Source organism: Arachis hypogaea, chromosome 10 (assembly GCF_003086295.3).
Source record: "Arachis hypogaea cultivar Tifrunner chromosome 10, arahy.Tifrunner.gnm2.J5K5, whole genome shotgun sequence".
In the NCBI taxonomy this organism is placed as follows: domain Eukaryota; kingdom Viridiplantae; phylum Streptophyta; class Magnoliopsida; order Fabales; family Fabaceae; genus Arachis; species Arachis hypogaea.
This window is the reverse complement of record NC_092045.1, coordinates 69,061,756-69,133,844: the sequence shown is the minus strand read 5'-3', so window position 1 is coordinate 69,133,844 and position 72,089 is coordinate 69,061,756. Positions and strand designations below refer to the sequence as shown.

General features: G+C 39.4%; 2 non-coding genes across 2 annotated transcripts; one reads left to right on the top strand and one right to left on the bottom strand.

The window, feature by feature from the left end:
• Positions 1-15,990: 15,990 nt before the first annotated feature.
• LOC112718528 (small nucleolar RNA R71) lies at positions 15,991-16,098 on the bottom strand. Its single transcript, XR_003160864.1, has one exon. It is a non-coding gene; the product is annotated as a small nucleolar RNA R71 (small nucleolar RNA).
• A 23,166-nt stretch (positions 16,099-39,264) lies between these two features.
• Positions 39,265-39,368, top strand: LOC112718775 (small nucleolar RNA R71). The gene has a single exon (XR_003161102.1). It is a non-coding gene; the product is annotated as a small nucleolar RNA R71 (small nucleolar RNA).
• Positions 39,369-72,089: the final 32,721 nt, after the last annotated feature.

Below are 72,089 nucleotides of genomic sequence, written 5' to 3'. Positions count from 1 at the left end.
AATATCTTTTTGTATCCAAATGGGGAGCTTGGCCCCATATACCCAACAAAAAATCTACAACACCCCTCTCTAGGTCGTCTAACTCGGGTAGATCATACCTGACGGTTATAAGGGTATCTTGCCAATATAGGGGAAAAGGAGGTTCTTGGTTCTCGGGGAAAAAGAAAGGTCGAATACCCTCAGCACACGAGACCTTAAAAAAGTAATTTTTGAAATCATGAAAAGAATTGTCGAAGATAGAAAAAACCTTCCAACCTTGTACAGATCGAAAGGATATCCACCCCGACTTCTTTGTGGAACTATAGGATTTTGTTGCAACAAAGAGATAGAAGAAGACGTTTAAAGTAGGTCGGACATATAACTCCCAACACAGGAGCTGGTACATTTTCATAAATGCCCAAAAGTTTGGGTGTAATTGAGAAGGGACAAGGTTAGAAGACCGCAACACATCCATCTCAAAATCTATAAAGGGAAGTCGGATACCTAGCCTAGTAATGAAACAATCATAGGTATAGAAGAAAGGTCGTTCAGAATCCTCTAAAGGGGGAAACACACTATCTCCTATAGGTCGGACAGTTCTAAAACATAGCTTCTCTCATCTTTTCTATTTTCATATATGCTATGGTGCTTACAAAACTCATCACAATACTCTTTATCAGTCACAGGGAAAACTAAGAACATTAGTATTTACCCAAACCCGAAGAGCAGGAGGGACCTTAGTTAACATATTCAAGATAACATGGTGTGACATAGATGCTATATCTATAAACGCAAAAGTAAAGTAGACCGTTTGTAAAAGAAGTCGGAACTCATCCAATAAAAGTCGGAAAAAACATCAAAATCAAAAAGAAAGTTTCTCTTTTCAAAAATACCCCTATAGCACAACCAAATGGTTCCTCTCTTATACAACGTCGTCATATCAAAGCGGCACCATTAGGGGTAATACAGTGCATAAACACAAAGGGTAATAGCTACCATAATACACGATAATAAAAATGAAGATTCTTTCAAGAAAGAAGAGAGTCTTTCAAACACTCTTTTGGTGACAAACGTTTTTTACTTTCCAAAATGCTCCACATAGAACTCATAAGGAAATCAAAACAGATTTTTCCAAAGGAAATTGCAAAGACAGAAAAAGCACACTCAATAAAAATCGAGTCTAAGACAATCAGAAAGGATAGTTTGAGGGAAAGAGAAAACGAAAACCAACTCTGAAGAAGATTGTGAAAAAAAGGGGGAGAATATGTCTAAAAACAGCAAAACACAAACGATCCCCTCCATGCCGGCGAAAGTAAGAAACTCTTCAAAGACTAAGATTGAGAAATCTTGAAGTAACAGAAGTGGTCGAAATGGCACAAAGGAGTTCTTTTGTGAAGAAAAAGTAAAACATTCTTTTCAAAAATAATAAAAAGAGAAGAAGAGCCAAAAAGTCCCCTTTATAAGAGATAGTGAACCAAAAACGGCTCCTTTACTCCTCTTTAAACATGCACGGATTCCAATGAGCAACTGTCGTGCAATGTTCGCCCATCATTAAAACACCATTAACATTCAAAATTTCAAACACGTCGGGTAAACCGAAGTGCTAGATCCCGATGTCCACAACAGAAGCCGCAAAATGCTTGACCCCAACCCATAAAAGGATCCAGACTCAAGCAGAGGCACTGTTCATACCCTGACCCAATAAATAAAAGCCAGGCCCAATGATAAACCATTATTTTATGGTTTATCTTATGCTCAATTGAGTGGTTTTTATCAAGTCCTTGCCCACTTATTCATATGATTTGCATGGTTTTACAATTCCTTCCTAGTTTCGTTCTATGATTGAAAACTTGCTTGCTAAAGTCTTTAATTTGTGTATTTTAAGTCTCCTTTATACCATTCGATGCCGTGATCTGTGTGTTAAGTGTTTCAGGATTTATAGGGCAGGAATGACTTAGAGAATGGAGAGGAAGCTTGCAAAAATGGAAGGAACACAAGAAATGAAGGAGATAACCAGCGAGCATCAACGCGCACGCATGGCTCACGCGTGCGCGCGATGTGGAGAAATTTGCAGCGACGCATGCACATGCCTTATGCGTACGTGTGGATTGGAGTTTTCACGAAGACGTGTGCGCGTGACTGACGGGTACGCGTGATACGCCAAGATGACCCGCGATGCGTACGCGTGACTGACGCGTACACGTGACTGACGCGTATGCGTGACATGTGCGATCTGCAGAATTAACAGAAATCACTGGGGGCAATTTTGGGCCAAGTTTTAACCCAATTTCTAGCCCAAAAACACATACTAGAGCCAGGAAACAACAGAGTCTCAGGAGACATTCTCATTCTGCATAATTTTAGTTTAGTTTTGGAATCTAGGGAGAGATTTCTACTTCTTTCTCTAGGTTTTCTTGTAATACCCGGTCTAACCGAAATTAATTAAATAATGAGTTAAGTAGGAGCGAATATGGTTGGAAGATTTGGCGATTGGAATTTGATGATTTAAATATAATATTTGGATTCAGTGAATTTTTCCGAGTCGGAAGACATAGTTTTCTGCGTAAAAGCGCGCAGTGGAATTTTGACCGACAGTACCGGCTGAGACCTGTCTGGTACTGCAGCTGAGAAAATTGATTATGAGTAAATAGGATTAAGAAATGAGGAATTATAATTAGGGGAGGTAGAAATATTTGAAGTGCGATTTAGAGCGCTAATCTTAAAGGTTTTGGTCCAAAATTGGGCCAACGGACAAAAATAAGTGAACTGGGCCTAAGTGGGCCCAAGACCCAACATATATAAACATTAGTTATGAGCATTTCAGCTCATTTTACCCTAAAAAGAAGGGTTGGGGCGCTGAATTAAGAAGAGAGAAGAGAAGAGAGAAAACCTAACTCTCTTTGATCTTCAAACCACCATAACTTGAGCTACGGAGCTCCGATTGACGAGCCGTTTGCGGCCACGCGTCGCTCTTCTCATTCTCTACAATTCTATCTAAGTTTTGTGGTGAGTATTCCATTTATCTCTGCCCAGTTTTCGAAATTCCCCACTGTTACACATTTTTGGGAAGTTAGTGTTAAAATCTTGTGATTTTGGGTGTTTAGGGATACTCCAACATGGATTCTAAGTGGGTTCTATCCCTACTTCATATGGGTTGAGGTAAGAAGTGCTCAAACCCTTGTGATTTATCATCTTTATGAGCCCTAGGTTGATGTATGTATGTAATATTGGTTATGTTAGTGCATTTGATGGTTTTGGTGCACAATTGGGAGATTGGTGTTGCTTGAGGAGCTTTGGTGAGGCTTGGAGCTAAGGTTGGTGGAGACTCCCAAAGAAGAGGCTCAATTGATTCGGCTACAAGAGGTACGGTTTACGTTTCATTTAAGTACCGTGTGGTGTGATGAGAATTCCTAGGCTAGATGCCCCTAGGATTAAGTTTGGATTGTGTAAATGGTTGGTGCTAATATGCATAGTTGGTATGTAATGTGAATTAATGATTGGGTTGAGAATTGTGTGGCCTTGTATGTTTGGTGTATTGAGAATTGATTTGTGGTTTATGCTTTTAAATTGTGAAATTGGGCCGGAGGCCGTGAATTTTGGGCCGGAGGCCGAGAAGAGGTAAGGAAGGTAAGTTGATGTGTGCATTGTATGATGACACAAGTGATTGGATGAGTTTTAAATAATGAATGTATGAATGATTGGGTTGGTTATTGAATAATAAGGTTTGAGGAGTTGAAGTGTGGAATTTGGTAATTTTGGGTGAAATTATGTAGATGAGGTATGTTTGGTTTTGGTTGAGATATATTATGTGGTCATATATGTAGTTACGATTATTGATGCCTTGAGGATATGATGATGCATGAGAGATATGTATGTTTTGATATATGCTTGAGGAATGATTAAGGTTGATTTGTGGGTGAAACCACGTGATAGTGAGTATGATATTGATTATGTATAATGATGACCGATTGGAAATAGTATTGTTGGAAATTGGGATGGGAAAGGATGTATGACATGTTAATGTGTTGTAATTTCGCCATTTGTTGAAATGGGTAAAAATGGTCATATGGCGGTTCTGTGAATCGTGGGAAAGTGTTAATGTATGAGTTGAGGAGGCTTGATGTTGATTTTGGTATATTTTGATTGATTTCAAAAAGGGTTAAAATTGGCATGTTTTGGTTGATTTTGAAAAGAGTTGAAAATGACTTGTTTTGAAAATGGCACTTTGTGGTTTTGTATGAAAAATATGGTTTTTGGGCATACTTTGACGGGACATAACTTGGACTACGGATCTCTGTTTTGTGCCAAATCTGTTTAGAAATGAAATTGGATCCGGGATGTCCATGTCGTTCGAAGAACAGTGAAAAACGATTTAAAATGAGAGAGTTATGTCTGTCGGAAGATTGGGGGTTGAATCTGTAAATTCTGCAGCTTTTAACTTAGAAAATTTTTAGCAGAATGACCCTCCACGGGTAGGCGCACTTGGCGCGTACGCGTCGTTCTTCGAGAAGGCACCATCCACGCGTGCGCGTGGTGTGCGCGTGCGCGTCGATGCGCTGCACCCATTGCCCAGCCATTTTCCCGAGAGTTGTGCCAGAGTTGTGCCAGTCTTGTGCCTGGGGCGCAAGTGTACCCACGCGTACGCGTGGCTGACGCGTACGCGTCGTTATCTATTTTTCAATCCGCGCGTCCGCGTGAATGGCGCGTATGCGCCGATGAGTTTTATGGCCATCCACGCGTGCGCGTGGAGTACGCGTACGCGTGGCCCTGTTTTCATCCCAAAGTTGATTTTTGAGTATTAAAAGCCAAATCTCATACTTCTAAGCCTCCGATCTCACCCCTTATGTATTAAATCATTATGATATGCCTAGCAATGAGAAAGGAGCTAGGGGATGTGGTAACTTGCGAGTGAAGCAAGGGGAAAAGTTATGATCAATGATGATCAACGATGATTATATGAGATATGGAGGAAGACGGTGGGAGTACCGTGTATGCCATGAGCTGAAGGGCTATATTTATTGATAAATGGCTGGTTCTTGATTGGACCATGAGCCGGATGGCTGAGTTATTGCCGGGTCACGGCAAAGCCATTATTGATTATGGCTGAGAATAATTGCATATATGATTAATGAATGAATGTGTTAAATGGATAATAATGGAAGATGTTGAAATGTGATGTGTAACCCCGGGTAGTAGGCAGTGGCGTTGTCCACTTGCTCCGGGTATGAGACGGAAAAGGATGCTTATGATAAATGAGTTAATTATGGAGTTTTGAATGAATGTATTTGTGATACCTGGGTAGTAGTAAGGGTTGTGGTTCGTCCCACTTGCTCCAGGTTAATGTTTGAGATTTGATAACAATGAGGATTGATAATATGAATTGAGATTGAATGAATATATGTTTGAGATACCTGGGCAGTAGCAAGGGTTGTGGTTCGTCCCGCTTGCTCCGGGTTAATGCTTAAGATACCTGGGTAGTAGCAAGGATTGTGGTTCGTCCCGCTTGCTCCGGGTTAATGCTTAAGATACCTGGGTAGTAGCAAGGGTTGTGGTTCGTCCCGCTTGCTCCGGGTTAATGCTTAAGATATCTGGGCAGTAGCAAGGGTTATGGTTCGTCCCACTTGCTCCAGATCAGAGATTGTGACGCCTGGGTAGTAGCCGCAGTAGTGGTTGTTCCACTGGCTCTGGGCTGAGCGGGTAGTAGCAAGGGGGTTGTAGCTCAAACCTACTTGCTCCGCAAGGGGTGTTTCTGTCCATGGTTAGCTACCAGGACGTGTCGGGTTGGCTATATAACCGACAGATGATATCATCAGCCATAGGGCAGGCATACATCATTTGCATATGTTTGAATTGTTTGGGTTTGCCTATTTGTTTTGGATTTCTATATCATACATGCTATGTTACCTGATTACGTGCTACTTGTTCTACTTGTACCTTATTTGTGTATTACTTGTCTGTATTGCTTGTGTTTGTACAACTGAGAGATCCTTCATGATGGTGTCGGTGGATGTTGGGGGCTGTTCTTGATGAGATGAATTGATAATGCGATTGCATGATGATGATGATTTTTGAATGAGATCATTTGAGCCCCCTGGGTAGACGCAATGATGTGATTTCACTAGCTCCAGGCGGGGGTATGATGTATTGATATAGAGTTGCTGAGGCAGAACAACTGGTGATGGTTTTGCTTATGATTCTGAGTCTGATTCGTGGAAGAATCAGCGAGTTGGGAAACACGTGTAACATGAACTAGATTTAGTATCCCCTTACGTCAGATGCCTATTTATGGATTAGTGAGAATCTAGGCTGGATACTTGGTGAAAAGGAGTTTAGGATGTTTAGTGAGTTTTATTGCAGTGCATTGTATTTATTTGGCACTTTTACCGTACTGGGAACCCATGGGCCCGGGGTTCTCATTCCGTATATATCTCTTGTTTTTCAGATACAGGTCCAGGTGCTCAGAAGTGAGCTGTGGTTCGTCTGAGAGCCGGCGAAGATCTTTATTTTCTCTACTTTGTGTTTTGCTTAGAATCTCTCCACCTTTGTTTTGAAGATATTATATTATGTGTTGAACTCTTTTGAAACTTGCCTATAGAGGCTCTTATGTTTCCTTTGGGAGAGATTAGGATGTACTGTTGTCAACTACTTTCATACTGTACCCTAGCCGGCCTAAACTTCGCGGGTCGCGACTAGTGGCTATTTACTTATGTTATATATATCTATCTGTTATCTATCTGTTATCTATCTCTTAATCTCCTTTATGCCTTGTCCATATATCGCTTTCGGCTTCACGTTTTATCTTTTCGTTGTCGAAACGTGAGTGATACGTCTTCGTGATTTTATTTCTACTCTTTTCAGGCTTCTCGATTAATACTCCTTTCGAAATTACCTATGTTTATATATTAAAAAAATCCACCTGAGAGTCATACCACCGTAATATCATTGACTTATGGCTCGAGCATAAGGATTTGAATATTAGGGTGTTACATTTCTTCACATTCATAGTTTTAGAGTTTTATGGCTTTTCTTTGGATATTGAGAAGATTGATTACCTCCGTTGGAGCTTCCTCATTATAGTTTGTTTCTCTATTCTTTACTCTTTTATTGCCCATTGACTCTGTTTAGATAAGTATGTTCATGATTTTGGGATTTATTAATGCAAAGAACCATTTTTACTTTTAATTGATTTTTAATTATTAATTATCATGTCTCTCTTTTATTCCTCTCTTAATTCTGTGAAGGTTAAATTCATGTCAATGGATTAGAACTCCCACTTGACTTAGTGATTAGTTAATTTGGAAGTTATTGGATAATTCTCTATTTACTAACGCTAATTCTTCTCAAGGGAGAGGATTAGGATTTGCAAATAAGAATTAGCTCAATCACTTGACTTTCCTTTATTTAGTAAGGGTTAACTAATTGAAAATAACAACCTCTTGAAGCTACACTTGAGAAATTCCAATAAGGATAGAACTACCAATTAATCTACCCCCGGTCAAGACTTTTTATTTAATTATATAAATCCTCAACCACTTATCTCTCTGTTCTTCAACTCTTAAAAATTCTTGGAAAACCTCTGATCAATAAAATAGCACTCTTCCTGCAACTCGTTGGGAGACGATCTGGGATTCATACCCCGAGTATTTTATTTATAAAATTTTGTGACAACTCTTTTAAATTGGCACGCGGTATCTTCGTTGTTTAAGAGCTATATTTGCAACGTAGTTTTCTCTATAAACTCTTATTCAGTGATTTTCTGCCACGTCAATTTTTGGTGCCGTTGCCCGGGAGTTGCAATAGTGTGCTAATTTATTGGTTGGAATTTATTTGTTTGCATTTTATTTTATTTTTCTACTATGAGCTGTATGTTTCTTTCATTGAATGACGCGTTCGCTACCTGATCCGAGCTTACCCATATTTGATCCTGAGATTGAAAGAACTATTTCATGTATAAGGCAAGCTCGGCGTCGGTTAGTCCTATCTGAGGACGAATCTGAAATGTCATTTAAGGAAGAAACAAGCTCCCTTTCTACTGATTTGGTTGATTTACGCGTAGAGAACAGGGCAGCTCCTAGGAGGATTACTCTCCAGGAAGCAGAAGCTCCGAACTTTACACTACCACCTTTCCAAGCGCGTCATCTAAATTTGGGTGCAGATATTGAACTGAAGACTGCACTAATCAATCTACTGCCGAAGTTTCATAGCTTACCTGCTCAAGAGCCTCTCAAGCACCTCAGGAATTTTCAGACAGCCTGTTCTACTGTCAGGCGTAATGGTGCAACTGAGACTTCTATTCTGCTGGCTGCCTTTCCATTTTCTCTTGAGGGAAAGGCAAGGGAGTGGTACTATACGCAACCTAAAGCAGTTGTTACTAACTGGGATACGCTCAGGAGAGAATTCCTAGAAAAATACTTTCCAGCTGAAGTCACTGATAGATTGAGGAAGGAGATTTCAATGATCATCCAAGGCGAATCCGAGGCTCTCTACGGGTATTGGGAGCGCTTAACTAATCTCCTAGATGCATGCCCACCACATGATTGACAAATTAGTGTTGATCAGCTACTTCACACAAGGCATGAAGCCTCAGGATAAGACTACGTTAAATGGTGCAAGTAATGGTTCTTTGAAAAAGTTCAAGACCACAGATGAAGTATGGCAACTGATCGCCGACCTGGCTGAGTCTGCTCGGACTCACAAGCGCAGTAGGAACAACCACCCCAAGGCTGTGGCAGAGGTTTCCTCTAGCAATGAGAATAATGCTCTCACACAATCAATATGTGAGATGACCAACCTTCTGAAGCAGATACATCTGGGCCAACAACAATCTCAACCCCCTTCACCACAACATAGTCAACAACTGGTTCTTCAGAGAGTATGTGGAATATGCGCTGATTATAATCATTATACTGATGAATGTCTACAACTCCAACATGAGGACATTTCTATGACCGCCCGAATAAAGGATACTATCAACAAGGTGGCAACTATAACCAAGGTGGGAACTTTAACCAAGGTTGGAGGGACAACTATAACAGAGGAGGCAGAGACAGCCAAGGAAATCAGAGGTGGAATAATAACAATAATCAGCAGAACTGGTATCCGCAGAACCCTACCTATCAACAGCAGAACCAGAACCAGGCTTACAGAGCACCTCACCTAAGGCAGCCCCAAGCGTCTCAGCAGACCCCTCAGATCACTTACCCCTCTTCCTCTTCTAATGATGAGTTACTACACTCTATTGATCAGAGACATAAGACCATGGAATTCCTTCTCAACCCTTACCCAACCCAAAGGTTGGCATCAATGCCATCACCTTGAGGTCCAGAACCACACTGCAAGAGAGGAATCCTGAGGGGTGATGAGCAGATAATTTATACGCTTTTTGGCATTGTTTTAGGTAGTTTTTAGCATGTTTTGGTTACTTTTTATCATATGTTTATTAGTTTTTATGCAAAAATCATATTTCCTGACTTTACTATGAGTTTGTGTGGTTTTTTTGTAATTTCAGGTATTTTCTGGCTGAAATTGAGGGACCTGAGAAAAAATCTGATTCAGAGGATGAGAAAGGACTGCAGATGCTGATGGATTCTGATCCTCCTGCACTCGAAGTAGATTTTCTGGAGCTAAAGAAGCCCAATTGGCGCGCTCTTAATTTTGTTGGAAAGTAGACATCTTGGGCTTTCCAGGAATGTATAATAGTCCATACTTTGCCCGATATATGATGGCCCAAACTGGCGTTAAACGCCAACCAGAGACCCTTTTCTGGCGTAAAATGCCAGAACTGGCACCAAAACTGGAGTTAAACGCCCAAACTGGCACCCAAGCTGGCGTTTAACTCCAAGAGTGGCCTATGCACGTGAGAGCTTCAAAGCTCAGCCTAAACACTCACCAAGTGGACCCCAGAAATGGATTTCTGCATTATGTGCACTTAGTTACTCATTTTCTGTAAACCTAGGTTACTATTTAGTATAAAAACTACTTTTAGAGATTCATTTTGCACTCATGACATTTTACATCTCTTATTGTATCTTCTATGGCATGAGTCTCTAAACTCCATAGGTGGGGGTGAGGAGCTCTGCTGTGTTTCAATAGATTAATGCAATTACTACTATTTTCTATTCAATCACGCTTGTTTCTGTTCTAAGATACTCACTCGTACTTCAATACGAAGAATGTAATGATCCGTGACACTCATTATCTTTCTCAAATTTATGAAAGTGTGTCTGACAACCACTTCCGTTCTATCTGAGCTCAACGTAGTCATTGGGCGACAGCTTGGGTACGTATCTCTTGGGATTCTAATCCACGAGTTTGACTTGCATCTCCTGACAACAGAGCATTTAAACTTTTGAGATCAGAACCTTCATGGTAGAGGCTAGAACCAATTGGCGGCATTCTTGAGATCCGGAAAGTCTAAACCTTGTCTGTGGTATTCTGAGTAGGATTTGGGACGGGATAACTGTGACGAGCTTCAAACTCACGAATGTTGGGCGCAGTGACAGTGTGCAAAAGGATAGAGAGATCCTATTCCGACATAAGTGAGAACCAACAGATGATTAGCGGTGCAGAAACCGTACCTGGACCATTTTCACTGAGAGGACGGATGGTAGCCATTGACAACGGTGATCCACCAACATATAGCTTGCCATAGAAGGAGCCATGCGTGTTTGGAGAAGAAGACAGTAAGAAAGCTGAGGTTTATATGACAGAGCATCTCCAGAACCTCAACCTGTTCTTCATTACTGGACCACAAGTATCATTCATTTCATGCTCTTTTACTTTCTACAAACAAACCATTTTTATTATTAATTTCTTAACTAAGAGTACAGGATAACCATAACTTGCTTCAAGCCGACAATCTCCGTGGGATCGACCCTTACTCACGTAAGGTATTACTTGGACGATCCAGTGCACTTGCTGGTTAGTTGTACCGGAGTTATGAAAAGTGTGATTCACAATTCCGTGCACCAAGTTTTTGGCGCCGTTGTTAGGGATTGTTCGAGTTTGGACAACTGACAGTTCATCTTGTTGCTTAGATTGGGTAATTTTATTTTATGTTTAAACTTTTTTATTTTTATTTTCGAAAAATACAAAAAAATTAATAAAAGCATAAAAACCAAAAAAATTTGTGTTTCTTGTTTGATTCTTGTGTCAAATTTTAAGTTTGGTGTCAATTGCATGTTTTAATTTTTCTTAAATTTTCGAAAATATATGCATTGTGTTCTTTCTTGATCTTCAAGTTGTTCTTGCTTATTTTCCTTGTTTGATCTTTAGTTTTTCTTGTTTGGTGTCTTTCCTTGTTTTTCTTGTGCATTTTCGAATTATTAGTGTCCAAAGTATAAAAATATTTAAGTCTGGTGTTTTTTTGTGTCCTTATTTCCTTAAAAAGTTTCAAAATTTGTTCTTGGTGTTCACCTTGATCTTTAAAGTGTTCTTGGTGTTCATCTTGACATTCAAAGTTTTCATGTTTGTTTTCTTTGTTTTGATCTAAAAATTTTAAGTTTAGTGTCCTTTTAGTGTTTTTCTCTTTCCTCATTAAATTCAAAAAATATCTCTTCCTTTATTTACTCATCATTTTCGAATTCCTTAGGTTAACTTAGTCAAAATTTTTAAAATTCTGTAGTTTCTTATTAGTCAAGTTAAAATTTTAATTTTAAAAATTTATCTTTTTAAATCTTTTTCAAAACAAATTCTTTTTCAATTTTCTTTTTATATTTTTCAAAAATCATTTATAAAATTTTTCAAAATCTTTTTCTTTTTTATATATAATTTTCGAACTACTTGTCTTAGTTTATTATTTTGATTGAAAAATTTTAAGTTTGGTATTTTTTTGTTAAGAAAGCTTCAATCTTTAAAATTTTAAAATCATATCTTTTTCAAAAACTTTTCTTTTATTTATTTTCTTACAAGTATCTTTAATCTTAAGACACATCTTTTTCAAAACTTCCTAACCACCCTCTCTCTCTTCATTTTTCGAAAATCAACACAAAAAAATTCAAATCTTTTTAATTAATTAATTAATTTAGTTTTCTAATTTCTTTTATTACTTTTTATTTTCTTAATTTTTGAAAATTGCATAAATTTTTTATTTACTTTATTTTAATTTCATTAATCTAAAAAAAAGAGGGAAATAAAATTTTTTACAATCCATATCATCTCCCTTTCTCCATTATGGACCTAAGTGAAAATGAACAGTTCAGAAGGACTCTGGGGTCATATGCTAACCCCACTACTGCTTCATATGGGAGTAGTATTTGTATACCTCTTGATGAGCGGATAATTTATACGCTTTTTGGCATTGTTTTCAGTATGTTTTTAGTATGTTTTAGTTAGTTTTTATTATATTTTTATTAGTTTTTAGTTAAAATTCACTTTTCTAGACTTTACTATGAGTTTGTGTATTTTTCTGAGATTTCAGGTATTTTCTGGCTGAAATTGAGGGACCTGAGCAAAAATCTGATTCAGAGGCTGAAAAGGACTGCGATGCTGTTAGATTCTGACCTCCCTATACTCGAAGTGGATTTTTTGGAGCTACATATACCCAATTGGCGCGCTCTTAATTGCGTTGGAAAGTAGACATACTGGGCTTTCCAGCAATGTATAATAGTCCATACTTTGACCAATATTTGATGGCCCAAACCGGCGTTTCAGATCAGCTCAAGACTGCCTGGCGTTAAACGCCGGAACTGGCACAAGAATGGGAGTTAAACGCCCAAACTAGCACAAAATCTAGCGTTTAACTCAAAGAAAAGTCTCTACACATGAAAGATTCAATGCTCAGCCCAAGCACACACCAAGTGGGCCTGGAGGTAGATTTTTATGTCATTTACTCGTCTTTGTAAACCCTAAGCTACTAGTTCTCTACATATACGACCTTTTACTATTGTATTCTCATCTTAGAGAGTTTTATGCTATCTTAGATCATGTTTTGGGGGCAGGCCTCACGGCCATGCCTAGACCTTGTTCTTATGTATTTTCAACGGTGGAGTTTCTACACACCATAGATTAAGGTGTGGAGCTCTGCTGTACCTCGAGTATTAATGCAATTACTATAATTCTTCTATTCAATTCAGCTTATTGTTGTTCTAAGATATCACTTGTTCCTCAACTTGATGAATGTGATGATCTGTGACACTCATCATCATTCTCACCTATGAACGTGTGCCTGACAACCACCTCCGTTCTACCTTAGATTGAGTGGATATCTATTGGATTCCTTAATCAGAATCTTCGTGGTATAAGCTAGAATTGATGGTGGCATTCAAGAGAATCCGGAAGGTCTAAACCTTGTCTATGGTATTCTGAGTAGGATTCAAGGATTGAATGACTCTGACGAGCTTCAAACTCCTGAAGGCTGGGCGTTAGTGACAGACGCAAAAGAATCACTGGATTCTATTCCAACCTGATTGAGAATCGACAGATGATTAGCCGTGCTGTGACAGAGCGCGTTGAACATTTTCACTGAGAGGACGGGACTGTAGCCATTGACAACGGTGATGCCCAACATACAGCTTGCCATGGAAAGGAGTAAGAAGGATTGGATGAAGACAGTAGGAAAGCAGAGAGACGGAAGGGACAAAGCATCTCCATACGCTTATTTGAAATTCTCACCAATGAATTACGTAAGTATCTCTATCTTTATTTTATGCTTTATTCATAAATCATCCATAACCATTTGAATCTGCTTGACTGAGATTTACAAGATGACCATAGCTTGATTCATACCAACAATCTCCGTGGGATCGACCTTTACTCGCGTAAGGTTTATTACTTGGACGACCCAGTGCACTTGCTGGTTAGTTGTGCGAAGTTATGATAAAGAGTTGAGATTGCAATTGAGCATACCATGTTGATGGCGCCATTGATGATCACAATTTCGTGCACTAAGTTTTTGGCGCCGTTGCCGGGGATTGTTTGAGTTTGGACAATTGACGGTTCATCTTGTTGCTTAGATTAGGTATTTTTCTTCAGAGTTCTTAAGAATGAATTCTAGTGTTTCAAGGTGATGTTCTTATCATCACCAAAGCTGATTGATTCTCATCAATTTAGCTCTTGAATGTAATGTCCTGCTGAAACTTGGCTAGCCATGTCTAATTTCTTTAGACTAAAGCTTTAGAGTAATATTGCATGATTCCTGGAATTTTCATTAAGAATTTTGATATCCTTATTTTCTTTTTCACTCAATTTTCAAAAAAAGAAACCAAAAAAATTACAAAATCATAAAAACCAAAAATATTTTATGTTTCTTGTTGAATCTAGTATCTCATTTTAAGTTTGGTGTCAATTGCATGTTTCTATTCTTCTTGCATTTTTTTTTAATTCATTCATGTGTCTTCATTGATCTTCAAGATGTTCTTGATGATTTCCTTGTTCTGATCTTTAAATTCTCTTGTCTTGAGTGTTTTGTTGTTTCTCTTATGCATTCTCAATTTGTTAGTGTCAGTAGTATACAAACTTCTAAGTTTGGTGTCTTGCATGCATTGTTTATTTGATCCTAGTTTCATTTTGAGTATTCCTCATTATTAAAAATCCAAAAAAAATTTATGTGTGTCTTTTCAAGTCAATAATACAGAGAATTGAAGATTCAGAACATTCAGCAGAGGAATTACATAGAAAAAGCTGGTCCTTCAAAACGCCCAGTGAGGAAGGAAAACTGGCGTTTAAACGCTAGCCAGGGTACCTGGTTGGGCGTTTAACACCCAAAAGGGTTGAGTTTCGGGCGTTAAACGCCAGAAACGCCAGAATGGATACCATTCTGGGAGTTTAACGCCAAGATGGCACAAGAGGGAAGATTTTGTTTTTAACTCAAATTTTTTTTCAAGTTTTCAAAATTTTTCAAAATCAAATCTTTTTCAAATCATATCTTTTCAATCATATATTTTCAAAATCAATTTCTTTCCATTTTCAAAAATACTTGCTAACAATTAAGGATTTGATTCAACATTTCAATTATGTTGCCTTTTCTGTTGAGAAAGGTTTAATGTCTGAATCATATCTTTCTTGTTAGCCAAGTCATTAATTTTCAAAATCAAATCTTTTTAAATTGTTTTTCAAATCATATCTTCTCAATCATATCTTTTTAAAACTATATATTTTCAATCATATTTTTTAATCACATCTTTTTCAAAATAGTTTTCAATCATATCTTTTTGATTTCTGCTTTCAAAAATCTTTTTCAAAAATCACTCTATTTCTTTCCCAATCATATTTTTCGAAAATCATTCTTCAATTTTTCAAAATGTTTTTAAAATCTTTTTAATTAATTTTCGAAAATTTCTTCCCCTCTTCTCACATCCTTCTATTTATGGACTAACACTCCTCCTCAATGCACAATTCGAACCCTATCTCTCTTGATAAGTTCGAATTCTTCTACCTCTTCCTTCTATTTTTCTTTTTCTCTGACACCTTAAGGAATCTCTATACTGTGACATAGAGGATTCCATATTTTCTTGTTCTCTTCTCTTTTATATGAGCAGGAACAAAGACAAAAGCATTCTTGTTGAGGCTGACCCTGAACCTGAAAGGACCTTGAAGCGAAAGCTAAGAGAAGCTAAAGCACAACTCTCTGTAGAGGACCTAACAGAAATCTTCAAAGAAGAAGAACCCATGGCAGCCAAAAACAACAATAATGTCAACAATGTAAGGAAGGTGCTGGGTGACTTTACTGCACCTACTCCCGACTTCTATGGGAGAAGCATCTTTATCCCTGCCATTGCAGCAAACAACTTTGAGCTTAAGCCTCAATTAGTTTCTCTAATGCAACAGAATTGCAAGTTCCATGGACTTCCATTGGAAGATCCTCATCAGGTTTTAGCTGAGTTCTTGCAAATCTGTGACACTGTCAAGACTAATGGGGTTGACTCTGAGGTCTACAGACTTATGCTATTCCCTTTTGCTGTAAGAGTCAGAGCTAGGATATGTTTGGACTCACAACCTAAAGAAAGCCTGAACTCTTGGGAAAACCTAGTCAATGCCTTTTTGGCAAAATTCTTTCCACCTCAAAAATTGAGTAAGCTTAGAGTGGAAGTCCAAACTTTCAGACAGAAGGAAGGTGAATCCCTCTATGAAGCTTGGGAAAGATACAAACAATTGATCAGAAAGTGTCCCTCTGACATGCTTTCTGAACAGAGCATCATAGGTATCTTCTATGATGGTCTGTCTGAACTATCCAAGATGTCATTGGATAGCTCTGTTGGAGAATCTCTTCATCTGAAGAAGACGCCTGCAGAAGCTCAAGAACTCATTGAAATGGTTGCAAATAACCAATTCATGTACACTTCTGAAAGGAATCCTGTGAACAATGGGACGAATCAGAAGAAAGGAGTTCTTGAGATTAATACTCTGAATGCCATACTGGCTCAGAACAAAATATTGACTCAGCAAGTCAATATGATTTCTCAAAGTCTGTCTGGAATGCAAGCTGCACCAGGCAGTACTAAGGACGCTTCATCTGAAGAAGAAGCTTATGATCATGAGAACCCTTCAATGGAAGAGGTGAATTGCATGGGAGAACCCTATGAAAACATCTATAATCCTTCATGGAGAAATCATCCAAATCTCTCATGGAAGGATCAACAGAGACCTCAACAAGGTTTCAACAACAATAATGGTGGAAGAAACAGGTTTAGCAATGGCAAGCCTTTTCCATCATCTTCTCAGCAACAGACAGAGAATTCTAAGCAGAGCCACTCTGACTTAGCAACCATGGTCTCTGAGCTAATCAAAACCACTCAAAGTTTCATGACTGAAACAAGGTCCTCCATTAGGAATTTGGAGGCACAAGTGGGACAGCTGAGCAAGAAAATTACTGAACTCCCTCCTAGTACTCTTCCAAGCAATATAGAAGAGAATCCAAAAGGAGAATGCAAGGCCATTAATATGACCCACATGGCTGAACTTGGAGAGGAAGAAGAGGCAGTGATCGCCACTGAGGAAGACCTCAATGGACGTCCACTGGCCTCCAATGAGTTCCCTAATGAGGAACCATGGGAATCTGAGGCTCATAACGAGACCATAGAGATTCCATTGGATTTACTTCTGCCATTCATGAGCTCGGATGAGTATTCTTCCTCTGAAGAGGACGAAGATGTCACTGAAGAGCAAGTTGCTAAATACCTTGGAGCAATCATGAAGCTAAATGACAAGTTATTTGGTAATGAGACTTGGGAGGATGAACCCCCTTTGCTCACCAAAGAACTGGATGACTTGTTTAGGCAGAAATTACCTCAAAAGAGACAGGACCCTGGGAAGTTCTCAATACCTTGTACCATAGGCACCATGACCTTTAAGAAGGCTCTGTGTGACTTAGGGTCAAGTATAAACCTCATGCCTCTCTCTGTAATGGAGAAGCTAGGGATCTTTGAGGTGCAAGCTGTAAGAATCTCACTAGAGATGGCAGATAAATCAAGAAAAAAAGCTTATGGGCTTGTAGAGGATGTTCTGGTAAAGATTGAAGACCATTACATCCCTGCTGATTTCATAGTCCTAGAGACTGGGAAGTGCATGGATGAATCCATCATCCTTGGCAAACCCTTCCTAGCCACAGCAAAGGCTGTGATTGATGTCGACAGAGGAGAATTGATCATTCAAGTGAATGAAGAAACCTTTATGTATAAGGCTCAAGGATATCCCTCTGTTACCATGGAGAGGAAGCATGGAGAGTTTCTCTCAAAACAGAGTCAAACAGAGCCCCCACAGTCAAACTCTAAGTTTGGTGTTGGGAGGCCACAACCAAATTCTAAGTTTGGTGTTGAACCCCCACATTCAAACTCTACGTTTGGTGTTGGGAGGTTCCAACATTGCTCTGAGCATCTGTGAGGCTCCATGAGAGCCCACTGTCAAGCTACTGACATTAAAGAAGCGCTTGTTGAGAGGCAACCCAATGTTATATTTATCTAATTTTCTTTGTTATTTTATGATTTCTATAGGTTGATGATCATGGGACGTCACAAAATCAATTGAAAAAGCAAAAACAGAATGAAAAACAGAAAGAAAAATAGCACACACTGGAGGAAAACCTTGCTAGCGTTTAAACACCAGTAAGGGCAGCAATTGGGCATTTAACGCCCAGTCTGGCACCATTCTGGGCGTTTAACGCCAGAAAGGGGCACCAGACTGGCGTTTAACGCCAGGATTGGCAAAAAGAGCATTTTTGCTCGCCACTTGGTGCAGGGATGAATTATCCTTGACACCTCAGGATCTGTGGACCCCACAGGATCCCCACCTACCCCACCACTCTCTCTCTTCTTCTTCTCCATTCACCAATCACCTCAACACCTCTTCCCCAAAAACCCCTCTCCTATCAAATCTACCATTCTCTTCACCACTCACATCTATCCTACCATTCAAATTCAAACCACTTTCCCTCCCAAACCCACCCATAATGGCTGAACCATACACCCCCTCTCCACTCCTATATAAACCCATCCTCACTCCTTCATTTTCACACAACCTCCACACTACTTCTCCCCCTTGGCCGAAAATCAAAGCCACCTCTATCTCCTCTATTTCTTCTTCTTCTACTCTCTTCTTTCTTCTTTTGCTCAAGGACGAGCAAAACTTCTAAGTTTGGTGTGGTAAAATCATTGCTTTTTATTTTTCCATAACCATTTATGGCATCTAAGGCCGGAAAAACCTCTAGAAAGAGGAAAGGGAAGGCAAAAGCTTCCACCTCCGAGTCATGGGAGATGGAGAGATTCATCTCAAGGGTGCATCAAGACCACTTCTATGAAGTTGTGGCCATGAAGAAGGTGATCTCTGAGGTCCCTTTCAAACTCAAAAAGAATGAATATCCGGAGATCCGACATGAGATTCAAAGAAGAGGGTGGAAGTTCTTACCAACCCTATTCAACAAGTCAGAATCTTAATGGTTCAAGAGTTTTATACCAATGCATAGATCACCAAGAACCATGATCAAAGTGTGAACCCGGATCCAAAGAATTGGCTTACAATGGTTTGGGGAAAATGCTTAGATTTTAGTCCAGAAAATGTAAGGTTGGCATTCAACTTGCCCATTGATGAGCGGATAATTTGTACGCTTTTTGGCATTGTTTTAGTATGTTTTTAGTATGATCTAGTTAGTTTTTAGTATATTTTTATTAGTTTTTAGTTAAAATTCACTTTTCTGGACTTTACTATGAGTTTGTGTATTTTTCTGTGATTTCAGGTATTTTCTGGCTGAAATTGACGGACCTGAGCAAAAATCTGATTCAGAGACTGAAAAGGACTGCAGATGCTGTTGGATTCTGACCTCCCTGCACCCGAAGTGGATTTTCTAGAGCTACAGAAGCCCAATTGGTGCGCTCTCAACGGCGTTGGAAAGTAGACATCCTGGGCTTTCCAGCAATATATGATAGTCCATACTTTGCCCAAGATTTGATGGCCTAAACCGGCGTTCAAAGTCACCCTCAGAATTCCCAGCGTTAAACGCCGGAACTGGCACAAGGATGGGAGTTAAACGCCCAAACTGGCATAAAAGCTGGCGTTTAACTCCAAAAAGAGTCTCTACACGAAAATGCTTCAATGCTCAGACCAAGCACACACCAAGTGGGCCCGAAAGTGGATTTTTATGTCATTTACTCATCTCTGTAAACCCTAGGATACTAGTTCTCTATATATAGGACCTTTTACTATTGTATTCTCATCTTTGGACATCTAGTTCTTAGATCAGATCTTGGTTCTTCTGGTTCCCTCTCTGGGGCTGAAGCCAATGATCACTCTTGTTCTTATGTATTTTCAACGGTGGAGTTTCTACACACCATATATTAAGGTGTGGAGCTCTGCTGTACCTCGAGTATTAATGCAATTACTATTGTTCTTCTATTCAATTCCGCTTGTTCTTGTTCCAAGATATCACTTGTTCTTCAACTTGATGAATGTGAAGATCCGTGATACTCATCATCATTCTCGCCTATGAACGTGTGCCTGACAACCACCTCCGTTCTACCTTAGATTGGGTGAATATCTCTTGGATTCCTGATACACGATGCATGGTTGATCGCCTGACAACCGAGTGCTCGCCTGACAACCGAGCCAGCCATTCCGTGAGATCAGAGTCTTCGTGGTATAGGCTAGAACTGATGGCGGCATTCAAGAGAATTCGGAAGGTCTAACCTTGTCTGTGGTATTCTGAGTAGGATTCAATGATTGAATGACTGTGACGAGCTTCAAACTCCTGAAGGCGGGGCGTTAGTGACAGACGCAAAAGAATCACTGGATTCTATTCCGGCCTGATTGAGAACCGACAGATGGATAGCCGTGCCGTGACAGGGTGCGTTGAACATTTCCACTGAGAGGATGGGAGGTAGCCACTGACAACGGTGAAACCCTTGCATAAGCTTGCCATGGAAAGGAGTAAGAAGGATTGGATGAAGACAGTAGGAAAGCAGAGAGACGGAAGGGACAAGCATCTTCATACGCTTATCTAAAATTCCCACCAATGAATTATATAAGTATCTCTATCTTTATCTTTATGTTTTATTCATCATTCATATCGATTTGAGTTTGCCTGACTAAGATTTACAAGGTGACCATAGCTTGCTTCATACCAACAATCTCTGTGGGATCGACCCTTACTCGCGTAAGGTTTATTACTTGGACGACCCAGTACACTTGCTGGTTAGTTGTGCGAAGTTGTAGTGATCACAATTTCGTGCACCACCCATGATGCAAGGAGATGAACACCCTTACACTAGAAGGGTCAACTTTGATCAAAGGTTGGACCAAGTCCTCATAGACATTTGTGAAGAGGGCGCTCAATGGAAGAGAGATTCAAGAGGGAAGCCGGTTCAACTGAGAAGGCATGACCTCAAGCCCGTGGCTAGGGGATGTTTGGAGTTTATCCAACACTTAATCATTCCCACTAGCAACCGGTCCGAAGTTACTATAGACCGGGCTATCATGATTCATAGCATCATGATTGGAGAGGAAGTAGAAGTTCATGAGGTTATATCCCAAGAACTTTATAAGGTGGCGGACAAGTCCTCTACCTTGGCAAGGTTAGCCTTTCCTCATCTCATTTGTCACCTCTGTTATTCAGTTGGAATTGACATAGAGAGAGACATCCTCATTGATGAGGACAAGCCCATCACTAAGAAAAGGATGGAGCAAACAAGAGATCCCACTCATCATGAAATCCCTGAGATGCCTCAAGGGATACACTTTCCTCCACAAAACTATTGGGAGCAAATCAATACCTCCCTAGGAGAACTGAGTTCCAACATGGGACAACTAAGGGTGGAGCACCAAGAACATTCCATTCTCCTCCATGAAATTAGAGAAGATCAAAGAATCATGAGAGAGGAGCAACAAAGGCAAGGAAGAGACATTGAGGAGCTCAAGCACCCCATAAGATCTTCAAGAGGAAGAACAAGCCGCCATCACTAAGGTGGACCCGTTCTTTAATTTCCTTGTTCTTTATTTTCCTGTTTTTTGAATTTTTATGCTTATGTTTATCTATGTTTGTGTCTTATTACATGATCATTAGTGTCTTAGTGTCTATGCCTTAAAGTTATGAATGTCCTATGAATCCATCACCTTTCTTAAATGAGAAATGTTCTTAATTGAAAAAGAGAAGAATTGCATGAATTTTGAATTTTACAACAGATTAATTGTTTTGATGTGGTGGCAATACTTTAACCTCTGAATGTATGCTTGAACAGTGCATATGTCTTTTGAATTTGTTGTTCATGAATGTTGGCTCTTGAAAGAATGATGAAAAAGGAGACATGTTACTGAGGATCTGAAAAATCATAAAAATGATTCTTGAAGCAAGAAAATGTAGTGAACACAAAAAAAACGAAAAAAGAAAAAAATAAAAGAAAAAAATAATAAAATCGTGATCCAAGGAAAAAAGAGTGTGCTTAAGAATCCTAGACACCTCTAATTGGGGACTATAGCAAGGATGAGTCACAATCTGAAAAGGTTCACCCAATTTTGTGTCCGTGGCATGTATGTATCCGGTGGTAATACTGGAAGATAGAGTGCTTTGGGCCACGGCCGAGACTCATAAAGTAGCTGTGTTCAAGAATCATCATACTTAACTAGGAGAATCAATAACACTATCTGGATTCTGAGTTCCTATAGAAGCCAATCATTCTGAATTTCAAAGGATAAAGTGAGATGCCAAAACTGTTCAGAGGCAAAAAGCTAAACGCCCCGCTCATCTAATTAATACTGATCTTCATAGATGTTTTTGGAATTCATTGCATATTCTCTTCTTTTTATCTTATTTGATTTTCAGTTTCTTGGGGACAAGCAACAATTTAAGTTTGGTGTTGTGATGAGCGGATAATTTATACGCTTTTTGGCATTGTTTTCAGTATGTTTTTAGTATGTTCTAGTTAGTTTTTATTATATTTTTATTAGTTTTTAGTTAAAATTCACTATTCTGGACTTTTCTATGAGTGTGTGTTTTTCTGTGATTTCAGGTATTTTCTGGCTGAAATTGAGGGACCTGAGCAAAAATCTGATTCAGAGGCTGAAAAGGACTGCAGATGCTGTTAGATTCTGACCTCCCTGCACTCAAAGTGAATTTTCTGGAGCTACAGAAGCCCAATTGGTGAGCTTTCAATTGCGTTGGAAAGTAGACATCATGGGCTTTCCAGAAATGTATAATAGTTTATACTTTGTCCAACATTTGATGGCCCAAATTGGCATTCCAAATCAGCTCAAGACTGCCCGGCGTTAAACACCGGAACTGGCACAAGAATGGGAGTTAAACGCCCAAACTGGCACAAAAGCTGGTGTTTAACTCCAAGAAAAGTCTCTACACATGAAAGCTTCAATGCTCAGCCCAAGCACACACCAAGTGGGCCCGGAAGTGGATTTTTATGTCATTTACTTATCTTTGTAAACCCTAAGCTACTAGTTCTCTACATATAGGACCTTTTACTATTGTATTCTCATCTTGGAGAGTTTTATGCTATCTTAGATCACGTTTTGGGGGCAGGCCTCACGGCCATGCCTAGACCTTGTTCTTATGTATTTTCAACGGGGGAGTTTTTATACACCATAGATTAAGGTGTGGAGCTCTGCTGTACCTCGAGTATTAATGCAATTACTATAGTTCTTCTATTCAATTCGGCTTATTCTTGTTCTAAGATATCACTTGTTCCTCAATTTGATGAATGTGATGATCCGTGACACTCATCATCATTCTCACCTATGAACGTGTGCCTGACAGCCACCTCCGTTCTACCTTAGATTTAGTGGATATCTCTTGGATTCCTTAATCAGAATCTTCGTGGTATAAGCTAGAATTGATGGCGGCATTCAAGAGAATACGGAAGGTCTAAACCTTGTCTGTGGTATTCTGAGTAGGATTCAAGGATTGAATGACTATGATGAGCTTCAAACTCCTGAAGGCTGGGCATTAGTGACAGACGCAAAAGAATCAATGGATTCTATTCCGACATAATCGAGAACCGACAGCTGAATAGCCGTGCTGTGACAGAGCGCGTTGAACATTTTCACTGAGAGGACGGGACTGTAGCCACTGACAATGGTGATTCCCAACATACAGCTTGCCATGGAAAGGAGTAAAAAGGATTGGATGAAGACAGTAGGAAAGCAGAGAGACGGAAGGGACAAAGCATCTCCATACGCTTATCTGAAATTCTCACCAATGAATTACATAAGTATCTCTATCTTTATTTTATGCTTTATTCATAAATCATCTATAACCATTTGAATCTGCCTGACTGAGATTTATAAGATGACCATAGCTTGATTCATACCAACAATCTCCATGGGATCGACCCTTACTCGCGTAAGGTTTATTACTTGGACGACCCAGTGCACTTGCTGGTTAGTTGTGCAAAGTTGTGATAAAGAGTTGAGATTGCAATTGAGCGTACCATGTTGATGGTGCCATTGATGATCACAATCTCGTGCACCACCTCTCATCAGAGCCAGCAATTTTGAGCTAAACCCTTAGCTCATTAACATGGTGCAGCGAAATTGCCAATATTCCGGTCTTCCACAGGAAGAACCTACTGAGTTTCTGGCACAGTTCTTATAAATTACTGACACAGTGTGTGATAAGGAAGTAGATCAGGATGTCTACAGATTATTGCTGTTTCCATTTGCTGTAAAAGATCAAGCTAAGAGGTGGTTAAACAATCAATCTAAAGCCAGCATAAGAACATGGAAACAGTTGTCAGACAAATTTCTGAATCAATATTTCCCTCCAAAAAGGATGACAAAACCAAGGCTGGAGATCCAAGGCTTTAATCAAGAGGATAACGAATCTCTTTATAATGCCTGGGCAAGGTATAGAGAGATGCTAAGGAAATGCCCCTCTGAAATGTTTTCAGAATAGGTGCAGTTAGACATCTTCTACTACGGGCTTATAGAAAAGGCCCATATATCTCTAGACCACTCAGCTAGTGTATCTATACACATGAGAAAAATAGTTGAAGAGGCTCAAGAGCTCATTAATACAGTTGCTAGAAATCAGCATCTGTACTTAAGTAGTGAGTCCACCATGAAAGAAGAGGCTAAAGCAGTATCCACTGAACCTAGTCCCCCAGAACAAGTTGCTGAACTCAACCAGCAATTGCTTTTTCTAACAAAACAGTTGGTGGAATTTAAGGAGATGCTACAAGATACCAAAAACGCTAACAAGAATATGGAAACACAATTGGATCAAACAAGACAGCAATTATCTAAACGGATAACAGAAGAATGCCAAGCTGTTCATTTAAGGAGTGGGATGACATTGAATGTCTCAACTCAAAGCAGTAGAAAGCCATGAAAGGAACAACTGAAAGAGGATGACCAATTCACTGCCCAAAATCCCTCTGAGGACAGTAATAGCCCAGAGAGGAATGATTCTGGCGTTCAAACGCCAGAAAAGGGTCAGAAGTCGGAGTTAAACACCCATACTGTAGTCAATTCTGGCGTTCAAATGCCAGAGAATGGTGGCAACCTGGCGTTAAACGCCCATACAGCACCTAATTCTGGCATTCAAACGCCAATGAGGGATCAGACACCTGCAAGTGCTGATAACAACCCCCTTAAGCAGGCTTCTCCAACCACTTCTGTAGGAAATAAACCTGTAGCAACTAAGGTTGAAGAATATAAAGCCAAGATGCCTTATCCTCAGAAACTCCGTCAAGCGAAATAGCATAAACAATTTGCCCACTTTGCAGACTATCTCAGGACTCTTAAAATAAAGATTCCGTTTGCAGAGGCACTTGAGCAAGTACCCTCTTATGCTAAGTTCATGAAGGAGATCTTAGGTCATAAGAAGGATTGGAGGGAGACTGAAAATGTTTTTCTCACTGAAGAATGCAGTGCAGTCATATTAAAGAGCTTACTAGAGAAGCTTAAAGATCCCGGAAGCTTTATAATACTATGCACATTAGAGGATGTTTGTACCAAGACAGCTTTATGTGATCTTGGGGCAAGTATCAACCTAATACCTGCATCCACTATCAGAAAGCTTGGTTTGGCTGAAGAAGTCAAACCAACCCGAATATGTCTCCAACTTGCTTATGACTCCATTAAATTTCTATCAGGTGTAATTGAGGACATGATTGTTAAGGTTGGGCCATTTGTCTTTCCCACTGACTTTGTAGTGCTGGAAATGGAGGAGCATAAGAGTGCAACTTTCAATCTAGGAAGACCTTTCCTAGCAACTGGACGAACTTTGATTGACGTCCAAAAAAAGAAGGTAACCTTGAGAATCAATGAAGATGAGTTTAAGTTGAATGTTGTCAAGGCTATGCAGCATCCAGACACATCAAAAGACTGCATGAGCATTGATATTATTGACTCCCTGGTGGAAGAGGTCAATATGACTGAGACTCTCGAATCAGAGCTAGAGGACATTTTTAAAGATGTTCAGCCTGATTTGGAGGAACCAGAGAAAACAGAAGAACCTCTGAAAACTCCTCAGGAAGAGGAGAAGCTTCCTAAACCTGAGCTCAAACCACTACCACCATCCCTAAAATATGTATTTCTAGGAGAAGATGACACTTTTCCGGTAATCATAAGCTCTGCTTTAGAGCCACAAGAAGAGAAAGCACTAATTCAGGTGCTAAGGACACACAAGACAGCTCTTGGATGGTCTATAAGTGATCTTAAGGGAATTAGTCCAGCCAGATGCATGCACAAGATCCTATTGGAGGATGATGCTAAGCTAGTGGTTCAACCACAGAGGAGGCTGAATCTAGCCATGAAGAAGGTGGTGTAGAAAGAGGTCACTAAATTACTAGAGGCTGGGATTATTTATCCTATTTCTGATAACCCCAGGGTGAGCCCTGTCCAAGTTGTCCCCAAGAAGGGAGGCATGACAGTGGTTCATAATAAAAAGAATGAATTGATTCCTACAAGAACAGTTACAGGGTGGCGTATGTGTATTGACTATAGAAGGCACAATACAGCCACCAGAAAGGATCATTTTCCTTTACCATTCATAAACCAGATGCTAGAGAGACTAGCAAGTCATCCATACTACTTTTTGGATGGCTATTCAGGTTACAACCAAATTGCAGTAGATCCTCAAAACTAAGAGAAAACAGCATTCACATGTCCATCTGGAGTATTTTCCTACAGAAGGATGCCATTTGGTCTGTGCAACGCACCTACAACCTTTTAGATATGTATTCTCTCTATCTTCTTTGATATGGTAGAGAAATTTCATGAAGTCTTAATGGATGACTTCTCAATATTTGGAGACTCATTCAGCTCCTGTCTTGACCATTTAACACTTGTTCTAAAAAGGTGCCAATAGACTAACCTGGTTTTAAACTGGGACAAATGTCACTTTATGGTGACTGAAGGAATTGTCCTTGGGCACAGAATTTTAAACAAAGGGATAGAGGTGGATCAAGCTAAAGTAGAGGTAATTGAAAAATTACCACCACCTGCCAATGTTAAGGCAATCAAAAGCTTTTTGGGGCACGCAGGATTCTATAGGAGGTTTATAAAGGATTTTTCAAAAATTGCAAAACCTCTGAACAATCTGCTAGCCGCTAATACACTATTTGTCTTTGACACAGAGTGTCTGAAGGCCTTTGAAACTCTGAAAGCTAAGCTGGTCACAACACCAGTCGTTTCTACACCGGACTGGACATTACCATTCGAACTAATGTGTGATGCCAATGACCATGCCATTGGTGCAATATTGGAACAGAGACATGACAAGCTTCTGCATGTCATTTATTATGCTAGCCGTGTTTTAAATGACGCGCAGAAAAATTACACAACCACAGAAAAGGAGTTGCTTGCAGTGGTTTATGCCATTGACAAGTTCAGATCATATTTAGTAGGATCAAAATTGATTGTGTACACTGACCATGCTGCTCTAAAATATCTCCTCACAAAGCAGAATTCAAAACCCAGACTCATAAGATAGGTGTTGCTTCTGCCAGAGTTTATTATAGAAATAAGAGATAGAAAAGAGACAAAGAACCAAGTAGTTGATCACCTGTCCCGGATAGAACCAGTAGCAGGAGTGTCCCCCCTCCTACTGAAATCTCTGAAACCTTTCCAGATGAGCAACTCTTTGCCATTCAGGAAGTACTGTGGTTTGCAGAAATTGCAAACTATAAAGCTGTGAGATTCATACCCAAAGAGTACAGCAAGCAGCAAACAAAAAATTGGTTTCGGATGCAAAGTACAACTTGTGGGATGAACCATATCTCTTTAAGAGATATGCATATGGAATAATCCGTAGATGTGTGCCTAGAGAAGAGGCACAGAAGATCCTATGGTATTGTCATTGATCACAATATGGAGGACATTTCGGAGGTGAGCGAGCAGCCACAAAAGTTCTCCAATGTGGCTTCTACCGGCCTACTCTCTATAGAGACTCCCGAGAGTTTGTACGTAACTGTGACAGTTGCCAGAGAGCTGGTAATCTGCCTCACGGTTATGCTATGCCTCAGCAAGGGATCTTAGAGATTGAGTTGTTTGATGTATGGGGTATTGACTTCATGAGGCCTTTCCCTCCATCATATTCAAACACTTATATTCTGGTGGCAGTAGACTATGTATCTAAATGGGTAGAGGCAATTACAACACCCACTAATGATACTAAGATAGTGCTGAAGTTCCTCCAGAAGCATATCTTCAGCAGGTTTGGTGTCCCTAGGATACTGATCAGTGATGGAGGCACTCATTTTTGTAATAAACAACTTGACTCTTCTCTGATTCTATATGGAATTAACCACAAAGTGGCAACTCCATATAATCCACAGACAAATAGGCAGGCTGAAGTCTCAAATAGAGAACTAAAATGAATCCTGGAACAAACTGTAAATACCCGTCGATAGGTTTGGGCAAGAAGTCTGAACAGTACTCTGTGGGCATACAAAACTGCATTCAAAACTCCTATAGGGACCTCTCCATACCAGCTTGTGTATGGAAAAGCCTGTCATCTGCCAGTGGAACTGGAACACAAGGCCTACTAGACGACCAGGTTCCTAAACCTTTATGCTAAGGTAGCTAGAGAGAAAAAATTACTCCAGTTGAATGAGCTAGAGGAGTTCAGACTCAATACTTTCGAAAATGCTAAAATTTACAAGGAGAAAGCAAAAAGGTGGCGTGATAGAAAGCTGTCATCTAGAGTCTTTGAGCCAGGACAGAAGGTTCTGTTGTTTAACTCTAGGCTCAGATTATTCCCTGGGAAATTGAAATCCCGGTGGAAGGGACCATATGTGATTACAAGTGTATCACCATATGGATATGTAGAGCTTCAGGATATTAACTCTGACAAAAAGTTTATTATTAATGGACAGAGAGTCAAACATTATCTTGAAGGCAATGTTGAGCAAGAGTGCTTAAGACTGAGACTAGATTAAAGCTCAGTAAAGTCCAACTAAAGACAGTAAAGAAGCGCTTGCTGGGAGGCAACCCAGCCATTAGCAAAAATTAGATGTTTTGAGTTTATTTAATTTTGTTATTCATGTTTGTCAATACATTTCAGTGAATAATTCAGAAAATGAAGGTTTAAAACATAAAGCAGAGAAATCACAGAGAAAAAGAGCTCACTGGCGTTAAAACGCTAGTAAAGAGGCATTTTGGGCGTTAAACGCCAGAATGGCTATCATTCTGGGCGTTTAACGCCAGTAAAGGTATCATTCTGGGCATTTAACGCCATAATGGACAGCATTTTGGGCGTTTAATGCCAGAAACAGCAGCATCTTAGGCGTTCAGAAAAACGCCTAGTAATAAAAAATTTATGGCGTTTAACGCCAGTCAGGGTACCTGGCTGTGCGTTAAACGCCCAAAACGGCCACCAGATGGGCGTTAAACACCAGAATGGCTATCATTATGGGCATTTCACGCCAGAACAGCAAGGGGGAGGGAATTTCGTTTACAATTCAATTTTTTTCGAATTTTCTTGTTTTAATTCATAATTTTCTGCATAAAAATGTTACAAATATTCTTCTTTCAATTTCCATTTCCAAAAATTAATAATCTTATAAATTCTCTTTTTTAAAATTCTTTTTAATTCTTTTTCAATTATTTTTCAAACATTTTTAAAACTCATTTTTCTTTCCGAATCTTTTTCATTCATCCATAGTATCTTTTATTTTTTAGATGCATTAACAAAAATTCAGATTTAACTTCCTCTTATCTTTTTCATCTATTTAAAATTTTAAAATCTTATCTTTTTCATATCATGTTTATCTTTTATCAATCATATCTTTCTAACTTATCTTTTTCTAAAGATTCGAAACCCACCCCCTTCCCTTTAAAAATACATTCGGCCAACACCCTTGAACCATTATTCGAATCCTTCTCTCCCTCTATTCCTCTTCTTTCTTTTCTTTTGCTTGAGGATGAGCAAACCTTTTAAGTTTAATGTGGAAAAAAGCTCTGTTTTTTATTTTTCCATAACCATTAATGGCACCTAAGGCCGGAGAAACCTCTAGGAAGAGGAAAGGGAAGGCAGTTGCTTCCAACTCCGAGTCATGAGAAATGGAGAGAATCATCTCAAAAGCCCATCACTAGAAAGAGGATGGAGCAAATAAGAGAGCCCACTCATGGACCTCAACAAGAGCATGAGGAAGTCCCTTATCATGAAATCACTGAGATTCCTCAAGGGATGCATTTCCCTCCACACAACTATTGGGAGAAACTTAACACCTCTTTAGGAGAATTGAGTTCTAACATGGAGCAACCGAGGATGGAGCACCAAGAGCACTCCATTATCCACCATGAAATCAGAGAGGACCAAGGAGTCATGAGGGAGGAGCAACAAACGCAAGGAAGAGATATTGAGGAGCGTAAGCACTCCATAGGATCTTCAAGAGGAAGAACTAGCCGCCGTCACTAAGGTAGACCCGTTCTTTAATTTTCTTGTTTATTTTCTTTTCTGATTTCGGTTTTTATGCTTTATGTTTTGACAATGTTTGTGTCTTTATTACATGATCATTAGTGTTTAGTGTCTATATCTTAAAGCTATGAATGTTCCATGAATCTTTCACCTTTTTTAAATGAAAAATGTTTTTTGAAAAAGAAAAAGAAGTACATGAATTTCGAATTCTATCTTGAAAATAGTTTAATTATTTTGATGTGATGGCAATATTTTTTGTTTTTTGAATGAATGCTTGAACAGTGCATATTTTTTATAGTGAAGTTTATGAATATTAAAATTGTTGGCTCTTGAAAAAATAATGAAAAAAGAGAAATGTTATTGATAATCTGAAAAATCATAAAATTGATTCTTGAAGCAAGAAAAAGCAGTGAAAAACACCAAGCTTGCGAAAAAAAATGGCGAAAAAGAAAGAAAAAGAATGAAAAAGAAAAAACAAGCAGAAAAAGCCAATAGCTCTTTAAACCAAAAGGCAAGAGCAAAAAGCCAGTAACCCTTTAAACTAAAAGGCAAGGGTAAAAAGGATCCAAGGCTTTGAGCATTAATGGATAGGAGGGCCCAAAGAAATAGAATCCTGGCCTAAGCGGCTCAATCAAGCTGTCCCTAACCATGTGCTTGTGTCATGAAGGTCCAAGTGAAAAGCTTGAGACTGAGTGGTTAAAGTCATGATCCAAAGTAAAAAGAGTGTGCTTAAGAACTCTGGGCACCTCTAACTGGGGACTCTAGCAAAACTAAGTCACAATCTGAAAAGGTTCACCCAGTTATGTGTCTGTGGCATTTATGTATTCGGTGGTAATACTGGAAAATAAGATACTTAGGGTCACGGCCAAGACTCAAAAGTAGCTGTGTTCAAGAATCAACATACTAAACTAGGAGAATCCATAACGCTATATGAATTCTGAGTTCCTATGAATGCCAATCATTCTGAATTTCAAAGGATAAAGTGAGATGCCAAAACTGTTCAGAAGCAAAAAGCTACTAGTCCCACTCATCTAATTGGAACTAAGTTTCATTGATATTTTGAAATTTATTGTATATTCTCTTCTTTTTATCTTATTTTGTTTCTGGTTGCTTGGGGACAAGCAACAATTTAAGTTTGGTGTTGTGATGAGCCGTGAGCGGATAATTTATACGCTTTTTGACATTGTTTTTAGGTAGTTTTTAGCATGTTTTAGTTACTTTTTATCATATGTTTTTTAGTTTTTATGCAAAAATCATATTTCTGGACTTTACTATGAGTTTGTGTGTTTTTTTTTTTGTAATTTCAGGTATTTTCTGGCTGAAATTGAGGGACCTGAGCAAAAATCTGATTCAAAGGCTGAGAAAGGACTGCATATGCTGATGGATTCTGACCCTCCTGCACTCGAAGTGGATTTTCTAGAGCTACAGAAGCCCAGTTGGTGCGCTCTCAATTGCGTTGGAAAGTAGACATCTTGGGATTTCCAGCAATGTATTATAGTCCATACTTTGCCCGAGATATAATGGCCCAAACTGGCGTTAAACACCAGCTAGAGACCCTTTTCTGGCGTAAAACACCAGAACTGCCACCAAAATTGGAGTTAAACGCCTAAACTAGCACCCAAGCTGGCGTTTAACTCCAAGAATGGCCTATGCACGTGAAAGCTTCAAAGCTCAACCCAAACACTCACCAAGTGGACCCTGAAAATGAATTTTTGCACTATCTGCACTTAGTTACTCATTTTCTGTAAACCTAGATTACTAGTTTAGTATAAAAGCTACTTTTAGAGATTCATTTTGGACTCATGACATTTTACATCTCTTATTGTATCTTCTACGGAATGAGTCTCTAAACTCCATAGATGGGGGTGAGGAGCTCTGCTGTGTTTCAATGGATTAATGCAATTACTACTATTTTCTATTCAATCACGCTTGTTTCTGTTCTAAGATACTCACTCGTACTTCAATACGAAGAATGTAATGATCCATGACACTCATTATCATTCTCAAATTTATGAACGTGTGCCTGACAACCACTTCCGTTCTATGTGAGCTCAACGTAGTCATTGGGCGACAGCTTGAGTGCGTATCTCTTGGGATTCTAATCCACGAGTTTGACTTGCATCTCCTGACAACAGAGCATTTAAACTTGTGAGATCAGAACCTTTGTGGTAGAGGCTAAAACCAATTGGCAGCATTCCTGAGATCCAGAAAGTCTAAACCATGTCTGTGGTATTCCGAGTAGGATCTGGGATGGGATGACTGTGACGAGCTTCAAACTCACGAATGTTGGGCACAATGACGGTGTGCAAAAGGATAGAGAGATCCTATTCCAACATAATTGAGAACTGACAGATGATTAGTGGTGGACGAAATTGTGATCACTTGTTCTTTTTACTTGTAGGATGTATACTCTGAGGGCATTGTTTATTTTCACAACTCCGTTCAACTAACCAGCAAGTGTACTGGGTCGTCCAAGTAATAAACCTTACGTGAGTAAGGGTCGAATCCACAGAGATTGTTGGTATGAAGCAAGCTATGGTCACCTTGCAAATCTCAGTTAGGCAGATTAAAATAGTTTTATGGGTTTTCGAAAATAGAAATAATGAAAGGGATAAAGATACTTATGCAGATTCATTGGTGGGAATTTCAGATAAGCGGATGGAGATGCTGTAGAGCTCTTGGACGCCTGTTCTCCTACTCCTTCCACTCAGTCCTTCTTACTCCTTTCCATGGCAAGATTTGTATAGGGGTTCACCATCAACTGTGGCTACTTTCATTCCTCACGGGGAAATATCCTGTGCGGCTGTCACTCGCACAGCTAACCAGTCTGGAGGCATCACCCATGGCTGATGGCTACATCCCATCCTCGCAGTGAAAACTATGCTAACGCACTCTGTCACAGTACGGCTAATCACCGGTTGGTTCCCGCTCCTACTGGAATAGAATCCCTCTTTTGCGTCTGTCACTAACGCCCAGCAGGTTAAAGTTTGAAGCACGTCACGGTCATTCATTACCGGAATCCTACTCGGAACACCACAGACAAGGTTGGACTTTCCGGATTCCCAGGATCCTACTCGGAATACCACAGACAAGGTGAGACTTTCCGGATCCTCATAAATGCCGCCATCTATCTAGCTTATACCACGAAGATTCTGTTGGGGAATCTAAGAGATACACATTCAAGCTCGGTTGCATGTAGAACGGACATGGTTGTCAATCACGCGCATTCATAAGTGAGAATGATAATGAGGGTAATCTGACTCATAACATTCATCATGTTCTTGGGTACGAATGAATATCTTGGAATAAGAATAAGAGAGATTTGAATAAAAGATAATAGAACTTCATTAATACTTGAGGTACAGCAGAGCTCCACACCCTTAATCTATGGTGTGCAGAAACTCCACCGTTGAAAATACATAAGTGAAAGAGGTTCAGGCATGGCCGAATGGCCAGCCCTCTCCATGATCAAGTGACCGAATGAAAAAGACTAAAAATGGTCAAAAGATATCTCATACAATAGATAAATGTTCTATTTATAATAAACTAGCTCCTAGGGTTTACATGAGTAAGTAATTGATGCATAAATTCACTTCCGGGGCCCACTTGGTGTATGCTTGGGCTGAGCTTGATCATTCCACGAGCTAAGGCATATCTTGGCGTTAAACTTTGAGTTATGACGTGTTTTGGGCGTTTAACTCTGGATCATGACGTTTTTCTGGCGTTTAACTCTAGACAGTAGCGTGTACTTGGCGTTTAACGCCAAGTTACGTCGTCATTCTTCGAATAAAGTATGGACTATTATATATTTCTGGAAAGCCCTGGATGTCTACTTTCCAACGCCGTTGAGAGTGCGCCAATTGGAGTTCTGTAGCTCCAGAAAATCCATTTCGAGTGCAGGGAGGTCAGATTCCAACAGCATCAGCAGTCCTTTTGTCAGCCTTCTTCAGAGTTTTGCTCAAATCCCTCAATTTCAGTCAGAATTTACCTGAAATCACAGAAAAACACACAAACTCATAGTAAAGTCCAGAAATGTGAATTTAACATAAAAACTAATGAAAACATTCCTAAAAGTAGCTTAAACTTACTAAAAACTATATGAAAACAATGCCAAAAAGCGTATAAATTATCCGCTCATCACAACACCAAACTTAAATTGTTGCTTGTCCCCAAGCAACTGAAAATCAAATAGGAAAAAAAAGAAGAGAATATACTATAAAGTCCAAAATATCAATGAATATTAATTTAATTAGATGAGCGGGACTTGTAGCTTTTTGCTTCTGAACAGTTTTGGCATCTCACTTTTTCCTTTGAAGTTTAGAGTGATTGGCTTCTCTAGGAACTTAGAATTTCAGATAGTGTTATTGACTTTCCTAGTTAGGCATGTTGATTCTTGAACACAGCTACTTTATGAGTCTTGGCTGTGGCCCTAAGCACTTTGTCTTCCAGTATTACCACCGGATACACAAATGCCACAGACACATAACTGGGTGAACCTTTTCAGATTGTGACTCAGCTTTGCTAAAGTCCCCAGTTAGTGGTGTCCAGAGCTCTTAAGCACACTCTTTAGCTTTGGATCACGACTTTAACCATTCAGTCTCAAGCTTTTCACTTGGACCTTCATGACACAAGCACATGGTTAGGGACAGCTTGATTTAGCCGCTTAGGCCTGGATTTAATTCCTTGGGCCCTCCTATCCATTAATGCTCAAAGCCTTGGATCTTTGCTAAAATTTTCGCCATTTTTTTTTCACTGCTTTTTCTTGCTTCAAGAATCAATTTCATGATGTTTTTTCAGATCATCAATAACATTTCTCTTTGTTCATCATTCTTTCAAGAGCCAACAATTTTAACACTCATAGACAACAAGATCAAAAATATGCACTGTTCATTCATTCATTCAGAAAACAAAAATTATTGCCACCACATCAATATAATTAAATTAAATTCACTAATAATTTCGAAAATTATGTACTTCTTGTTCTTTTGAATTAAAACATTTTTCTTTTAAGAGAGGTGAAAGACTAATGGATTTTATTCATAGCTTTAAGGCATGGTTACACACTAATGATCATGAAGTAGAAACACAAAAACATAGATGAACATAATACTTAAAAACCGAAAACAGAAAGAAAATAAAGGACAAGGAATGAATCCACCTCTAGTGGCGTCTTCTTCTTGAAGGACCAATGATGTTCTTCAACTCTTCTATGTCCCTTCCTTGCCTTTGTTGCTCCTCCCTCATAGCTCTTTGATCTTCTCTTATTTCTTGAAGAGTGAGGGCGTGTTCATGGTGTTCCACCCTTAGTTGTTCCACGTTTTGGCTCAAGTCTTCCAAAGAGGTACTGAGTTGCTCCCAATAGTTGTTAGGAGGAACGTGCATTCCATGAGGCATTTGTTGATGATCTTCCTCATGTTCTCCTTGGGGGCCGTGAGGAACTTCCCTTGTTTGCTCCATCCTTTTCTTGGTGATGGGCTTGTCTTCTTCAATGAAGACATCTCCATCTATGATAACTCCGGCTGAATAGCATAGATGGCATATGAGGTGGGGGAAGGCTAGCCGTGCCATGTATGAAGGCTTGTCAGCTATTTTGTAGAGTTCATTGGCTATGACTTCATGAACCTCTACTTCCTCTCCAATCATGATGCTATGAATCATGATTGCCCGATCCACAGTAACTTCAGATCGGTTGCTTGTAGGGATGATGGATCTTTGGATGAACTCCAACCATCCTCTAGCTACAGGCTTGAGGTCCAGTCTTCTTAGTTGGACTGGTTTGCCTTTGGAGTCTACTCTCCATTGGGCGCCTTCCACACAAATGTCCATTAGGACTTGGTCCAACCTTTGATTAAAGTTGACCCTCCTTGTGTAGGGGCGTTCATCACCTTGCATCATGGGTAGATGAAACGCCAACCTTACATTTTCCGGACTGAAATCTAAGTATTTCCCCCGAACCATTGTGATATAGTTCTTTGGATTCGGGTTCATACTTTGATCATGGTTCCTAGTGATCCATGCATTATCATAGAACTCTTGAACCATCAATAATCCGACTTGTTGGATGGGGTTGGTTATGACTTCCCACCCTCTTCTTTGAATTTCATGTCGGATTTCCGGATACTCATTCTTTTTGAGCTTGAAGGGGACCTCAGGGATCACCCTCTTCTTTGCCACAACATCATAGAAGTGGTCTTGGTGGCTCTTGGAGATGAATCTCTCCTTCTCCCATGACTCGGAAGTGGAAGCTTTTGCCTTCCCTTTTCCTTTTCTTGAGGAAACTCCGGTCTTGGGTGCCATTGATGGTGAATGAAAAATAAAAAGCTTAGGCTTTTTACCACACCAAACTTAAAATTTGCTCGTCCTCGAGCAAAAAAGAAAAGAAGTGTGGAAGAAGAAGAAGAGAATTTGGAAGAGAGGGAGAGAAGTGGGTTCGGCTATATGAGAGAAGAATGGGTAGTGTTGTGTGAAAATGAAGAAGAAAGAAGAGGTATTTATAGGGAGGGGGGAGGTTTAGGTTTCGGCCATTTTGGGTGGGAAAGGGTGGGAAATTGAATTTGAATGTAATGGAGGTAGGTGGGATTTATGGGGAAAAGGGGGTTGATGTGAATGGTGCATGGGGTAATTGGGAAGAGGAATTGATGTGATTGGTGAAGGTTTTTGGGAAGGGTGACATTGAAAATGAGATTTGGATTAGGAGAGTGTGAATAGGATTAAAAGAAAAGGTAGGTGGGGATCCTGTGGGGTCCACAGATCCTGAAGTGGGGATCCTGTGGGGTCCACAGGTCCTGAGGTGAAAAGAAATACCATTCCTTTACCATATAGGCGTGTAGATTGCCTTCATGCACCATTCTGGCGTTCAAACGCCCATTGGTGCATGTTCTGGGCGTTAAACGCCCATGTGATGCTTGATTCTGGCGTTGAACGCCAGTTTCAAGCTTGTTTCTGGCGTTTAGCGCCAGATTGTCCTCTGCGTGCGCATCCTGGCGTTAAACGCCAGGATGTAGCTTGTTTTGGGCGTTCAGCGCCAGGAAGATGCTCTGTTCTGGCGTTGAACGCCCGCCAGATGCATCTTCTGGGCGTTGAACGCCAGCCCGTGCGTCCTCCAGGGTGAAAAATTTTTTTCTTCTGTTTTTGACTGTTTTTAATTTTTTGATTTTTTTCGTGACTCCTCATGATCATGTACCTAATTAAACACAAAAATAACAAAGAAACAAAATAAAATAAAATTAGATAAATAAAATTGGGTTGCCTCCCAACAAGCGCTTCTTTAATGTCAATAGCTTGACAGTGGCTCTCATGGAGCCACAGAGCAATCAAGTCAATGTTGTCTAGTCCCAATACCAAACTTAGAGTTTGGATATGGGGTTTGAACACCAAACTTAGAGTTTGGTTGTGGCTTCACAACACCAAACTTAGAGTTTGACTGTGTGGGCTCTTCTTGACTTTGAACTGAGAGAAGCTCTTCATGCTTACTCTCTTTTGTCACAGAGGGATGGCCATGTGTTTGAAACACAAGATATTCTCCATTTAATTGAAGGACTAGCTCACCTCTATTGACATCTATCACAGCTCCTGCTGTGGCTAGGAAAGGTCTTCCTAGGATGATGCATTCATCATCTTCCTTCCTAGTATCTAGGATTATGAAATCAGTAGGGATGTAAAGGCCTTCAACCTTTACTAGCACGTCCTCTACTATCCCATGAGCTTCTCTCATGGACTTGTCTGCCAATTGTAATGAGAACAAGGCAGGTTGTACCTCAATGATCCCTAGCTTCTCCATTACAGAGAGTGGCATAAGGTTTATTCCTGATCCAAGATCACATAGAGCTTTCTCAAAGCTCATGGTGCCAATGGTGCAGGGTATTAAGAACTTGCCAGGATCTTGTTTCTTTTGAGGTAGAGTTTCCTGAATCCAAGTATCTAAATCACTAATGAGCAAGGGAGGTTCACTTTCCCAAGTCTCATTACCAAATAGCTTGGCATTCAGTTTCATGATAGCTCCTAGATATTGAGCAATTTGCTCTCCAGTCACATCTTCATCCTCTTCAGAGGATGAATAATAGTCTGAGCTCATGAATGGCAGAAGGAGATTTAGTGGAATCTCTATGGTCTCTGTGTGAGCCTCAGATTCCTCAGGATCCTTATTAGGAAGCTCCTTCTTGCTTGGAGGACGTCCCAGGAGGTCTTCCTCACTGGGATTTTCGTCCTCCTCCTCCTTTGTGCATTCGGCCATGTTGACTAAGTCAATGGCTTTGCACTCTCCTTTTGGATTTTCTTCTGTATTGCTTGGGAGAGTACTAGGAGGAGTTTCAATAACTTTCTTACTCAGCTGGCCCACTTGTGCCTCCAAATTTCTAATGGAAGATCTGGTTTCATTCATGAAACTGAAAGTGGCCTTTGACAGATCAGAGACTATATTAGCTAAACTAGAATTGTTTTGTTCAGCATTCTCTGTCTGTTGCTGAGAAGATGATGGATATGGCTTACTATTATTCAGCCTATTGCGTCCACCATTGTTAAAACCTTGTTGAGGTTTTTGTTGATCCTTCCAGGAGAAATTTGGATGATTTCTCCATGATGGGTTATAGGTATTTCCATATGGTTCACCCAGATAATTAACCTCTGCCATGGCAGGGTTCTCAGGATCATAAGCTTCTTCAGAAGCTGCCTCTCTAGTACTGTTGGATGCATGTTGCAATCCATTCAGATTTTGAGAGACAATGTTGACCTGTTGAGTCAACATTTTGTTCTGAGCCAATATGGCATTCAGAGCATCAATTTCAAGAACTTCTTTCTTTTGAGGGACCCCATTATTCACGGAATTCCTCTCAGAGGTGTACATGAACTGGTTGTTTGTAACCATGTCAATGAGTTCTTGAGCCTCTTCAGGCGTTTTCTTCAGGTGGATAGATCCACCTGCAGAATGATCCAGTGACATTTTTGAAAATTCAGAGAGACCATAATAGAATATATCTAATAGGGTCCATTCTGAAAACATGTCAGATGGACATCTCTTGGTCAGCTGCTTGTATCTCTCCCAAGCTTCATAGAGGGATTCACCATCTTTTTGTTTGAAGGTTTGAACATCCACTCTCAGCTTGCTCAGCTTTTGAGGAGGAAAGAATTTATCCAAGAAGGCAGTGACCAGCTTATCCCAAGAGTCCAGGCTATCCTTAGGTTGTGAATCCAACCATATTCTAGCTCTGTCTCTTACAGCAAAAGGGAAAAGCATGAGTCTGTAGACTTCAGGATTAACTCCATTCGTCTTTACAGTATCACAGACTTGCAAGAACTCAGTTAAAAACTGATAGGGATCTTCAGATGGAATCCCATAAAACTTGCAGTTTTGTTGCATTAATGCAACTAGTTGAGGCTTAAGCTCAAAGTTATTGGCTCCAATGGCAGGAATGGAGATGCTTCTTCCATCAAACTTGGATGTTGGCTTTGTGAAGTCACCAAGCATTCTCCTTGCATTATTATTATTATTATTTTCGGCTGCCATCTCCTTCTCTTGTTCGAAAATTTCTGAAAGGTTATTTCTGGATTGTTGTAATTTAGCTTCTCTTAATTTTCTCTTCAGAGTCCTTTCAGGTTCTGGATCAGCTTCAACAAGAGTGCCTTTATCCTTGTTCCTGCTCATAAGAAAGAGAAGAAAACAAGAAAAGAAAAAAGGGATCCTCTATGTCACAGTATAGAGATTCCTGTATGTTAGTAGAAGAAGATAGGGGTATAAGAAAGAAGAAGGATGGATCTGTAGATGAAGAGAGGTGAAGAGAAGTGTTAGTAATTAAATAATTAAATAGAAGAAGAGATGAGAAAGAAGAATTCGAAAATAATTTTTGAAAAAGAGGTTAGTAATTTTCGAAAATTAAAGACAAAATATAATTAAAATTAAAATTTAAAATAAAAAGAATTTTTGAAAAAGAGAGGGAGAATTTTCGAAAATTAGAGAGGGAAACGTAGTTAGGTGGTTTTTGAAAAAGATAAGAAACAAACAAAAAGTTAGTTAGTTGATTGAAAAAGATTTGAAATCAAAATTTTAAAAAGATAGGAAGATAAGAAGTTAGATAAGATATTTTGAAATCAAATTTTGAAAAAGATAAAATTTTTGAAAAGGATAAGATAAAAGATAAAAAAATATATTTGAAAAAGATATTTTGAAAAAGATTTGATTTTAAAATTGACTTAACTAACAAGAAACTACAAGATAAGATTCTAGAACTTAAAGATTGAACCTTTCTTAACAAGAAAGTAACAAACTTCAAATTTTTGAACCAATCACATTAATTGTTAGCTAATTTTCGAAAATTTGATATAAAGATAAGAAAAAGATTTTTGAAAATATTTTGAAAAATAATTTTGAAATTTTCGAAAATTATATAAAAAATGAAAAAGATATGATTTTTGAAAAAGATTTTGAAAAGATAAGATTTTTAAAATTGAAATTTTGACTTGACTTGTAAGAAACAACTAATTTTAAAAATTTTTGACCAAGTCAACCCAAAATTTCGAAATTTTGGAGGAAAATAAGGAAAAGATATTTTTGATTTTTGAATTTTTAAAGAAGAACACAAAAATGACCCAAAACATGAAAATTTTGGATCAAGACACAAGATGCATGCAAGAATGCTATGAATGTCAAGATGAACACCAAGAACACTATGAAGATCATGATGAACATCAAGAACAAAATTTTGAAAAATTTTTGATGCAAAGAAAACATGCAAGACACCAAACTTAGAAATTTTTAATGCATGGAAAATATGAATGCAAAAGTGCACAAGAAAAACAAGAAAAGACACAAAACAAGAAATCATCAAGATCAAACAAGAAGACTTGTCAAAAACAACATGAAGATCATGAAGAACACTATGAATGCATGAGATTTTCGAAAAAAATGCAAGAAAAATTTTAAAAGCATGCAATTGACACCAAACTTAAAAATCAACACAAGACTCAAACAAGAAACACAAAATATTTTTGATTTTTATGATTTTCTAATTTTTTTGTATTTTTATTAATTTTTTCGAAAATAAAGTTTAGAAAAACGAAAAATAAAAGAAAATTTTTTTTGAAAAAGTTTTTGAAAAGAAAGTTACCTAATCTGAGCAACAAGATGAACCGTCAGTTGTCCATACTCGAACAATCCCCGGCAACGGCGCCAAAAACTTGGTGGACGAAATTGTGATCACTTGTTCTTTTTACTTGTAGGATGTATACTCTGAGGGCATTGTTTATTTTCACAACTCCGTTCAACTAACCAGCAAGTGTACTGGGTCGTCCAAGTAATAAACCTTACGTGAGTAAGGGTCGAATCCACAGAGATTGTTGGTATGAAGCAAGCTATGGTCACCTTGCAAATCTCAGTTAGGCAGATTAAAATAGTTTTATGGGTTTTCGAAAATAGAAATAATGAAAGGGATAAAGATACTTATGCAGATTCATTGGTGGGAATTTCAGATAAGCGGATGGAGATGCTGTAGAGCTCTTGGACGCCTGTTCTCCTACTCCTTCCACTCAGTCCTTCTTACTCCTTTCCATGGCAAGCTTTGTATAGGGGTTCACCATCAACTGTGGCTACTTTCATTCCTCACGGGGAAATATCCTGTGCGGCTGTCACTCGCACAGCTAACCAGTCTGGAGGCATCACCCATGGCTGATGGCTACATCCCATCCTCGCAGTGAAAACTATGCTAACGCACTTTGTCACAGTACGGCTAATCACCGGTTGGTTCCCGCTCCTACTGGAATAGAATCCCTCTTTTGCGTCTGTCACTAACGCCCAGCAGGTTAAAGTTTGAAGCACGTCACGGTCATTCATTACCGGAATCCTACTCGGAACACCACAGACAAGGTTGGACTTTCCGGATTCCCAGGATCCTACTCGGAATACCACAGACAAGGTGAGACTTTCCGGATCCTCATAAATGCCGCCATCTATCTAGCTTATACCACGAAGATTCTGTTGGGGAATCTAAGAGATACACATTCAAGCTCGGTTGCATGTAGAACGGACATGGTTGTCAATCACGCGCATTCATAAGTGAGAATGATAATGAGGGTAATCTGACTCATAACATTCATCATGTTCTTGGGTACGAATGAATATCTTGGAATAAGAATAAGAGAGATTTGAATAAAAGATAATAGAACTTCATTAATACTTGAGGTACAGCAGAGCTCCACACCCTTAATCTATGGTGTGCAGAAACTCCACCGTTGAAAATACATAAGTGAAAGAGGTTCAGGCATGGCCGAATGGCCAGCCCTCTCCATGATCAAGTGACCGAATGAAAAAGACTAAAAATGGTCAAAAGATATCTCATACAATAGATAAATGTTCTATTTATAATAAACTAGCTCCTAGGGTTTACATGAGTAAGTAATTGATGCATAAATTCACTTCCGGGGCCCACTTGGTGTATGCTTGGGCTGAGCTTGATCATTCCACGAGCTAAGGCATATCTTGGCGTTAAACTTTGAGTTATGACGTGTTTTGGGCGTTTAACTCTGGATCATGACGTTTTTCTGGCGTTTAACTCCAGACAGTAGCGTGTACTTGGCGTTTAACGCCAAGTTACGTCGTCATTCTTCGAATAAAGTATGGACTATTATATATTTCTGGAAAGCCCTGGATGTCTACTTTCCAACGCCTTTGAGAGCGCGCCAATTGGAGTTCTGTAGCTCCAGAAAATCCATTTCGAGTGCAGGGAGGTCAGATTCCAACAGCATCAGCAGTCCTTTTGTCAGCCTTCTTCAGAGTTTTGCTCAAATCCCTCAATTTCAGTCAGAATTTACCTGAAATCACAGAAAAACACACAAACTCATAGTAAAGTCCAGAAATGTGAATTTAACATAAAAACTAATGAAAACATCCCTAAAAGTAGCTTAAACTTACTAAAAACTATATGAAAACAATGCCAAAAAGCGTATAAATTATCCGCTCATCAATTAGCCATGCGGAAACTGTACCTGGACCATTTTCACTGAGAGGACAGATGGTAGCCATTGACAACAGTGATCCACCAACATATAGCTTTCCATAGAAGGAGCCATACGTGTTTGGAGAAGAAGACAGTGAGAAAGCAGAGGTTCAGATGATAGAGCATCTCCGGTACCTCAACATGTTCTTCATTACTGAGCCACAAGTATCATTCATTTCATGCTCTTTTACTTTCTACAAACAAAATCATTTTTATTATTAATTTCCTAACTAAGAGTACAGGATAACCATAGCTTGCTTCAAGCCGGCAATCTCTGTGGGATCGACCCTTACTCACGTAAGGTATTACTTGGACGACCCAGTGCACTTGCTGGTTAGTTGTACTGGAGTTGTGAAAAGTGTGATTCACATTTCCGTGCACCAAGGAGCCAAGCCCACTAGAACACGCCTCAGCGGAGGAGATGGTTGAAGTGGAGGATGTTGAAAAGGAAGATGAAATACAAGACACGGTTGAAGAAGAAGCAACTCAACCAGAGAATGGCGCACCAGAAGGAACTAAGGATACCAAAGATGCCACCCCTATCCCATTTTCACACCTTGCAAGAAAGCCCAGAAAGTAGATGGAACTTGACCCAAAAATGGTAGAAATCTTCAAAAAGGTAGAGGTAACTGTTCCCCTTTTTGATGTTATTCAGCAAGTACCTAAATATGCAAAGTTTCTAAAGGATTTGTGCATACATTAGGATAGGATTAATGAATTAGAAACTATTCCTTTAGGTAGTTCTATATCTGCTTTAATGGGAGATATACCTGAAAAATGTAGTGATCCAGGTCCATGCATGGTTAATTGTACCATTGGGGATGTAATATTTTCTAACTACATGTGTGATTTAGGAGCGTGCGTGAGTATTATGCCTTTGTCTATATATAATTCCTTGTGGCTCCCTCCCTTAAAAAGGTCGGCAGCTCATTTTGTGTTAGCAGATAAAAGCATTATTACAGTGGTTAGAATTGCTAAGGACGTGCTAGTGAGCATCAAGGAGCTCATATTTCCCACTGTCGTCATCCATCTTGCTCAGAAGACCATTCCTGAAGACCTTAAAGTTCAAGTTGGATGCATTCTCAGGAACCTATTCATTTGAGATAGGCGGCCGAGCAGTGAGCTTTAATCTGAATGGGGCTATGAAGCATCCTCCGGAAGACCATTCCATCTTCCAATGTGACATAATTGATGAGACAGTGGTTGCAGTTCACTAGGAAGCAGTAGAAGAGATGCACGTGGAGCAAGGTCCAAGTGTGGGGAACCCTTCTTAACATAATAAGGACAATACGCCATCATCACTGGCTCCAAACGATCCAGTGCCCAGTCAGGTGCAGAAATTGGAGTTAAAACCCCTTCCACCCCACCTCAAGTATGCTTACCTTGAGGACAATCAGAAGCTCCCAATTATTATTGCAATGGAACTCACATCCCAACAGGAGGAGCAGTTGCTTGGTGTGCTGAGAAGACACAAGAAAGCAATTGGGTGGAGCTTGGCGGATATAGTAGGCATCAGCCCTCAAGTTTGTGAGCACAAAATATTTTTAGAAGAGGAAACAAGGCCTGTTCGTCAACCCCAAAGAAGACTGAATCCCACCATTTTGGAGGTTGTCAAGAAGGAATTGACTAGACTGCTGGAAGCAAATGTCATTTACCCCATCTCAGATAGCGAATGGGTCAATCCAGTGCAAGTGGTGCCCTAGAAGTTTGGAGTCACAATAGTAAAGAATGAGCAAGGAGAGCTCATAGCAACTAGAGTGCAGAACTCCTGGAGGGTATGCATTGACTATAGGCGTCTCAACCAGGCCACTCGTAAGGATCACTATCCCTTGCCATTCATTGATCAAATGCTGGATCGCCTGTCAAGTAAATCGCATTACTGCTTTTCAGATGGTTATACAGGTTATTTTCAGATTCATATCCTGAAGATCAAGAAAAGACTACTTTTACATGTCCCTTTGGAACTTATGCTTACAAGAGGATGCCTTTGGCTTACGCAATGCACCAGCTACTTTCCAAAGGTGCATGATAAGTCTTTTCTCTGATTTCATTGAAAATTGTATGGAAGTTTTTATGGATGATTTTAGCGTATACCGTGATTTCTTTAGCCTTTGCTTGGATAGTTTATCTAGAGTATTAGACAGGTGTGTTAGATCAAACCTTGTTTTGAATTTTGAAAAGTGTCATTTTATTGTCAAACAAGGTATTGTTCTAGGACATGTTGTCTCTAATACTGGTATTTCTGTAGATCCAGCAAAGGTAAATGTCATTTTTAGTCTACCTTACCCCTCCTCCGTGAGAGAAGTCCATTCGTTCCTTGGTCATTGGTGCACGAAAATTACTTCACACTATGTAATTCCACACAACTAACCAGCAAGTGCACTGGGTCGTCCAAGTAATACCTTACGTGAGTAAGGGTCGAATCCCACGGAGATTGTTGGCTTGAAGCAAGCTATGTTTATCTTATTATTCTTAGTCAGGATGCCAACAACAGTGTTTTTCAAGTTCAATGGAAAAAGGAAAAAGGGCATAAAATAAATACTTATTGTGCAATAATGGAGAATATGTTGGAGTTTTGGAGATGCTTTGTCTTCTGAATTCTTGTAACATAATGTTTCCTCTCATGCAAAAGTGCAAAGTTCCTTCCATGGCAAGCTCTATGTAGGGTGTCACCGATGTCAATGGCTACTTCTCATCCTCTCAGTGAAAACGGTCTAAATGCTCTGTCACAGCACGGCTAATCAGCTGTTGGTTCTCGATCATGTCGGAATAGAATCCATTGATTCTTTTGCATTTGTCATCACGCCTAACACTCGCGAGTTTGAAGCTCGTCACAGTCATCCAATCCCAGAATCCTACTCGGAATACCACAGACAAGGTTTAGACTTTCCGGATTCTCATGAATGCCGCTATCAATTTAAGCTTATACCACGAAGATTCTGATTAAGGAATCTAAGAGATACCCATTCAATCTGATGTAGAATGGAGGTGGTTGTCAGGCACACGTTCATGGATTGAGGAAGGTGATGAGTGTCACGGATCATCACCTTCTTCAAAGTGAGGCGCGAATGAACATCTTAGATAGGAACAAGCGTGTTTGAATGGAAAACAGAAATAATTGCATTAATTCATCGAGACGCTGCAGAGCTCCTCACCCAACAATGGTGTTTAGAGACTCATGCTGCCAAAAGGTACAAATTTTAGATCTAAAAATATCATGAGATACAAAATAAGTCTCTAAAATTTGTTTAAATACTAAACTAGTAACCTAGGTTTACAGAAAATGAGTAAACAAAGATAATTGGTGCAGAAATTCACTTCTGGGGCCCACTTGGTGTGTGTTGGGGCTAAGACTTAAGCTTCTCACGTGCCTGGGCTGTTTCTAGAGTTGAATGCCAGGTTGTAACCTGTTTCTGGCGTTGAACTCCAACTTGTAACCTGTTTCTGGTGCTGAACGCCATACTACAACATGGAACTAGCGTTGAACGCCAGTTTATGTCGTCTATCTTCGCGCAAACTATGAACTATTATATATTGCTGGAAAGCCCTGGATATCTACTTTCCAATCCAATTGAGAGCGCGCCAATTGGACTCCTGTAGCTCTAAAAAATCCATTCCGAGTACAGGGAGGTCAGAATCCAACAACATCAGCAGTCCTTTTTCAGCCTAAACCAGATTTTTGCTCAGCTCCCTCAATTTCAGCCAGAAAATACCTAAAATCACAGAAAAACACACAAACTCGTAGTAAAATCCAGAAATATAATTTTTTCATAAAAACTAATAAAATTCTATTAAAAACTAATTAAAACATGCTAAAATCTACATGAAATTACCCCCAAAAAGCGTATAAAATATCCGCTCATCACAACACCAAACTTAAACTGTTGCTTGTTCCCAAGCAACTAGATAAATAAAATAGGATAAAAAGAAATTAAGAAGCAATAATATCTCAGAGTTTTAAGTGAAGCTCAGATTCTAATTTAGATGAGCGGGGCTAGTAGCTTTTTGTTTCTGAACAGTTTTGGCATCTCACTTTATCCTTTGAAATTCACAATGATTGGCATCCATAGGAACTCAGAATTCATATAGTACTATTGATTCTCTTAGTGTAATATGTTGATTCTTGAACACAGCTACTTTATGAGTCTTGGCCGTGGCCCTAAGCACTTTGTTTTCCAGTATTACCACCGGATACATAAATGCCACAGACACATAATTGGGTGAACCTTTTCAGATTGTGACTTAGCTTTGCTAAAGTCCCCAATTAGAGGTGTCCAGAGTTCTTAAGCACACTATTTTGCCTTGGATCACGACTTTAACCACTTAGTCTCAAGCTTTTCACTTGGACTTGCATGCCACAAGCACATGGTTAGGGACAGCTTGATTTAGCCGCTTAGGCTAAGATTTACTTCCTTGGGCCCTCCTTTCCACTGATGCTCAAAGCCTTGGATCCTTTTCACCCTTGCCTTTTGGTTTTAAGGGCTATTGGCTTTTTCTTTTTCTTGATCCAATGATTCCTTGTAATTCTTTTTTTGTTTTTGCTTCAAGAATCAAATTCATGATTTTTCAGATCAGCAATAATATTTCTCGTGTTCCTCATTCTTTCAAGAGCCAATAATTTTAACATTCATAAAATTCAAGATAAAAAATATGCACTGTTCAAGCATTCATTCAGAAGACAAAAAGTATTGCCACCACATATAATTAATTATAATTTTTCTTATTAAGAACTCGAAAGATATAAATTACCTCTTTATTCTAAAAATCTACTATTTTATTCATGTTTGATGATGATGAGAAAAATAAATTATAACTTAATTGAAAATAAAATCAAAATAGATATACTAATTACCACTACTTCTATATAACTTCTAAGGTAAATTCCTATAGTAACAACTATCACAGAGTTAAAGCTAAGATTAGAACTCAACAATCTGTATTTTGGAAAGTGGATGTTCCTCTAGTCTGTGGGGTGCTTGGTCCTTCAAGAATTAATTTCTGACGCTTCAGTTCCCTCAAGTCATGCCCTTGCTCCTCTTGTTCCCTAAGCAATTTGCAAAGCATGCTATTTTGATTATTCTCTTCTTCCTTTATTTGGTCCAAAGCTTCTTGCAACTTGGAAACAGATGCCTCAAGATGCTCCCAGTATTCAAATTGAGGGATTTCTGGGAGGAATTCCTGTGCTCTCCTCTTGATGGGGTCATCCTGCAACTGTTGTTTTTCCATTGATATTTTAGTGATTGGCCGCTCAACTGAGATATACTCAGTTATTCCCATCCTCACTCCAGCATCTTTGCAGAGCATAGAAATTAAGCTTGGATAAGCCAATTTGGCATCTTTGGAGTTCTTGTTTGCTATTTTGTAAAGTTCACACGAGATTAGTTGATGAACTTCTACTTCTCTTTCAAACATGATGCAGTGAATCATCACTGCTCTTTTAACAGTGACTTCATAACGGTTGCTAGTGGGCAATATAGAATGCCCAATGAAGTCCAGCCAGCCTCTGGCGACTGGTTTGAGATCTTCTCTCTTGAGTTGAATTGGGATGCCAGTGGTGCTGGTAGTCCACCTGGCTCCAAGGATGCATATATCCTCTAGAATCTTGTCCAGGCCTTTGTTTGTTCTCATCATTCTCCTATTAAAGGAGTCTGGGTCATCTTTCAGCTGAGGCAGCTTAAAGATCTCCCTGATTTTGTCAGGGTGGATGTGAACAATCTTTCCTTTGACCAAGGTCCGATAGTCATAGAGGGCAGTTCTAGATATTCTCTGCCTGTCTGTTTGCCACAGATTAGCATAGAACTCCTGAACCATATTCCTTCCTACTTTTGTTTCAAGATTAGCTAGGATTTCCCAGTTCCTGTTTCGAATTTGCTCTTGGATCTCCAAATATTCATCTTCTTTCAGATCGAACTTGACTTTCGGGATCACTGATCTTAGACCCATTATTTTGTAGTAATGGTCTGAATGTTATTTGGTTAAGAACTTCCCTTGATTCCAAAGTGGTTTTGGAATACTCTCTTTCTTGCCTCTTGGAGTGGGGTGTTTTCCTTTAGGAGCCATGATCTTAGTGGGTATAGTTTAGTGATCACGGATAAACACACCAAACTTAGAGGTTTGCTTGTCCTCAAGCAAAAGAATAGAAAGGAGAGGGATAGAAGGAGTGCTAGTGTGGAATGGTGGATGAGAAGGGGGAGGCCGAATGGCGATTTAAAAGGGAGGGGGTGGGTTTTCGAAAATTTTAAAAAGATAAGATAGAAGATATGATTTATGAAAGATAAATATGATAAGAAAAAGATATAATTTTAAAAATAAAAAGTTGTGAATGATATTGGAAAAGATAAATCTAAATTTTTATTTTGAAAAAGATTTTAAAAGATAATTGATTTTTGAAAAAATTGAAAAAGAGTTGGATTGGATTGGAAAAAGATTTGTGTTTATGGATTAAGATACATTTGATATTTTTGAAAAAGGGATTTTAGAAATTAGGATTACAATTTTTGGAATTGAAGGATGCGATTTTGGAACATGTTTATGCAAGGAATCATGAATTGAAATGTAGAAAATTAAAAAAAATTGTGAATTAAAAACGAATTTACCTCCTCCCTACCATCCTGGCGTTAAACGCCCAAATGCTTCATGTTTTGGGCGTTTAACGCCCATGTGCAGCTTCTCCTGGGCGTTCAACGCCTAGCTGTTGCTTCTTTCTGGCGTTGAACACCAGGAAGTCCTTTGTCATTGGGCATTTTTCTGAACGCCCAGAACGCTGTAAATCTGGCGTTGAACGCCCAGAAGGTGCTTCTTTCTGGCGTTCAACACCCAGAAGATGCTCCTTTCTGGTGTTTAACGCCCAGATGGCTATCCTTACTGGCGTTGAACGCCCAGTAGGTGCTTCTTTTGGGCGTTTAACACCCAAAACAGCTTTTACTAGCTTTTTCGCACCAGTGAGCTTCCTTTTTTTGCTGTTTTATCCTCTGAATCCTTCTGTAACTCTGTGAACTTAAGCAGTTGCTATTTTACCTTGAAGATACTTGACATATACCTGTAAAAATCAATTAATTAACAAATAAGCTTTGTAAATGGCTGGATATACCTGTAAAAATCAATTAATTAACAAATAAGCTTTGTAAATGGCTGGGTTGCCTCCCAGTAAGCGCTTCTTTATTGTCTTTAGCTGGACTATTACTGAGCTTTAGTTAAGTCTCAGTTTTGAGCATTCTTGCTCAAAATTGCTGTCAAGATAATGTTTGACTCTTTGTCCATTAAAAATGAACTTTTTGTTAGAATCATTATCCTGGAGCTCTACGTATCCATATGGTGACACACTTGTAATCACATATGGTCCTCTCCACCGGGACTTCAATTTCCCGGGGAATAATCTGAGCCTAGAATTAAATAGCAGAACTTTCTGCCCTGGCTCAAATACTCTGGATGACAATTTCTTATCATGCCATTTTTTTGCTTTCTCTTTGTAAATTTTTGCATTCTCGAAAGCATTGAGTCTAAATTCCTCTAGCTCATTTAACTGGAGCAATCGTTTTTCTCCAGCTAACTTGGCATCAAGATTTAGGAATCTTGTTGCCCAGTAGGCCTTATGTTCCAGTTCCACTGGCAAGTGACATGCCTTTCCATACACAAGCTGGTATGGAGAGGTCCCTATAGGGGTCTTGAATGCTGTTCTGTATGCCCACAGAGCATCATCCAAGCTTCTTGCCCAATCCCTTCTATGGTTAATCACAGTCCATTCCAGGATTCTTTTAAGTTCTCTATTAGAGACTTCAGCTTACCCATTTGTCTGTGGATGATATGGAATGGCCACCCTATGGCTAACTCCGTATTGAACCAAAGCAGAGTAAAGCTGTTTATCGCAGAAATGAGTGCCCCCATCACTGATTAATACATTAGGGGTACCAAATCTGCTGAAGATGTGTTTATGGAGGAATTTTAGCACTGTCTTAGTGTCATTAGTGGGTATTGCAATAGCTTCCACCCATTTGGATACATAATCCACTGCCACTAGAATATAAGTGTTTGAGTATGATGGTAGGAAAGGCCCCATGAAGTCAATACCCCATACATCAAACAACTCAATCTCCAAGATCCCTTGTTGAGGCATGGCATAACTGTGAGGCAGATTGCCAGATCTTTGGCAACTGTTACAGTTAAGTACAAACACTCGGGAGTCTTTATAGAGAGTAGGCCAGTAGAAGCCGCATTGGAGGACTCTTGTGGCTATTCGCTCGCTTCCAAAATGTCCTCCATACTGTGATCCATGGTAGTGCCAGAGGATCTTCTGTGCTTCCTCTTTAGGCACACATCTACGGATTACTCCGTCTATATATCTCTTGAAGAGATATGGTTCATCCCAAAGATAGTACTTTGCATCTGTGATGAATTTCTTTGATTGCTGGCTACTGTACTCTTTGGGTATGAACCTCACTGCCTTGTAGTTTGCAATGTCTGCAAACCATGGCACTTCCTGGATGGCAAAGAGTTACTCATCCAGAACGTTTTCAGAGATCTCAGTAAGAGGGAGGGACGCCCCTTTTACTGGTTCTATTCGGGACAGGTGATCTGCTACTTGGTTCTCTGTCCCTTTTCTGTCTCTTATTTCTATATCAAACTCTTGCAGAAGCAATACCCATCTGATGAGTCTGGGTTTTGAATCCTGCTTTGTGAGTAGATATTTAAGAGCAGCATGGTCAGTGTACACAATCACTTTTGATCCTACTAAATAGGATCTGAACTTGTCAATGGCGTAAACCACTGCAAGTAACTCTTTTTCTGTGGTTGTGTAGTTCTTCTGTGCATCATTTAGAACACGACTGGCATAATAAATGACGTGCAGAAGCTTGTCATGCCTTTGTCCCAACACTGCACCAATGGCATGGTCACTGGCATCACACATTAATTCAAATGGTAATGTCCAGTCTGGTGCAGAGATGACTGGTGCTGTGACCAGCTTAGCTTTCAGAGTTTCAAATGCCTGCAGACACTCTTTATCAAAGATAAATGGCGTGTCGGCAGCTAGCAGATTACTCAGAGGTTCGGCAATTTTTGAAAAATCCTTTATAAACCTCCTATAAAATTCTGCATGCCCCAGAAAGCTTCTGATTGCCTTAACATTGGCAGGTGGTGGTAATTTTTCAATTACCTCTACCTTAGCTTGATCCACTTCTATTCCATTGTTTGAAATTTTGTGCCCAAGGATAATTCCTTCAGTCACCATAAAGTGACATTTCTCCTAGTTTAAAACCATGTTAGTCTCTTGGCACCTCTTTAGAACAAGTGCTAGATGGTTAAGACAGGAGCTGAATGAGTTTCCAAATACTGAAAAGTCATCCATGAAGACTTCCAAAAATTTTTCCACCATATCAGAGAAAATTGAGAGCATGCACCTTTGAAAGGTTGCAGGTGCATTGTACAGGCCAAATGGCATTCTTCTGTATGCAAATACTCTAGATGGACATGTGAATGCTATTTTCTCTTGATCCTGGGGATCTACTGCAATTTGATTATAACCTGAATATCCATCCAGGAAGTAGTAGTATTCACGACCTGCTAGTATTTCTAGCATCAGGTCTATGAATGGTAAAGGAAAATGATCCTTTCTGGTAGCTGTATTGAGCCTTCTATAATCAATACACATACGCCACCCTGTAACTGTTCTTGTAGGAACCAGTTCATTTTTTTAATTATGAACCACTGTCATGCCACCCTTCTTAGGGATGACTTGGACAGGGCTTACCCAGGGGCTATCAGAAATAGGATAAATAATCCCAGCCTCTAGTAATTTAGTGACCTCCTTCTGCACCACCTCCTTCATGGCTGGATTCAGCCGTCTTTGTGGTTGAACCACTGGCTTAGCATCACCCTCCAATAAGATCTTGTGCATGCATCTGGCTGGGCTAATGCCTTTAAGATCACTGATGGACCACCCAAGAGCTGTCTTGTGTGTCTTTGGAACTTGAATTAGTGCTTCCTCTTCCTGTGGCTCTAAGGTAGAGCTTATGATTACAGGAAAGGTATCACCTTCTCCCAGAAATGCATATTTCAGGGATGGTGGTAATGGTTTGAACTCGGGTTTAGGAGGTTTCTCCTCTTTCTGAGGGATTTTTAGAGGTTCTATTATTCTCTCTGATTCCTCTAAATCAGGCTGAACATTTTTAAAGATATCCTCCAGCTCTGATTCAAGACTCTCAGACATATTGATCTCTTTCACCAGAGAGTCAATAATATCAATGCTCATGCAGTCATTTGGGGTGTCTGGATGCTGCATAGCTTTGACAACATTCAACTTGAACCCTTTTTGGACGTCAATGAGGGTTCGGCCAGTTGCTAGGAAAGGTCTTCCTAGAATGAGAGTTGCACTCTTGTGCTCCTCCATTTCCAGCACCACAAAGTCAGTAGGAAAGGAAAATGGCCCGATCTTGACAATTATATCTTCAATCACGCCTGATGGGTATTTAATGGAGCCATCAGCAAGTTGGAGACATATCCGGGTTGGTTTGACCTCTCTAGTCAAACCAAGCTTTTTAATAGTAGATGCAGGTATCAGGTTGATACTTGCTCCAAGATCACATAGAGCTTGCTTGGTACAAGTACCTTCTAATGTGCATGGTATCTAAAGCTTCCGGGATCTTTAAGCTTCTCAGGTAAGCTTTTCAGAATGATTGCACTGCATTCTTCAGTGAGGTAAACTTTTTCAGTTTCCCTCCAATCCTTCTTATGACTTAAGATCTCTTTCATGAACTTAGCATAAGAGGGTATTTGCTCAAGTACCTCTGCGAACAGAATCTTTATTTCAAGAGTCCTGAGATAGTCTGTAAAGCGGGCAAATTGCTTATCCTGTTCCGCTTGGCGGAGTTTCTGAGGATAAGGCATTTTGGCTTTGTATTCCTCAACCTTAGTTGCTGCAGGTTTATTGCCTACAGATGTGAGTTGAGAAGCCTTTTTAGATGGATTATTATCAGCACTTGTATGTGTCTGATCCCCCACTGGCATTTGAATGCCAGGGGGAAGCTGGAGTGGCGTTAGACGCCAACTCCTTACTTGTTTCTGGCGTCTGAACGCCAAAACTGTGCTTCCTTTGGGCGTTCAACGCCAAATCCTTGCTTGTTTCTGGCGTTAAACGCCAGGACTGAGCATGGTTTGGGCGTTCAACGCCAGCTTTCCACCCATTCTCTGGCGTTTGAGTGCCAGAATTATTCCTCTCTGGGCTCTTACTGTCCTCAGAGGGATTTTGGTTAGTTTGCTCATTTCTTGGCTTCCTGCTATCTTGAAGTGAGGTATTTAATGTTTTCCCACTTCTTAATTGAATTGATTGGCACTCTTCTGTTATTTGTTTTGATAACTGCTGTTCTGTTTGCTTCAACTGTACTTCCATATTCATATTAGCCATTCTTGTTTCTTGTAGTATTTCCTTGAATTCGGCTAGCTGTTTTGTTAGAAAATCCAGTTGCTGATTGAATTCAATAACTTGTTCTGTAGGACTCAGTTCAGCAATTACTGTTTTAGCCTCTTCTTTCATGGAAAGTTCACTGCTTAGGTACAGATGCTGATTTTTGGCAACTGTATCAATGAGCTCTTGAGCTTTTTCTATTGTTTTTTTCATGTATATAGATCCACCAGCTGAGTGGTCTAGAGAAATCTGAGCTCTTTCTGTAAGCCCATAGTAGAAGATGTCTAACTGCACCCACTCTGAAAACATTTCAGAGGGGAATTTTCTTAACATCTCTCTATATCTCTCCCAAGCATCATAAAGAGATTCATTATCTCCTTGTTTGAAGCCTTGGATGCTCAGCCTTAGCTGTGTCATCCGTTTTGGAGGAAAATAGTGATTTAGGAATTTTTCTGACAGCTGTTTCCATGTCTTTATACTATCCTTAGGTTGGTTATTTAACCACCTCTTAGCTTGGTCTTTTACAGCAAATGGGAACAGTAATAGCCTGTAGACATCCTGGTCTACCTCCTTATCATGTACTATCTCAGCAATTTGTAAAAACTGTGCCAGAAACTCTGTAGGTTCTTCCTGTGAAAGACCGAAATACTAGCAACTTTGCTGCACCATGATGATGAGTTGAGGATTCAACTCAAAGCTACTAACTCCGATGGAGGGTATACAGATACTACTCCCATATGAAGCAGTAGTGGGGTTAGCATATGACCCCAAAGTCCTTCTGGACTGTTCATTTCCACTTAAGTCCATGATGAAGAAAGGGAGATGATGTGAATTTATTCTATTTATTTTATTATATATAAAAATTTCGAAATAATAATAATAAAATAAAATAAAATAAAGACGACAATAAAAATAAAATTTAATAAAAATAAAAGTAAAAATAAAAAAAATTAAAAAAATTAAAAATATTTTATGAAGATTTTCAAAAAAGTGAGGAGAGAGAAAGTGGTTAGGACATTTTTGAAATTGAAATCTGAATTTTTATAAAAAAATTCGAAATTGTGGCTTAAAAATAGTTAGAGAAGATATTTTTTTTTTGAATTTTGAATTTTATGAGGAAAGAGAAAAACACACAAAAGACACAAGACTTAAAATTTTTAGATCTAATCCTCCTTGTTTTTCGAAAATTTTGGAGGGAAAACACCAAGGAACACCAAACTTAAAAATTTTAAGATCAAAACACAAAGAAGACTCAAGAACACCTTGAAGATTCACAAGAACAATAAGAACAAAAGAAAGAACACCAAACTTAAAATTTTTAGAAAACTTCAATAAAATTTTTGAAAATTATAAAAAGATTAACAATAAAACACCAAACTTAAAGTTCGGCACAAGATTCAATCAAAGAAAAATTATTTTTGAAAAAGATTTTAAAAAGAAGATACCCAATTACCAAGAACATAGACCAACGCTCTAGCCAATTGGGCAGTAAAGGTAACACTTGTTTTGAAGAGGTATATATATATATATATATATATATATATATATATATATATATATATATATATATATATATATATATATATATATATATATATATATATATATAATTTTTTTTGGAAGACTAATGTTTTGGAAAACAACAAGAAAAACAAGAAAAGACACAGAACAAGAAAAACTAAAAATCAAACAAGAAAAATAAACAAGAACAACTTGAAGATCAAAGAAAACAAATTCGAAAATTTAAAAGGAAAATATAAAATATGCAATTGACACCAAACTTAGAACAAGACACTAACTCATGAAAAATTAAAAATTAATAAGGAAAAGGTAATATTTTTGAAAAATTTTTGAAGAGAAATTAAAGGACTCAAATTTAATGACTCTATAGTATCAATACTCTATTCCTAATCTAAGCAACAAAATAAACCTTTAGTTGTTCAAACTCAAACAATCCCCAGCAACAGTGCCAAAAACTTGGTGCACGAAAATTACTTCACACTATGTAATTCAGCACAACTAACCAACAAGTGCACTGGGTCGTCCAAGTAATACCTTACATGAGTAAGGGTCGAATCCCACGGAGATTGTTGGCTTGAAGCAAGCTATGTTTATCTTATTATTCTTAGTCAGGATGCCAACAACAGTGTTTTTCAAGTTCAATGGAAAAAGGAAAAAGGGCATAAAATAAATACTTATTGTGCAATAATGGAGAATATGTTGGAGTTTTAGAGATGCTTTGTCTTCTGAATTCCTGTAACATAATGTTTTCTCTTATGCAAAAGTGCAAAGTTCCTTCCATGGCAAGCTCTATGTAGGGTGTCACCATTTTCAATGGCTACTTCCCATCCTCTCAGTGAAAATGGTCCAAATGCTCTGTCACAGCACGGCTAATCAACTGTTGGTTCTCGATAATGTCGAAATAGAATCCATTGATTCTTTTGCGTTTGTCATCACGCCCAACACTCGCGAGTTTGAAGCTCGTCACAGTCATCCAATCCCAGAATCCTACTCGGAATACCACAGACAAGGTTTAGACTTTCCGGATTCTCATGAATGCCACCATCAATTCTAGCATATACCACGAAGATTCTGATTAAGGAATCTAAGAGATACTCATTCAATCTGATGTAGAATGGAGGTGGTTGTCAGGCACACGTTCATGGATTGAGGAAGGTGAAGAGTGTCACGGATCATCATCTTCTTCATAGTGAGGCGCGAATGAACATCTTAGATAGGAACAAGCGTGTTTGAATGAAAAACAGAAATAATTGCATTAATTCGTCGAGACGCTGCAGAGCTCCTCACCCCCAACAATGGGGTTTAGAGACTCATGCAGCCAAAAGGTACAAATTTCATATCTAAAAATGTCATGAGATACAAAATAAGTCTTTAAAAGTTGTTTAAATACTAAACTAGTAACTTAGGTTTACAAAAAATGAGTAAACTAAGATAATTGGTGCAGAAATTCACTTCTGGGGCCCACTTGGTGCGTGCTGGGACTGAGACTTAAGCTTCTCACGTGCCTGGGCTGTTTCTGGAGTTGAACGCTAGGTTGTAACCTGTTTCTGGCGTTGAACTCCAACTTGTAACCTGTTTCTAGCGCTGAACGCCAGACTGCAACATGAAACTAGCATTCACGTCGTCTATCTACGCGCAACGTATGGACTATTATATATTGCTGAAAAGCCCTCGATGCCTACTTTCCAACCCAATTGAGAGCGCGCCAATTCGACTCCTGTAGCTCCAAAAAATCCATTCCGAGTGCAGGGAGGTTAGAATCCAAAAGCATCAGCAGTCCTTTTTCAGCCTAAATAAATTTTTGCTCAGCTCCCTCAATTTCATCCAGAAAATACCTAAAATCATAGAAAAACACACAAACTCATAGTAAAATCCAGAATTATGATTTTTGCTTAAAAACTAATAAAATTCTATTAAAAACTAATTAAAACATGCTAAAATCTACATGAAATTACACCCAAAGAGCGTATAAAATATCTGCTAATCAGTCATGCATGTTTTTACCGGAGATTTATCAAGGACTTCAGTAAGGTAGCTTTACCTTTATCTAGACTGCTACAGAAGGATGTTGAATTTGAGCTGAGTGAGGACTATATGGAAGCGTTTGATAAGCTGAAGATCGCATTGACTCAAGCTCCAATTGTGCGAGGACCAAACTAGAGTCAGCCCTTTGAGATTATGTGTGACGCCTCTGACGAGCGGATAATTTATATGCTTTTTGGCATTATTTTTAGTATGTTTTTAGTATGTTTTAGTTAGTTTTTATTATATTTTTATTAGTTTTTAGTTAAAATTCACTTTTCTGGACTTTACTATGAGTTTGTGTGTTTTTCTGTGATTTCAGGTATTTTCTGGCTGAAATTGAGGGACCTGAGCAAAAATCTGATTCAGAGCCTGAAAAGGACTGCAGATGCTGTTGGATTCTGACCTCCCTGCTCTCAATTGCGTTGGAAAGTAGACATCCTGAGCTTTCCAGCAATGTATAATAGTCCATACTTTACCCGAGATTTGATGTCCCAAACAGGTGTTCCAAGTCAGCTCAAGAATTCTGGCGTAAAACGCCGGAACTGGCACAAGAATGGGAGTTAAACGCCCAAACTGGCACAAAAGCTGGCGTTTAATTCCAAGAAAAGTCTCTACACATGAAAGCTTCAATGCTTAGCCCAAGCACACACCAAGTGGGACAGGAAGTGGATTTTTATGTCATTTACTCATCTTTGTAAACCCTAAACTACTAGTTCTCTACAAATAGGACCTTTTGCTATTGTATTTGACATCTTTAGATCACTTTAGATCTTTTGATCATCTTTGGACGTCTAGTTCTTAGATCATTGGGGGGGCTAGCCTCACGGCCATGCCTAGACCTTGTTCTTATGTATTTTCAACGGTGGAGTTTCTACACACCATAGATTAAGGTGTGGAGCTCTACTGTACCTCGAGTATTAATGCAATTACTATTGTTCTTCTATTCAATTTAGCTTATTCTTGTTCTAAGATATTCATTCTTACCCAAGAACTTGATGAATGTGATGATTATGTGATGCTCATCATCATTCTCACTTATGAACACGTGCCTGACAACCACTTCTGTTCTACAAGCAAACAAGGCTTGAATATTTATCTCTTGGATTCCTTAATTGGAATCTTCGTGGTATAAGCTAGAATTGATGGTGACATTCAAGAGAATCTGAAAGCTTTAAACCTTGTCTATGGTATTCTGAGTAGGATTCAAGGATTGAATGACTGTGACGAGCTTCAAACTCCTGAAGGCTGGGCGTTAGTGACAGACGCAAAAGAATCACTGGATTCTATTCCAACCTGATTGAGAACCGACAGATGATTAGCCGTGCTGTGACAGAGCGCGTTGAACATTTTCACTGAGAGGACGGAACTGTAGCCATTGACAACGGTGATGCCCAACATACAGCTTGCCATGGAAAGGAGTAAGAAGGATTGGATGAAGACAGTAGGAAAGCAGAGAGACGGAAGAGACAAAGCATCTCCATACACTTATCAGAAATTCTCACCAATGAATTACATAAGTATCTCTATCTTTATTTTATGCTTTATTCATAAATCATCCATAACCATTTGAATCTTCCTGACCGAGATTTACAAGATGACCATAACTTGCTTCATACTAACAATCTCCGTGGGATCGACCCTTACTCGCGTAAGGTTTATTACTTGGACGACCCTGTGCACTTGCTGGTTAGTTGTGCGAAGTTGTGATAAAGAGTTGAGATTGCAATTGAGCGTACCATGTTGATGGCGCCATTGATGATCACAATTCCGCACACCAAGTTTTTGGTGCCGTTGCCGGGGATTGTTCGAGTTTGGACAACTGACGGTTCATCTTGTTGCTTAGATTAGGTATTTTTTTCAGAATTTTTAAGAATAAATTCTAGAGTTTCAAGGTGATGTTCTTATCATCACCAAAGCTGATTGATTCTCATCAATTTAGCTCTTGAATGTAATGTCCTGCAGAAGCTTGGCTAGCCATGTCTAATTTCTTTAGACTAAAGCTTTAGACTAACATTGCATGATTCCTAGAATTCTTTTTAAAAATTTTGAATCTCTTTATTTTCTTTTCCATATAATTCTCGAGAAAAAAATCCAAAAAAATTACAAAATCATAAAAACCAAAAATATTTTATGTTTCTTGTTGAGTCTAGTGTCTCACTTTAAGTTTGGTGTCAATTACATGTTTCTATTCTTCTTGCCTTTTTTCGAATTCAATCATGTGTCTTCATTGATCTTCAAGTTGTTCTTGATGATTTCCTTACTCTGATCTTTAAATTCTCTTGTCTTGAGTGTTTTGTTGTTTCTCATATGCATTCTCAATTTGTTAGTGTCAATAGTATACAAACTTCTAAGTTTTGTGTCTTGCATGCGTTGTTTATTTGATCTTAGTTTCATTTTGATTATTCCTCATCATTAAAAATACAAAAAAAATTTTAATTTGTGTCTTTTCAAGTCAATAATACAGAGAATTGAAGATTCAGAACATACAGCAGAGGAATTACACAGAAAAAGCTGGGCGTTCAAAATGCCCAGTGAGGAAGGAAAACTGGCGTTTAAACGCCAGCCAGGGTACCTGGCTGGGCGTTTAACACCCAAAAGGGTAGCATTTTGGGCGTTAAACGCCAAAATGGATACCATTCTGGGCGTTTAACGCCAGGATGGCACAAGAGGGAAGATTTTGTTATTAATTCAAATTTTTTTTTCAAGTTTTCAAAATTTTTCAAAATCAAATCTTTTTCAAATCATATCTTTTCAATCATATATTTTCAAAATCAATTTCTTTCCATTTTCAAAAATACTTGCTAACAATTAATGATTTGATTCAACATTTCAATTATGTTGCCTTTTCTGTTGAGAAAGGTTTAATGTCTGAATCATATCTTTTAAATTTCTTGTTAGCCAAGTCATTAATTTTCAAAATCAAATCTTTTTAAATTGTTTTTCAAATTATATCTTCTCAATCATATCTTTTTAAAACCATAACTTTTCAATCATATCTTTTTAATCACATCTTTTTCAAAATAGTTTTCAATCATATCTTTTTTATTTCTACTTTCAAAAATCTTTTTCAAAAATCATTTTATTTTTTTCCCAATCTTAGTTTTCGAAAATCAATTACTTTTTTTCAAAATTTCTTTTAATTAAGTCACTTTAATTTTCGAAAATTTCTTCCCCTCTTCTCACGTCCTTCTATTTATGGACTAACACTACTCCTCAATGCACAATTCGAACCCTATCTCTCTTGATAAGTTCAAATTCTTCTACCTCCTCCTTCTATTCTTCTTTTCCTCTGACATCTCAAGGAATCTCTATATTGTGACATAGAGGATTCCATATTTTCTTGTTCTCTTCTCTTTCATATGAGCAGGAGCAAAGACAAAAGCATTCTTGTTGAGGCTGACCCTGAACCTGAAAGGACCTTGAAGCGAAAGCTAAGAGAAGCTAAAGCACAACTCTCTATAGAGGACCTAACAGAAATCTTCAAACAAGAAGAACCCATGGCAGCCGAAAACAACAATAATGCCAACAATACAAGGAAGGTGCTTGGTGACTTTACTGCACCTACTCCCGACTTCTATGGGAGAAGCATCTCTATCCCTGCCATTGGAGCAAACAACTTTGAGCTTAAGCCTCAATTAGTTTCTCTAATGCAACAGAATAATGGGGTTGACTAATGGGGTTGACCCTGAGGTCTACAGACTTATGCTATTTTCTTTTGCTGTAAGTGACAGAGCTAGGACATGGTTGGACTCACAACCTAAAGAAAGCCTGAACTCTTGGGAAAGGCTAGTCAATGCCTTCTTGGAAAATTTCTTCCCACCTCAAAAATTGAGTAAGCTTAGAGTGAAAGTCCAAACCTTCAGACAGAAGGAAGGTGAATCCCTCTATGAAGCGTGGGAAAGATACAAACAATTGATCAGAAAGTGTCCCTCTGACATGCTTTCTGAATGGAGCATCATAGGTATCTTCTATGATAGTCTATCTGAACTGTCCAAGATGTCATTGGATAGCTCTGCTGGAGGATCTCTTTATCTGAAGAAGACGCCTGCAGAAGCTCAAGAACTCATTGAAATGGTTGCAAATAACCAATTCATGTACACTTCTGAAAGGAATCCTGTGAACAATGGGACGAATCAGAAGAAAGGAGTTCTTGAGATTGATACTCTGAATGCCATATTGGCTCAGAACAAAATATTAACTCAGCAAGTCAATATGATTTCTCAAAGTCTATCTGGAATGCAAGCTACACCAGGCAGTACTAAGGACGCTTCATCTGAAGAAGAAGCTTATGATCCTGAGAACCCTTCAATGGAAGAGGTGAATTACATGGGAGAACCCTATGGAAACACCTATAATCCTTTATGGAGAAATCATCCAAATCTATCATGGAAGGATCCACATAGACCTCAACAAGGTTTCAACAACAATAATGGTGGAAGAAACATGTTTGGCAATGGCAAGCCTTTTCCATCATCTTCTCAGCAACAGATAGAGAATTCTAAGCAGAGCCACTCTGACTTAGCAACCATGGTCTCTGATCTAATCAAAACCACTCAAAATTTCATGACTGAAACAAGGTCCTCCATTAGAAACTTGAAGGCACAAGTGGGTCAGCTGAGTAAGAAAGTTACTGAACTCCCTCATAGTACTCTTCCAAGCAATATAGAAGAGAATCCAAAAGGAGAGTGTAAGGCCATCAACATGGCTGAATTTGGAAAGGAGAAAGAGGCAGTGAGTGCCACAGAGGACCTCAATAGACGTCCACTGACCTCCAATGAGTTCCCTAATGAGGAACCATGGGAATTGAGGCTCACACTGAGACCATAGAGATTCCATTGGAATTACTTCTGCCATTCATGAGCTCTGATGAGTATTCTTCCTCTGAAGAGGACGAAGATATCACTGAAGAGCAAGTTGCTAAGTACCTTGGAGCAATCATGAAGCTAAATGACACGTTATTTGGTAATGAGACTTGGGAGGATGAACCCCCTTTGCTCACCAAAGAACTGGATGACTTGACTAGGCAGAGATTACCTCAAAAGAGACAGGACCTTGGAAAGTTCTCAATACCTTGTACCATAGGCACCATGACCTTTGAGAAGGCTCTGTGTGACCTTGGGTCAAGCATAAACCTCATGCCTCTCTCTGTAATGGAGAAGCTAGGGATCTTTGAGGTGCAAGCTGCAAGAATCTCACTAGAGATGACAGACAATTCAAGAAAACAAGCTTATGGACTTGTAGAGGATGTTCTGGTAAAGGTTGAAGACCATTACATCCCTGCTAATTTCATAGTCCTAGAGACTGGGAAGTGCATGGATGAATCCATCATCCTTGGTAGACCCTTCCTAGCCACAGCAAAGGCTGTGATTGATGTTGACAGAGGAGAATTGATCATTCAAGTGAATGAAGAATCCATTGTGTTTAAGGCTCAAGGATATCCCTCTGTAACCATGGAGAGGAAGCATGAAGAGCTTCTCTCAAAACAGAGTCAAACAGAGCCCCCACAGTCAAACTCTAAGTTTGGTGTTGGGAGGCCACAACCAACTTTTAAGTTTGGTGTTGAACCCCCACATTCAAACTCTAAGTTTGGTGTTGGGAGGTTCCAACATTGCTCTGAGTATCTGTGAGGCTCCATGAGAGCCCACTGTCAAGCTACTGACATTAAAGAAGCGCTTGTTGGGAGGCAACCCAATGTTATATTTATCTATTTTACTTTGTTATTTTATGTTTTATATAGGTTGATGATCATGGGAAGTCACAAAATTAATTGAAAAAGCAAAAACAGAATAAAAAATAGAAAGAAAAATAGCACACCCTGAAGGAAAACTTGCTGGCGTTTAAACGCCTGTGAAGACAGCAAAATGGGCGTTTAACGCCCAGTCTGGCACCATTCTGGGCGTTTAACGCCAGAAAGGGGCACTAGACTTGTGTTTAACGCCAGGAATGGGCAAGAAGCTGGCGTTAAACGCCAGAAATGAGCACCAGCCCGGCGTTTAACGCCAGGATTGGCAAAAAGAGCATTTTTGCTCGCCACTTGGTGCTGGGATGAATTATCCTTGACACCTCAGGATCTGTGGATCCCACAGGATCCCCACCTACCCCACCACACACTCTCTCTTCTTCACCCATTCACCAATCACCTTAACGCCTCTTCCCCAAAAACCCTTCACCTATTAAATCCCACCATTCTCTTCACCACTCACATCCATCCTTCATAAAACCCTACCTACCTTACCATTCAAATTCAAACAACTTTCCCACCCAAACCCGCCCATACATGACCGAACCCTACCCCTCTCTCCACCCCTATATAAACCCATTTTCACCCCCTCATTTTCATACAACCTAAACACTACTTCTCCCCCTTGGCCGAACCACAAAGCCCCCTCCATCTCCTCTATTTTCTTTTTCTTCTACTCTCTTCTTTCTTCTTTTGCTCGAGGACGAGCAAACCTTCTAAGTTTGGTGTGGTAAAAGCATTGCTTTTTGTTTTTCCATTACCATTTATGGCATCTAAGGCCGGAGAAACCTCTAGAAAGAGGAATGGGAAGGCAAAAGCTTCCACCTCCGAGTCATGGGAGATAGAGAGATTCATCTCAAGGGTGCATCAAGACCACTTCTATGAAGTTGTGGCCATGAAGAAGGTGATCCTTGAGGTCCCTTTCAAACTCAAAAAGAGTGAATATCCGGAGATCCGACATGAGATTCAAAGAAGAGGTTGGGAAGTTCTTACCAACCCCATTCAACAAGTCAGAATCTTAATGGTTCAAGAGTTCTATGCCAATGCATGGATCACCAAGAACCATGATCAAAGTGTGAACCCAGATCCAAAGAATTGGCTTACAATGGTTTGAGGGAAATGCTTAGATTTTAGTCCGAAAAATGTAAGGTTGGCATTCAACTTGCCCATGATGCAAGGAGATGAACACCCTTACACTAGAAGGGTCAACTTTGATCAAAGGTTGGACCAAGTCCTCATAGACATTTGTAAAGAGGGCGCTCAATGGAAGAGAGATTCAAGAGGGAAGCCGGTTCAACTGAGAAGGCATGACCTCAAGCCCGTGGCTAGGGGATGGTTGGAGTTTATCCAACGCTCAATCATTCCCACTAGCAACCGGTCTGAAGTTACTATAGACCGGGCTATCATGATTCATAGCATCATGATTGGAGAGGAAGTAGAAGTTCATGAGGTTATAGCCCAAGAACTTTATAAGGTGGCAGACAAGTCCTCTACCTTAGCAAGCTTAGCCTTTCCTCATCTCATTTGTCACCTCTGTTATTCAGTTGGAATTAACATAGAGGAAGACATCCTCATTGATGAGGACAAGCCCATCACTAAGAAAAGGATGGAGCAAACAAGAGATCCCACTCATCATGAAATCCCTGAGATGCCTCAAGGGATGCACTTTCCTCCACAAAACTATTGGGAGCAAATCAATACCGCCCTAGGAGAATTGAGTTCCAACATGGGACAACTAAGGGTGGAGCACCAAGAACATTCCATCCTCCTCCATGAAATTAGAGAAGATCAAAGAATCATGAGAGAGGAGCAACAAAGGCAAGGAAGAGACATTGAGGAGCTCAAGCACTCCATAAGATCTTCAAGAGGAAGAACAAGCCGCCATCACTAAGGTGGACCCGTTCTTTAATCTCCTTGTTCTTTATTTTTCTTTTTTTTCCGAATTTTCATGCTTATGTTTATCCATGTTTGTGTCTTATGATCATTAGTGTCTTAGTGTCTATGCCTTAAAGTTATGAATGTCCTATGAATCCATCACCTTTCTTAAATGAAAAATGTTCTTAATTGAAAAAGAAAAGAATTACATGAATTTCAAATTTTATAACAGATTAATTATTTTTATGTGATGGCAATACTTTGACTTCTGAATGTATGCTTGAACAGTGCATATGTCTTTTGAATTTGTTGTTCATGAATGTTGGCTCTTGAAAGAATGATGAAAAAAAGAGACATGTTACTGAGGATCTGAAAAAATCATAAAAATGATTCTTGAAGCAAGAAAAAGTAGTGAATACAAAAAAAACGAAAAAAAAGGGGGAAAATTTTAGTCGTGATCCAAGGCAAAAAGAGTGTGCTTAAGAACCCTGGACACCTCTAATTGGGGACTATAGCAAAGCTGAGTCACAATCTAAAAAGGTTCACCCAGTTATGTGTCTGTGGCATGTATGTATCCGGTGGTAATACTGGAAGACAGAGTGCTTTGGGCCACAGCCAAGACTCATAAAGTAGCTGTGTTCAAGAATCATCATACTTAACTAGGAGAGTCAATAACACTATCTGGATTCTGAGTTCCTATAGAAGCCAATCATTCTGAATTTCAAAGGATAAAGTGAGATGCCAAAACTGTTCAAAGGCAAAAAGCTGAAAACCCCGCTCATCTAATTAATACTGATCTTTATAGATGTTTTTGGAATTCATTGCATATTCTCTTCTTTTTATCTTATTTGATTTTCAGTTTCTTGGGGACAAGCAACAATTTAAGTTTGTTGTTGTGATGAGCGGATAATTTATACGCTTTTTGGCATTGTTTTTAGTATGTTTTAGTCAGTTTTTATTATATTTTTATTAGTTTTTAGTTAAAATTCACTTTTCTGGACTTTACTATGAGTTTGTGTGTTTTTCTGTGATTTCAGGTATTTTCTGGCTGAAATTGAGGGACCTGAGCAAAAATCTGATTCAGAGGCTGAAAAGAACTGCAGATGCTGTTGGAACGTAGACATCCTGGTCTTTCCAGCAATGTATAATAGTCCATACTTTGCCCGATATTTGATGGCCCAAACAGGCGTTCTAAGTCAGCTCAAGAATTCTGGCGTAAAACACCGGAACTGGCACAAGAATGGGAGTTAAATGCCCAAACTGGCACAAAAGCTGGCGTTTAACTCCAAGAAAAGTCTTTACACATGAAAGCTTCAATGCTCAGCCCAAGCACGCACCAAGTGGGCCCGGAAGTGGATTTTTATGTCATTTACTCATCTTTGTATACCCTAAGCTACTAGTTCTCTACAAATAGGACCATTTGCTATTGTATTTGACATCTCTAGATCACTTTAGATCTTTTGATCATCTTTGGACGTCTAGTTCTTAGATCATTGGGGGGGCTGGCCTCATGGCCATGCCTAGACCTTGTTCTTATGTATTTTCAACGGTGGAGTTTCTACACACCATAGATTAAGGTGTGGAGCTCTGCTGTACCTCGAGTATTAATGCAATTACTATTATTCTTCTATTCAATTCAGCTTATTCTTGTTCTAAGATATTCATTCGTACCCAAGAACTTGATGAATATGATGATTATGTGACGCTCATCATCATTCTTACTTATGAACACGTGCCTGACAACCACTTCCATTCTACAAGCAAACGAGGCTTGAATATTTATCTCTTGGATTCCTTAATCGAAATCTTCGTGGTATAAGCTAGAATTGATGGCGGCATTCAAGAGAATCCGGAAGGTCTAAACCTTGTCTGTGGTATTCTGAGTAGGATTCAAGGATTGAATGACTATAACGAGCTTCAAACTCCTGAAGGCTGGGCGTTAGTGACAGACGCAAAAGAATCATTGGATTCTATTCCAACCTGATTGAGAACCGACAGATGATTAGCCATGCTGTGACAGAGCGCGTTGAACATTTTCACTGAGAGGACAGGACTGTAGCCATTGACAATGGTGATGCCCAACATACAGCTTGCCATGGAAAGGAGTAAGAAGGATTGGATGAAGACAGTAGTAAAGCAGAGAGACGGAAGGGACAAAGCATCTCCATACGCTTATCTGAAATTCTCACCAATGAATTACATAAGTATCTCTATCTTTATTTTATGCTTTATTCATAAATCATCCATAACCATTTGTATCTGCCTGACTGAGATTTACAAGATAACCATGGCTTGCTTCATACCAACAATCTCCGTGGGATCGACCCTTACTCGCGTAAGGTTTATTACTTGGACGACCCAGTGCACTTGCTGGTTAGTTGTGCGAAGTTATGATAAAGAGTTGAGATTGCAATTGAGCGTACCATGTTGATGGCGCCATTGATGATCACAATTCCGCGCACCAGCCTCCAACCATGGTGTAGGAGCGGCGCTGGCCCAGCGCGCAGGTAAGGACCCTTTCGTAATTGCATATACTTCAAAGACCTTAGACGCTGCTCAGTCTAATTACACTACCACTGAAAAAGAGCTTTTAGCTATTGCTTTTGCTCTGGATAAATTCCGAGCCTATTTACTTGGTACTAAAGTGGTAGTGTACTTAGACCATGCAGCTCTCAAATATCTGTTAGCTAAAAAAGAGTCCAAACCAAGACTGATACGTTGGATACTGCTACTGCAAGAATTTGATTTAGAAATTAAGGATATGAGTGATTCTCAGAATTTAGTGGTGGACCACTTGAGTCCCCTTGAGCACATCAAGTATGACTCCACTCCTATCAATGATGCCTTTCCATTTGATAGCTTGCATGCAGTATCTGAAGTAGTTCCTTGGTATGCACATGTAGCTAATTATCTAGTTAGCCATATCTTTCCTTCCAATTTTACTAAGCATCAGAGGGACAAGCTGAAAAGCGAGTCCAAATATTATATTTGGGATGATCCATACTTATGGAGGTATGATGCTGACCAGATAATTAGAAGATGTATGCCTCAATCAGAATTCCAATCCATTTTAGAGGCCTGCCACTCCTCTGAGAGTGGTGGACATTTGGCCCTCAAAGAACAGCTAAAAAAATTTTAGACTGTGGATTCTGGTGGCCTACTCTTTTTAAAGATGCTGCTGCCTTCTGTAAATCTTGTCCTCCATGCCAAAGGTTTGTGAATATATCCAGGAGGGATGAGATGCCCCAACAAATTATGCTATTCTGTGAAATTTTTTATGTTTGGGGCATTGACTTCATGGGTTCATTTCCAAACTCTAGTGGTTATCTTTATATACTGTTGGCTGTAGATTATGTTTCTAAATGGGTGGAAGCTATTCCTACCCACACTAATGATGCTAACACTGTTGTCTCCTTTGTTAGAAACCATATTATCTGTCGCTTTGGATCACCACGAGCAATCATGAGTGATCAAGGCACTCACTTTTGTAACAAGAGATTAGCAGGACTACTAAAGAAGCATGGGATTGTCCACAAGGTAACAACTGCCTACCACCCACAGACTAATGGACAAGTAGAGGTGTCTAACAGAGAGATAAAGTGTATCCTAGATAAGATAGTTAAGCCTAATAGGAAGGACTGGAGCACCAGGCTACAAGATGTGCTTTGGGTATATCGGACAGCATACAAGACACCAATCGGGATGAGCCCCTTCCGCCTAGTATACAGAAAGGCTTGCCACCTCCCTGTGGAGGTGGAACACAAGGCATTCTGGGCAGTGAGAGAAATCAACATGGGATTTGAGAAGGCCGGAGTAGAAAGAAAAATGCAACTACAAGAATTAGAGAACATTCGCTTAGAAGCATATGATAACTCCAGGCTTTACAAAGAAAAGATGAAAGTTGTGCATGATAAGCACATTAAACGGTGAGAGTTCAGACCTGGAAAATTAGTTCTTCTTTACAACTCCAGGTTGAGACTCATGCCAAGCAAGTTGACATCAAGGCGGGAAGGTCCCTACAAAGTAGAGAAAGCAGAGCCATATGGAGTCTTCCACCTGAGCGATCCTTCAAGTTCCAATCTCATCAAAGTTAATGGACATCGCTTAAAGCTGTATCATGGTGAGAAGATAAAGGACAATAAAGAGATAGAGGTTTTTCTCTTGGAGGACCCGCCAACAGAAGCAGATTAAGCTGGAGGCCCATCCAACTTAAGCACGTTAAAGCAAAGTGCTGGGTGGGGGACACCCACCATGGTATGATCGTTCCTCTCTTCTTACTTCTATTTTTAGTTACTCTTCTCATTATTTTTGCATATAGCCTGCATTTGCATCTACACAAAAAAATGAACAGAAAGTTGCATGGGAACAGTGCAAAGAGTGTGCCAATCGCACAAGCATCACCACCCGTACGCGTCCCTCATGCATATGCGTCATCTGAGAAATTGGCACTCCACGCGTACGCGTCAATGACGCGCACACGTGCCCTTGCGAATTTGACGTAAAAGGATTTTTGGCCGAAAGTTGGGCTGGCTTGGTGCTGGCACTGTGCCCGAGGCACGAATCGCATCACGCGTACACGTCGTAAACGCGTGCGCGTCACTTTCAACATAAGCACCTTCACGCATGCGCGTGCCTGACGCGAACGCGTCACCTGATATTTTGGCACACATCCCAATTTGAACAAAGGGTTGTGTGAGAGCCACGTTGCCCTCATGCTAGAAGCACAAACACGGTCATGCGTCCGCGTAACTGACGCTTACGCATCACCTTTCCCTCTGCGCAATCCACGCGAACGCGTGGACCACGCGTGCGCGTCATTCGCGAATCCGTATCTGAACCCTACGCAGCTCTGTTTTTCATATCTTATCTTTTTCTTTTCTAACTTCTTTCTTCTCTCTTCTTCTTTCTTTTCTTTCTTCTATTATCTCCCTTCCTCATCTCAATTCTTCCCTTCTCTTCTTCTTTCTTTACTCTTTTCTTCTTCTTCCCTATTCTTTCATATTTTCTCAAATCCACAATCTCCATTACCTCCCTCCATCACCTTCTTCTCAAGGTTCTTCCTTTATCCATTTTTGCATTACGCTACTTGGTGTTAGATATCTTAATGGGTGATTAATTTTATAAATACTTGTGATTATTATTATAGAGTTGTTTGACAATTAATATTAATTTTTTTGGGATGCTTGCATGTTCCAATTTAATTCTTTTCCTATTATATTAAACATGCTTGCTAAGTGTTTGTGAAAAAGCCTGTATGGCGTTGTGCATTTTTAAATTATTCTATCCCATTACTCTAATGCCTGCTTTTCACAAAACCCCTTTCAATATTTTATTGATTGAATATAATATTCAATACAAACAGATTGTTAGTTTGAAACACTTGATAATCAAATTAGGCAATTAATGCTTGATCTATGCTACTCATGCCTTTGCCGGCATGCTAATAAACATCTTGCATCTTGCCATCATATGCCCTTGCTATATTTCCATTGATGAACTGATCCCATGGAATCGCGACCATATTTTTCGTTCACTATTTTCCTTACCTGGACATTGATTATCACTCGTACTATCCTCTTTCTTGCTCTAACCCTTGGACTTACATGCTACATTTCTTTCCCTTTCAGGATGGACACCAAGAAAGGTAAAGAGAAAGCTACCCCCAAGCCACAGGCAACGAGAGGCACAAAAAGAGCGCTAGCTGCGGAACCATCTTCAACAGCTGTCAAACCATCAACAAAGCGAGTCAAAAGGATCATCAAGGTCAATGAATCTGAAAAAGCCTTTCTAGCCAATGACACTGCGCGGTTCACTAACCGCTTCTGTGAGCAGATGTTCCCTATTCTGGCAGCAAGGAACTACAATAATGAGAACCTTCTTATCCTCCCTACAAACATTGTTGATCTAATAGATCCCCACATTGAAAAGAGACACTAAGATTTCTTACGGAAGAAGCCACGACAGGTCAATCTTTCATGGGTAGTCGAATTCTACTCCAACTTTCACATGCCAACCCTGAAGTCTATCTATGTCCATCAGAAGCAAGTCCTCATAACTGAAGAGGCCATTCAGCAAGCTTTAGATCTCCCCGCTGTTCCAGAAGGATTGGACGCATACCAAGAAGCTTCTCTCAAGCACCAGACATACCAATTTGACTGGGATGCCGTTCTCAGGGTTATAGCATTACCTGGCAGCTCATAGATCTATGGGTACCATCGATCCCACCCTAAGAGCATATTAGCTTCAGCACTTACCTTAGAGGCTCGAGTATGGGCACAA